At 39.5% G+C, this 72,089-nt stretch overlaps 3 protein-coding genes across 3 annotated transcripts; 1 reads left to right on the top strand and 2 right to left on the bottom strand.

Moving 5' to 3' along the window:
- The first annotated feature begins 12,074 nt into the window (after positions 1 to 12,074).
- LOC141844719 (zinc finger protein GIS3-like) lies at positions 12,075 to 12,671 on the top strand. The gene has a single exon (XM_074732713.1). It carries the CDS (start codon positions 12,075 to 12,077, stop codon positions 12,669 to 12,671), a length of 597 nt encoding a protein of 198 aa, XP_074588814.1.
- Positions 12,672 to 37,950: 25,279 nt separating this feature from the next.
- Positions 37,951 to 46,763, bottom strand: LOC141845386 (ABC transporter B family member 19-like). Its single transcript, XM_074733450.1, has 10 exons — positions 46,676 to 46,763; positions 42,547 to 43,592; positions 42,421 to 42,475; positions 42,176 to 42,351; positions 41,893 to 42,057; positions 41,495 to 41,790; positions 40,886 to 41,202; positions 40,536 to 40,759; positions 38,419 to 40,335; positions 37,951 to 38,298 (listed from the first exon to the last, which is right to left on the bottom strand). The coding sequence occupies exons 1-10, from the start codon at positions 46,761 to 46,763 to the stop codon at positions 37,951 to 37,953; spliced, it is 4,632 nt and encodes a 1,543-aa protein (XP_074589551.1).
- Positions 46,764 to 55,922: 9,159 nt separating this feature from the next.
- On the bottom strand, positions 55,923 to 56,509 carry LOC141845545 (transcription factor ILI6-like). The gene is made up of 2 exons (XM_074733604.1): positions 56,286 to 56,509; positions 55,923 to 56,196 (listed from the first exon to the last, which is right to left on the bottom strand). The coding sequence occupies exons 1-2, from the start codon at positions 56,430 to 56,432 to the stop codon at positions 56,029 to 56,031; spliced, it is 315 nt and encodes a 104-aa protein (XP_074589705.1). The 5' UTR covers positions 56,433 to 56,509; the 3' UTR covers positions 55,923 to 56,028.
- Positions 56,510 to 72,089: the final 15,580 nt, after the last annotated feature.

Genomic DNA, 72,089 nt, shown 5'->3' with positions numbered 1-72,089 from the left:
ATGGACTTTTGGACTCATTTGATTTTGAATTATATGAGGTATGCGAATCTTGTCTTCAAGGCAAGATGACAAAGACACCTTTTAGTGGACATAATGAAAGAGTTAATAATTTGTTATGACTCATATATACTGATGTTTGTGGCCCTTTTAATATAGCAGCTAGAGGAGGCTATTAGTATTTCATTACTTTTTCTGATGATGCTAGTAGATATGGTTATGTGTTTCTAATGAAACACAAGTCAGAATCCTTTGAAAAGTTTAAAGAATTTAAGAATGAAGTATAAAACCAACTTGGTAAGCATATTAAGATGCTCAATTATATTGAGGTGGTGAATACTTTAGACAAGAGTTTCATGACCATCTCGTTGAGTTTGGGATCATATTTTAACTCACTCCACATGGAACACCATAATGGAATGGTGTCTCAGAGAGGAAAAAATCATACTTTATTAGATATGGTACGATCAATGATGAGTCAGATACATCTTCCTACTTCTTTCTGGAGACATGCTCTAGAGATGACTACTTTCACACTTAATTGCATTCTGTTTAAAGTTGTCATGAAGACATCATATATGATATGGACTGGGAAGAGTCCTAAGATATCTTTTATTTGGGGTTGTGAAGCTTACGTTCGACGTCAAGTCTTAGAAAAACTATGATCCAAATTTAATAAGTGTTATTTTGTAGGATATCCCAAGAAAATGAAGGGATATTACTTTTATAATCCCACACAAGGTAAAATATTTGTTGCTAGAAATGAAGTTTTTTTAGAAAGAAAGTTTATTTCTAGAATGACTAGTGGGAGTAAAGTCAATCTTGAAGAAATATAAGATACACAAATTAGCACTTAGGACTTGATGAAAATTGAGTAGGCACCATAAAATGTTCATGCATTTGTTACACCGCAAGAAGTTGTGGAGCAACAACCTGTTTGAGTAAAACAAGCTCTACGCAGATCTAACAGGGTACATTATCAACCTAAGAAATATTATTTTTTCTTATCTGACTATGATGATATAATGCTTATTGATCTCAACCAGCCTACATCCTATCAAGAACTGTAATGAGCCTAGATTCTAAGAAATGGCTAGAGGCCATGAGGTTCAAAATGGAATCCATATATATTAACCAAGTATGGACTTTGGTTGATCCACTTGAAACTATCAAACCGATTAGGTGTAAGTGGGTCTTTAAGAGAAAGACTGACATGGATGGTCATATGCATACCTATAAAGAGCGATTGATATTTAAAGGATTCAAGCTATGATGGAACCTTTTTATAGTTGCGATGCTTAATTCTATTTGATGTTGACACACCTAAGTCTGGTCAGTTTAACCAAGAGTTAATCTAAATAGGACCTAATATTTAGATATGAGTGAAGTATAATCAGGTCAAAGTTGATCAGATGACTAGCAAGGGAAGTCCTAGTTGGAGGCTAGGCAAGAATCTTGGTCAGTGAGACTGACCAAGAAGTCTTGACAGATCTAGGGCATGCACCAGGCGGAGAGTCTAGATGGGTCAGTGAACTGGGTGTCTAGTAGGTCGATGGGTTAGTGAGGACTGGACATTGAAAGGAAAGTCCTGGGAGTCAGAGGATCGGATGATAAGTAAGAAGTCCAAGCAGGTCAAGGGTGACCGGATGTTTGGTAAGTAGAAAGTCTACCGAGTGACTAGTTCTAACTAGAGGTTAGGCAAGGATAAATCCAAGTAGGTCAAGGGTGATCGGATATTTGGCAAGAGAAAATCCTAGGAAAGTATCCCTTAGGTAAGCCTAATAGGTTGGACTTATAGGGTAAGACTTAGGTAAGTCTAGTAGGTTAGAAAAACTACAGTTAGGCTTAGGTTCCCTACTTATTTATTTGGTGTATGTTAATCTTGCATGAACCAAGAGTTGAAAGCAAGACTAAGAAAGCATGATAGAAGCAAATAGAAGCAGCCAAACTATACTCGGATTCAACTCAGGTCAAACTTGGTTGAACTAGTTTTGAGCGCTCGGATCTTATTCCAAGCTCCCTGATAGTCCAAGCGCCTTAGTCTGGTTCAGGCGCTTGGATCAGGGGTATCCCTAGGTGGCTAAATTTCCTTTTAGGCATCTCGGGCTGGTCCAGGTGCCTGGACCAAGATCAAAATTAGCTTGGATAAAGATCGACAGAGACGAATCAGATTGAATTAGTCTGGGGTGTCCAAAAAGGAATCCGGGTGTCCGAAAGAGTCTTTATAAGGCCCATATGAGCAGCATCAAAGAACAATCAACTGACAACTACTCTAGTACTCTGTGGTGCTCATAAACGTGACCGAAGCCCTACTCGTGCGACCGGGGAAGTTCCAGGCAGGGTGTGTTGTGCTTAGAACTTTCAGATCAGTTCTACTAGAGTGGTTGTGTTTATTTTATCTTATTTGTTATGCTATATTCTTTTATTATTGTACTTTGACTGTAAGATAGGTTTTCCACCTCCAGAAAGAGTTTCGGAAAGGAAATTATTAGTGGATGTGTGTCTTCCGTATATAGGTCTTGGATATACTAACCCTAGGGGATTAGGAACCAAGTAAATATGTGTGTCTTGTATTTCGTATTTTTAATTCCGCTGCCAGTTTTCTTTAATAGTAAGTTGAACGAATGAATGAGATTCACCCCTTCTCTCGAATGCAATGGTCCTACATTGTCTATGATATATGTGGGTGACTCAATCAATATTGATGAACATATATGCAGATTGATAGTTTTTTTCAAACACTAATTTTTAAAATCTATTTTAGACTATTTTATTATTTCTAACCATGAATTTTTAGGCCAAGGAAATGGGGAGGGAGCCATTATTCATGGACACTTTCAATCACATATTTCAAAAAAAATACAAGACTTGGAGCAGGAAGCGAGCTAAAGCAACTAAGGTTTGGATTAATCATGGATCTTAATTTACACATAGACTATTAATAGATATTAGTTATGTACTTGCTCTTACTTTATATTATATGTGTTTCTATTATATTTAATCAATATTATATGCACTTCTAATATATTGTTATTCTAAATTTATTTTAATTTTTATCATTACAAAATAGAAGAGATATGATGAGCTAGAGCTAGTACATAGAAGTTTGGGTGCTACTGATGAAAATGATGGATCTGAGCCATATGTTGATAATGATATGAGTATATAGCTAGAGGCAAGTGGTGAACAGAAAGGGGAAGGATATTGAGAATAAGTTCTTTAAACAGAACTTGTAGAGTTGCTGGTACATCTTCCACTCCTCCAACAGTAAGGACATAAATACATAACTTGACTGAAGAAGTTAGTCATTTGAAGAGGATAATAATGCAATGGCATTAAGAAAGGAAATGAGGCAAAGAGATCAAAAAATTAACGATTTATGTCAACAACAATACTTGATCATGCAACATCTTCAGTTAAGTTTTGCTCTAAGTTAAATTTCTCTCGATTTTGGTGATGATATTGATAATAATGATGATGATGTTGGTGGTTCTTCATGAATTTATTGTGTATGAATGTTATTTATCTTAGAATAAGTATTTTTAATATTTGTTATTTAATTAAGTTTGTGAATCCTTCATTTATATATATTTTTATTAGTACTGTTAATTTATTTCAAACATGATTGATGAGGTCAAAGAAGGTGGTGAAATTTAAAAATTCATGTCAGAAGAAGTAAACCTTTACATATTTAGTTTTGTGTTAGTTTATAAGATTTTCTTTCTTTTTTAGAATGATACTTTTTGTTTCTTTATTTTTTGATGCAGGAAAAGAAGAAGTATGCAAGGAAAAAGAAGTGTCTCTCGAGGAAGAAGAGGACGATGATCTCTTTTTGTATCTTTCCCTCATTTTGAGACTATTTGAAATGGATATTTTTATTTGGATATGATGACTTGTTGAACTTGAAGAATGTTAGATTGGAATGCGGGATATTTTTGGATATGATGATTTGAGATTATTTAAGTTGGTTTGTTTTGTATTTGTATCGTTATGTGTTGTATGAATATGATATGAAAGAATTGTGTATGTATTTAAATTGGAATTGTATCATTGAGCATTTGAGACTGTTTTGTATTTATTTTGAATATTATGTAAGTTATTATGTTGTATGTATATATCTGTTGTAATGTATGAATTGGAATGGTGTACGTTGATATAAAATAAATAGGTTTGATTGTATTATTTGTATGCACTATATAATGCAAAATTGGAGAGGATATGTGGAAAGAAGTTGGGTTTTGCAAGAAAATCACTTTTGTCCCAAAATATTGTAAATCACTATGTATCGCAAATTTACAACGAAAACAGTTTCATCGCAAATTTACGATAACTACTTTTACGTTGCCAAATAGCAACAAAATTATTTTCATAGCCAATCAATGACAAAAATGGATTTCGTTAGAGATTGGCGATGAAAAGGATTTGTTATCAATTTTTAACGATTTTAGTGATGAAAAAATTATTTGTTGCGAAATTTGTGATAAAGTTTTATTTTTTCATTACAGAACTTGACGATTATTTATTCACGATAATAATTTTTTGTCGCAAAGATCATCACAAATATTTTTACAATGAATTTATTTATAAAATTCATCCCTAAATTTATCGTGAATTTATTAGTTTTTTTTGTAGTGCTATGGTGCTGAAGTGGTTGAGCTAGAAGCGGATGCACTTCTTGGGCTTCATGTTGTGTCCTTTTAAAGGTTTGGATAGATATGATAAAACATATAAATATTTATAAGATATATATATATATATATATATATATATATAGAATTTTGCTATTATGAGCGCCGGCTTCCTACGCGCCCGTGCGCGCCAACCGCCGACCTTCACGCGCTTCCGCCGTCCGTTCATCGCCGTCCGACCACCGACGACCGTCGGACCGGACCCGTTGGAATCGCGACTCGCCGGCGCACGTTCCGGCATCGGATTCCGGCCGGATGGCCGGAATCCGACCGGAATTCCGGCCGAAACAAGGGCAACAGTGCCTGGCACCCCTGTCGGCCGGAATCCGGCCGGATTCCGGCCGAATCGGGGCCGGAGACCGGGCGCGGTCGACTCGCCCGGCGCCGGCGCGTCGACCGGGGCTGGAGTCCGGCCCCGATTTGGCCGGATTCCGGCCGAAAATTCGGCCGCCAGTGTCTGGCGGCGATTTCGGCCGGAATCCGGCCGAATTCCGGCCGAATCGGGGCCGGACTCCGGCCCCGATCGACGCGCCAGCGCCGGGCGCGTCGACCGCGGCCGGATTCCGGCCCCGATTCGGCCGGAATCTGGCTGAATTCCGGCCGAATCGGGGCCGGACTCCGACACCCGCCGGACCGCCGTCGAGTTGCGGTTCCAACGGGTCCGGTCCGGCGGCAATTGGTGGTCGGACGGCGATGAACGGGCGGCGGGAAGCGGCGAAGGTCCGAGGAGAATCACTGTTCAATCGAACGGGCTACGTTTATCGCGATCGGAAGTGGACGGCCGAGATCCAGGCGCTCACAGGCGCGCACCGAACCGGCGCTCATAATAGCAATTCTGTATATATATATATATATATATATATATATATATATATATATATATACCGCCGCCGATCTGCTCGCCCCTGCTCACCTCGCGCCGCTTGCACTGCTCGCGGACCGCCGCCGAATGGTCTGCAACAAAGGAAAGATCTGAACCTTAGATTTGTTTTTTTCTTCTTCAATTACTGACAGAAATCAAGAACACGAGAAAGAGGATTAGATTTCGAAGAGAAAAAGAGGATTAAGATGGAAAGGTGAGGCCTTTCCTCCTTTTCCTCTCTCAAAACTTCTGATCGAAGTTTCAGATCGAAACTTCATATACTTGGAAAGTTTTTTCCCTCGATTATTGACAGAAAAGGATGAGATTTCATTTCACAGAGAAGAAGAGGATTCAGATACAAAGACGACGAGGCGCTTCCTCCTCCGCTCCCAAAAGATCAAAACTTCATGTACATTTTGTAGGCTATGGTTGCTAGGGGAGACCTTGGAGCTGAACTCCCTATTGAAGAAGTTCCTCTGTTGCAGGTACTGGTTGTCCGTTAATGGCTAAAATCCATAACAAAAAATGTCCATTTGATGTTTACTTTTTATTAGTCTACAATGCTCTGCTGCATATGTTTGCACCCTCCTGTGCTTGATATGATTTGATCATGCTATTGAATGAATGAAGACAAATGTTGATCTTCTTTTTCTTTTTGAATCCAAGAGATATCCATGTGTTTGTGTTGAATTCTTATTTGTGCAGGAAGAGATTATAAGAATTTGCCGGAGCATGGGAAAGCTGTTATTGTAGCAACAAACATGCTTGAAAGCATGATTGTCCATCCAACACCAACATATGCTGAGGTCTCAGACATTGCCATTGCAGTCTGTGAGGGTTCTGATGCAATAATGCTTTCCGGAGAAACTGCTCAATGACTCCTTTTACCTTCATTGTTTGTGGAATTTGTAACCCTTTTAAGGCATGAACTAATATCAGATAATAGATGATGGTATTATAATGTAAGATAATTGATGGTGTTGAAGGTATTATGATGTAAGATAGCTCATGAAGCTTGTGATATACTTCTCTCTGTTACTTAAAGGGATCAATTTTGAACTCCCCCTGTATTTATTCCAATACTGCATGTCGCATGTTCATACTGCTTCATAAGTGTAAAACAATAGTAGTTGTATAATCAAAATGCAATTAACGTTCTGATGTTATGCTTCATATTCAAGGGAAAAATTGAACTCCATGAATCTCCTTCTGTATATGGCTCCTATAGCAGTGATTTTAATACTTCCTGCAACAATTATAATGGAGAAGAATGTGATCAACGTATCACTGGAACTTGCTAGAGAGGACACCAAGTTTATCTTATACCTCCTGTTCAACTCTTCTTTGGCATATTATGTGAACTTGACCAATTTCTTGATCACAAAATATACCAGTGCTTGACTCTCCAGGTATGTTCCATTGGTGCAATTGTTCTTAATGTCAAGTTTTAATTGAGAAAGTCAGTTAGATTGAAAAACAACTTCAAGATTCAAGGAAAAACAACTGGGAAAGCAAAGAAAGAAGTGAAAAGGAGAATAAAGAATCTTGGCAATGTGCCTTTAGATCCAACTTCCAAGTGTACATTCAGGTAATATAATAATGTTATCAATCTATTATAATAACCCAGTATTGTCAACTTCCAAGTATACATCCAGTATTTTTAGAGATACACCAGTTTAGTGTGAACAACATCATATAATATAATGATGCTCTACATGTACAAATGTCGTATTCAAAACAAAACGACTGCACATGTCAAGTATTCAGAACCTATTATAATAATGAGAGCCCTGAATTGTAAAAGTTATCTGGAAACCCTTATTCTCTAAGAATTGCCACACTATAGTACATAGATTTCACAAAAGTAAAGTTTGGAATTCTCTAAGGAAAAAATGTTGTGCTTGCGACTAGAATTCTGTGTTTCCTCATAATCACAACTTTGTAGACTATTTCTGGATCAAAGCATGAAGATTGTGCTTCCTCAAGTGGTTTTCTGGCTTCATTCTGTTCATTGTTATCTTGTAACTGAGGGTTGAGATGTGCAGCAGTGAAGCCATGGAGTTCACCTTCATTTGACACATTCTTCTACTCTTGTGAAGGCATCTCTGAACAAATCAATGGCCCAATCTTTGACATCATCCTGCAATCAAATTAGAATTGTGCGACCTTTTTAAAGATGAATTTGCAATGATATATCTGTTAAGTAAAGACAAAAAAATAGCATTCAAATTGTTCTGCTGCCACTTTGCTCGAGCAAAATGAACAGGAGTATTATATACATAACTATTCGATCTGAACTAAGAGTGAGTTTGAATTTATTAGAAAATTATCACACTGTACCGAACTGACAAGATTGGACAATTTTCAAACCGAAAGGAAAGGAAAGGAAAATGAAACATTCAAGCTTCCAAACTAAACATACACATGTACACACATATATAATGAAAGATTCATCATATTCCATTCTATACAGTTGGAGCCATCATTGCAATTGATTCAGTTCTTAAAGGTAAATGCTTACTATCCAAGTACAGTTATAAATCAGATCATGATCAAGTGCTTCTTGAATTGTCTTATGTCTTTTAATTTGTGTTACGCCCACAACTATATATTATATAAATCAAATTCTTTTTTATACATCCATAAAAAATTGAAAATACTTTTAAGCGAAGTTTTAGTGAAAATAATAGTAAAATATCTGTAGTTTATGATTTATGATAAATAATGAACCGAACAAATCGATAATAATAAGAGAACATAATCAACTAACTCAAATATATACAGCTTATATATGGTCACAAAAATCTTGTGGATGTCAAAATTGTAACCAATAATTTTGTCTAGATTGAAAACTGAAACAAACTTTTTCAGTTTGGATTGATTTAAGTAATCAGTTTTGAATTATAAATACACACCCTTATACTCTGAACTAAGGGACATGGGTAATTATTTTGGAGATAAACTGAATCAATAAACAAAGCAAACTATAGATAGAAGGTCATACCAACTTTACTGGCTCTCCTGTTCTGATGCGTGCATTTGGACGAGCAAACTTGGATTCAAACGGAGTTCTGGGTCGTACCTCCTGGATTGCATCCCACTCTTCACGAGAAAGCATTCTAAATTTTCCTTGTTCAGGAGGTGCATTTTTCATTTTACGCTCCAATCTTTCTTGAGAGGTGGCATCATGCTCCTGCAGTGATTATACATATTATTAACTACAAATATCTTACTAATAAATGAAAGAACAATTAACAGACAACAACAATTAGTAAATCATAATTCTAAAAAAGCAACATACTTGGCTAGGAAATGCTAGAAACCTTGGCAAATGTAGATTCGATTCCTTTATGGCCCCGAATACAACTGAAATAATGGTTTCTAAAAGACACTGTAAAAAGCACAATAGCTCAACTAAAAATTAGACTATCTTGCCAAACCCTTAAGTTCCACATCTCCTCTATCACACGATTCATGATAATCCAATTGGATGGGGAAGATAATAGTGTATGATTCGTCTCTCTTCGATCTCGATCACACGGCCCCATCCTTAAAAATCTCGTCTTTGAATCTGAATCCTCTTCCTCCTGTTCTTGTTTTCTCTCAATGATCGAAGAGAAAAATCTCGTCTTTGATCTTTTGGGAGTGGAGGAGGAAGCGCCTCGTCGTCTTTGTATCTGAATCCTCTTCTTCTCTGTGAAATGAAATCTCATCCTTTTTCTGTCAAATCGAGGGAAAATCTTTCCAAGTATATGAAGTTTCGATCTGAAACTTCGATCAGAAGTTTTGAGAGAGGAAAAGGAGGAAAGGCCTCACCTTTCCATCTTAATCCTCTTTTTCTCTTCGAAATCTGATCCTCTTTATCGTGTTCTCGAGGCGAGCAGGGGCAAGCAGATCGGTGGCGGTCCGCGAGCAGTGCAAGCGGGCGCGAGGGGATAAGAGAGCAGGGCGACCAGATCGGCGGCGGTGCAAAGGGGATCGCGGGCGGCGAAGGGAGAAGAGGGGAGGGGAGAATCGCGGGTTAGGGTTTGGAGGAAGAGGTCGCTAGCCGTGGAGGAGGAGGATTCGAGCGAGGGGAGGAATGGCGAGCCGTGGAGGGCGGCGGCCAGGGATCGCGGGCGGTGGCGAGAGGAGAAGAGAGCAGGGTCGCGAGGAAGGAATCGCGGCGGGTTAGGGCTTGGAGGAAAGAATCGGGTTTGGAGGAAGAAGCGCGGAGACGACGAGGTTCTTTTCTTTCCACGCGAGCGCGGTCGGTCCCAGCCACGTGGAGGCCACGTCGATGTCGCCTACGGGACGCCCAGCAACCGACGCCCAGCAGAACAGAACTGTATATATATATATATATATATATATATATATATATATATATATATATATATATATATATATATATATATATATATATTCACTCTTAAGATGAAGATTGTAATTAAGGTTATAATGGAAGCCAAATTATTTAAGAATAATGTCCTAGCTATGAGTTAGGAGAAACATAATATTTTTGGACAGCCTTGTCCACAAAGTTTTTCAAGAAAAAAAAAAGTAGAAAACAAAAACTTAAGACACAAAAATTGGTGGAGACAACAAAAAAGAATAAACAAAATAAAATAAAAACTTGTAAGCTTCTTTAATTAAGTTATCGATGAATACAATCCAAGGCATGGAAAAAAAAACTTTAGAGAACCCTTGTGGATGAATTTATAAATGATATAAAAGGTTACTGTGCTAAGACTAGGAGAATCTCATAATAGCAGTAACATGACTGATTTCATTCCAAACAGATCACCTCAACCACCTTATATACAAAGAACAAGGACAAAGCAAAATCCATGGATAGGGGTCACTAAGATTAAATTAAATTGCCACCAACTCACTACAAATTAACTAACACTTAGCCCAGGATCATTAGACTGACTACATTCTCACTAGCTGTGAATATATTATGATCATCTTCAAGATTTCAAGGAAAATAATTAAAATACAAGTTCTTATATTTTCCCCTAAAGAAAAAAAAACTTTTTGAATGAGGCTTGCACACTGGTGATATGTGTACATTAGGTGTAAATTTAGTATTCTGAAGGCACAAGTATCAGATTGCATATGGTGGATCAAAGAGTGAAAGAGCTAATCATATTGTTCATCATAGGGGAAGGGGTAAAGCTGTTGCTATCTAGTTTAGCTAGATAATTAATCCCTTAAAACATATGTAATTGGGCCCATTGAGTTATTAAGGTGGCAGTCTCAGTTCTAGCTTAGCATTGATAGTCTTTTAAGAGATGCATCTACAACAGAGAATCTTTCATTTGTTATCAGTGGTCGACAGCTATCCTATTCACAATAATTCTCCTAATTATAAACTACTTTGCAGCTGCCGGTGGTGAGGTTTACAACTTGAATCTCATTGCATAAACCTAAAAAATAAAATAGTAGAAAACATATCAATACCCAATTACGGTTGGATGCAGAAAAAACAAACTAGAAAAAATTTAAAGCATGTGCAATGGAATTTCTTGCTCAGCTGTCACTCCTGAGAGGAACTACAATGTTTGTTTTAAATCCTTTTGATCTTCTTCTAAGTCAGATTACAAGTAATTAATCAAACTGATCCCATGGACAGAGGAATTTAACAGTCCCCTTTCTGGCAACAAAAGACGAAAGTGATGTAAATATACTGGGCAGGTGCATTGTGCTTGCCATCTGCTCAACGTTGGTCTCTCACATGAACAGGCAACAAATAACACTACCAAAATGCCAACCACATGCCGAAACCCAACATGGGGCCTGGCTTGCAATTCATGTTGCACACCCAAAGTTTCATTGCCTGATGCCTGTACTCCCAGTTACCTAAGAATGTCTCACTGCCCTAAAATATAAGGGCACCGATTACGCCCCCCACATGGTGACACCACACTTGTAACTGATACAGAGTGACGCCCACTCACTCACATATTAATGAGTCACTGTGACTTATAGCAGACACAAAATTTTAAATTTGTGTCATCCAGCTCTCTGCGGCAAATCTGGTCATTATATATATATATATATATATATATATATATATACTGTAGAGGCGTAGGGGCCGGACCGGGGTAGCAGCCTGCATAGAAGAAGAAGAATAAGAGGTGGTCCTTTGAAACGAGGGCCAAGACAAGCGCAATCTAAGGTCGTCCTGTTGGGTCCTCTGCTGCCTACATCATGCAGTCACCCATTCCCCTCTCTTGGGATGGCTGCAACTACAATTCTTTATTCCACTGATTTGTATTCAGTCCCCTCCTTTAAAATGTTTCATTGCAATGATAATAGTACAGGGCCTATATAGAGAGTATGGAGGCCAATATAATAAGACCTTTTCTTCGACCTTGTTGTATAATTTAGTCACCCTACCTTGGAACGATCCTATATGTGGATATATAGAGACCCAACTGAAGCCCACAGTTCATCCATCAACGCAATCTCTTCCTTCCTCTTCCTCTTCGTTCTGCTTCTACTTATCTCTTTCTACTAATTGCTGAGATAACAAAGAGATCATGCCGAAGCTGTTCGGATTTGATGTCGTATCCAAGGAGGAAGAGGCCGGGCCGGGCTCCGACTCCTCGTCGTCGACGACGACGGAGGCCCCCGGCGGCGAGGGGAGGAAGTACGAGTGCCAGTACTGCTGCCGGGAGTTCGCCAACTCGCAGGCGCTGGGCGGCCACCAGAACGCGCACAAGAAGGAGCGACAGAAGCAGAAGCGCGCCGCCCAGATGCAGCACTACCACCACCTCCACGGCGGCGGCACCCTCTTCCCCCGAAACCCCATCGTGTCGGCCTTCACGCCGCCGCCACACCTCTTCCCTGAGTGCCCGCCAGCCGCTCCCGGCCCTACATCGGGTTGGGTCTACTTCTACCCTGACGCGTTAACGGCGCCGGCGCCACCCTTCAACGGTTGCGTGTTTCCCTCGTCCACCGCCTCTGCCCGGTTCCCGGCGGTTACGCCCACATACAACTATCCCACCGGCGCCAGCTACGGCCACGGCGAGACCTCCTTCGAAAGGTTCACCATTTCCGGCCAGAGCAAGACTGCGAGAGCGGAGGAGGCGTTAGAGTTGGATCTCCAACTCAGCCTGGCTTCCTCCGGGTTCTGACTCGCCGTGTGCCGTCTGCCTCTGCTAAATCTGTTTTTTTTTTTTAAATGATAACGATGAACGCGCCGCGCAAGATCAGCGACGGTCATGGCGCTAGTAGCCCATGTAAATTTCTTAATTTTCACCTTTTAGTTCTAATCTTTTTGCATCTAATTCCTGTTTGTGATCAGCCCACGGCGATGACACTTCGATTTCGCCAAGAAAGCAGTGTGGAGGATTGTATTCAATAATTAAACAAAACACATACACGAAACTCTGATCGTAAATCAAGAAGGAATATGTAAAAGTTATGGTGCAACACGTGGATGCCACAGTGTTTGTTGCTACGTTTCGGAAGCTGGTTGGCCACCGTTTAATTTCTCCGGTGTTTGATGCGGAAACACTGATCTAAACTCCCATGAACATCCCGGCAACTCGCAGTGCATGAAGAGTGATTGGTTGATACGACGGCAGTCACCCAGCAAATCCATATAAAAATAGAAGCAGCAAGTACGTACAGGAGGGTAGCTTTAACTTTTATCTGTAACAGAGAAATATGTAAATAAAAACTCCATGTCTTAAACTAATCCTTGGCCGTATAATCTTCAGCACGATGAGTTAGTCAACAAGTGAATTGCAGACCGGCGATGCATAGATCCTTTTAAGATCCGCATCGAATATAAGTTTACGTTTATGATATCCACCATCGCTAACTCTCCCTCAGTCCACAGCTTGATCAGAATATATAGCAACACATCTAAATCTTACATTCTTAAGAGTAATTCGCATCAAGGCTTTTGTTTTTATCTTAAAAAAAGTATACTACATCATTCTTAAGATAAATTGAAAAACTAATTGGTTAAGATAAGAAGGATATTGCTCGATTTCATCAAAATTCGAACCCTTGAATCCTAAACCCTAAAATCAAGATTTTTGTTTTCAATTCTGCACCTTGCTTAGAGGATTATAAATGGATCCAAAAAATCAAAAAGGCGTTTTTATTATTGTCAAAAAGATTATGCTATCAAAAATGACATTTTTCCCTAAATATCTTTTTCAGGTTGGTCCAATAGTTATAACCTGACCCAACCAATCGATACATTGACCATAATTTGTTACAAAATGCAAATCTAATCAAGCACGGAAGAAAAAAAAAAAGTTGCCCATCAACTTGATCAACTGACCAAAACCGTTTGCGCATCCAAATAGTTGTGAGAATCCATGTATATGTAATTAGAATTTTTTTTTGCTAGACAGTTTGACGTGTGAAATTTGTAAGTGCACGACTATGATCAAGTAATAAATTATTAGACTGTAAATCAAAGCTAGCCAGAATCATGAAGTAGATTATCTAAATCAATCGAGATTGAGAAAATCTAATGAGAAAGAAAATGAATTAAGAAAATTAGAAGAGTTCGTGGGAAAGCCAATTTGAGAAAGTAATTCTAGGATTTTGATTTAGCCACGATGATCATTGACACATTAAAAGTTATTCACTATTGTACCTCTGTGTTTAGTAATAATGAAGATGGTCTATCTTGAGGTACCAAATATAAGCTTTTGGAACTATACTAGTGTGCCTACCCAAATGCGGCACCTACTTTTAAAGTAACCTTGACTTCTTTCTGACGGAAGCTCCTATCATGATGCCCTACGACCCTCTAAGAGTTATTCCTTCTTTTGTGATATTGAATTGGGGTAAACTTGTTAAGCTCTATAATAGTTAATGGTACCCTCATGAAATTTTAAACTACTTTCGTGAACAACCCATCAAGTCTCGAACTTTAGGGGTCAGAGAATTGAATTCATCTTTCGATCCTTCCCCTTCCCCGTATCTCATGAGATATGAAAACACATGCTAGTATCGTAGTCATATATGCATACTAAAGTCGAATCATAAACCAATACATTATTGGTGCAAGGAGTATTAGTCTATCCCTAAAGTTTCGATGTTTGATAATACACCTAGGTCTAGTGCGTTTGACTAAGGGTTGATTTAAACAGGACCTAATATTTAGATATAATGAAGTCTAGTCAGGTCAGTTTGACCAAAAGACTAGTAAAAAGTCCTAGTCAAGTTAACCGGGCAAAGAGAAGTCCTAATTGGAGGCTAGGCAGAAGAAGTCTTAGTTAGAGGTTAGGTAGAGGAAATCCTAGTTGGAGGTTGGGCAAGAAAGACTTGGTGAGTGAAGCTGGGCAGGAAGTCCTGGTAAGTGAAGTTGGGCAAGAAAATCCTAACTGGAGGTTAGGCAAAGGAAAGTCCAAACAGGTCAAGGGGTGATCGGATGTTTGACAGGTGGGAAGTCTACCAATGGCAGTGACTAGTCCTAACTAGAAGTTAGGCACGGGTAAGTCTAGTAGGTTAGACCTATAGGGTAAGGCTTAGGTAAGCTTAGTAGGTCAGACAAACTACAGGTAAGGCTTAGGTTGCTTGCGTGTTTGTATGCAAGAACTAAGAGTTGGAAGAAGATTGAAGAAGCATAAGAGAAGCAAGCAAAAGCAGCCAAATTAAGCTCGGGATCTCAAGTCAAACTTGAGTTGACTAGATTTGGGTGTTCGGGTATTACTCCAAGCACCCAAATGGTCCAAGTGCTCAGAGTAAGAAGAATCGGCCTAATAGACCGACGAAATTAGATCAGGATAAGATCGGTTCGGGGAGCCTAGAAAGGGATCTGGGCATCTAGAAGCTTCTATATAAGGAGCCTCAATGTGTCACACCAAGACAATGTTGGGTTGCAAGGGTGCAAACATAGTCCCACATCTAAAGTACATGGAAAAGATCATAGGGTTAAAAGAATGAAAAGTATCTCCATTGGTATGAGGCCTTTTGGGGAAAGCCCAAGAACAAAGTCATGAGGGCTTAGGCCCAAAGTGAACAATATCATACCATTGTGGAGATATTTTGATTCCATCGATTTTAACAAGTGGTATCAGAGCGAGACCGCTCTTCACCGGACTAACCGCCGGATGAGCCATGATTCAGATCTAACCATGTGGTTTGAACCTTAAACAAAGGAAGTGGGTGCTCCCGTGTATGAATTAAGAGGACCAGACACCAGGTGAGAAGTCCTAGTAAGTCGGGTGGACCGATGGGCAAAAAGTCCTAGTTGCGACTAGGTGGGAAGTCCTAGTAGGTCGGGTGGACTGAGGGGCAAAAAGTCCTAACTGCGGCTAGGTGGGAAGTCCTATTAGGTCGGGTGGACCGAGGGGTAAAAAGTCCTGGTGGGTCGAGGATTCAGACATCAAAATGACGTTGGGGGGGGGGCTTGTGGTCCTTTGTTTGAGGGGGGATTGTTGGGTTGCAAGGGTGCAAACATAGTCCCACATCTAAAGTACATGGAAAAGATCATGGGGTTAAAAGAATGAAAAGTATCTCCATTGGTATGAGGCCTTTTGGGGAGAGTCCAAGAACAAAGTCATGAGGACTTAGGCCCAAAGTGGACAATATCATACCATTGTGGAGATATTTGGATTCCATCGATTTTAACAGACAACTCTTCTACTCCAAATTCTTCCTCCCATAGTGCTGTTGAACTCGAACGGAGCTAAGCTTATGCGATCGAAGAAGCTCCAAGAAAGGTGTGCGGTGCTTAGGACTTCCAGATCAACTACACTGATTTTTCTTTTAAGTCTAATTACTATTTGTATTTAATTTTATATTATTTGATTGGACTGTAAAATGAGTTTTTTTGCTTTTAGAAAAGTTCTGAAAAGAAGACCATTAGTGGACGGACACCTTCCCATGCATAGGCCTTAGACGTACTAATCTTGGGAAGTTAAGAACCAATTAAAAATCTGCATATCCCTGTCTTGTGTTAGTAAGAAAGAACGAACGAACGACAATCGTGCTATTCATCCCTTTCTAGTGCGCGCAACGATCCTACATACATCATGTGATAAAAGAGATAAATAAATATAAAACAAGTGTCAATAATTCATCAAGCTACTCCTTTATTCTAGAATCAAAAGAACTACTCCATGGAGATGGAGTTACAACACAAAGACATGCAAGAAGATATTCTACAACTTAAATCAAAAAGAAAAGAGAGAGAAAACTTAGTCATCGTGTGCATCGGTGTCTTTGGAAAAACTCTAAACTTTAGGGAAGAAGGAATCTTGACGACTCATTGGAAATAGCTCTCTCCCAGAGTCCCTTCATGGGGAAAACCCTATCCCTTAAACAAGAGCCCTTGGAGGGCCTTTTAAAACCTCCAAACGGTCAAAATCTATTATGGCCTTCCAAAAATATCAGGGTGCCACCACCATGCGGTGGCCATGGAAAGCATGGGCTAACTGTGTTAGAAAGCATGGTCTAGCCATATCGATTGCTTGTCTGCAATGGGTGTCGGACACGACCATGCTAGAAAGAACAATCAGACCATGTCCGACGTTGGAATTTTCAAGCATGCAATAGCAAAGAACAAGATAGTGCCCCTGGCACGACCAACTCGAGGAGGGTGCTAGAAGTCCCATTTGCTGCTCTGTTTCATACCTAACTCATCATATGATACACAGTTATGTCAGGGGACAGCCAAACCGTGCACAATGCTAGAAATACACATTCCAAGGCTTCTTAACCTCTATTTTCTCTCTGAATTCACATCTTATCAATAGAAACATACAAAGAGTATATCTCCGAACTACAACGATGAAATCAATGCAAAAGAGGTGAAAATATACATGATATAATGATATAATATGAATACAAAATAATACCAAAACTAGGTATAAAACACACATATCAATAACCATGAAAATTGTTATTTTTATAGGTCATTATCTTCAAATGCTTCTTTCATTGACAATATTAATACACTACTGGCTCAAGTTAGGTTGCATTAAAATTTTAAATTAGCTTAAAACATACACAAATATTATATATGAATTTGTCAAACTATCACACTAATATTAGGTTGTTTCCTAGAAAGAATCCGTTATAGCGTCTGACTACAAAATCTGAATAAGAACTATTACATCTCTATGAGAATTTTGGTGTAACATTAAATATGCAATATTTTTCACACTTAGATTAGATAATGATACAAATAAGGAAATAAATAATATAGAAAAGAAAATACTTTTTTTAATAAATTAAAAATAAATTTTAGATTTGTGCATCCATGATAAATGAAAAAATATTCAAGATTGACAGAATTATAGATTTAGTGTTCATCATATGGTAATTAATATTTTCTATTTTATTAATAAATAGGGAATAATTTTAATCTCTATTATGAGTATCATATTTATTTTATTCTCTATTATTTATTTTCATATTTATTATCAAGCCAAGTCTATAAAAAGGGTCTCGTAGAGCCCTATATTTTAAGCATCATAGAATTCAAAAAAAAAAAAATCAATTTAACTTCTCTATGTGAGAATTATTCCCCAATGAGAAGTTATTTTCTTCTTCGCTTCATTAACTTCGTTCCAAGTTATGTTCCTAGGTGGTTTGGCCATTCAATTTTGTTGTTATGTTTATTATATTTTTTAGATTTTCTAACTATTTTGTATGAATCACTAGGTTAATCTTTGTTACCATATGTTTCCGAAACATTAGATTTTTCTGTCTATTTTGTGTAAATCAACATGTTAATCTTCAACTATGCAGTATAAAAGTTATTTATCTATGATTATGTTTGCATGCATGTATCCTTAGATGGATTTTATGTGTAGTTAGTGATAAAAATATTTATTATGCTTCTGTTGTTAAATTTGAGATGTGTCCTAAGGCAATCACCTTACAGTTATACTATTTATTGGATAAATAATAATTCACTATTTGAGTGTACATTCCAAATGTGTTTAATTGGATCTTAAACTCAAATACTGAATGCTTGCAATACGATTCATAGCATGAGAGAATCTGTGATTAGATCACAACTAGTGAGCATCTCTACATGTATAATTATGAATATATTGAAAATATCCCTAGTCGAGGAATTGAAGAGCACTTACATCATTGATTCTGTTGAGACTAGTATGTTTAAACTCCTTGGTTAGCCAAGCAGCTGATCTCACTGCTGGAGCAATTAGATGTTGAGAGTTAAACGTGGATGTTGGTTAAAGGTAACCAGTTCATTGGAGTGACCAGCCTTGAGACTTCATATGATTCTATACATATGTCAATGAAAATCTCAGTGCAGTTTAAGTGCGAGTTTCCTTTGACTTGCAGTATTCAAGTCACCTTGGTCATGGAGGCTTATACTTTAACATCTTAAGTAAACATCTTTGAGGAGGTGTGGACTTGAGATGATTGTGTATAAGTCTAAGTGCTCAAAGGTGTTTGAATAGCCCACAAAGGATTCACCGCTCCTTAAAAAAGGAGACGTATACCCTGTGGTCGCTTGTCAGGATTGTTACTAAAAGTCTTTGGCCAAAATATTACATTGTCAAGACTACGGTACTCTTGGATACATATACAAGTAACTTGAATCCACAGGATAAGAAAACAGCTTGGGCTAGGTGTGACGTAGTCAACCTAGTGGGGACTAACACACATAGACTATATCCTGAACCAAATGAGTATAAGATGGTAAAAGGAACGAGACAATTTAATTGGTGCTGCTGAAGGGTTTAGAAATATTCTGGAATCAATCGTTGATTTTTCGATCAATTGAGAATCATGATATACTACTAGGTGTCACTCATAATCGTTCCATAATTAATGGTTAATTACGGATGACCAATATAGTCGGAAACCTATTAGGTCACACGCACTACAAGTTCTCCGAAGGACTTAAAACGAATTTGAAAATTGGATTCTCAAAATGAGAGAAATAAAGTCTGGTTAGACTAGACAAAGGACAAAATGATGGAATTCATGTTATGAAGATGAAATAAATAAAACTGATTTTTTTAAAATAAGAGGTCATTTGGTTATTGAACCAAATGATTCAATTTTGAACCAAATTGAATCAATTTAGTTTGGTTAATGAGGGAAGAGATTTTGGCAGAACGGATGTAATGAGAAGCTTTGTCTTATGAAGACGAATTGAACAAACCTACTTTAGGTCAAATCGGAGATCGTTTGGTTATTGAACCAAGCGAACCAAAATAAATCTGGTTTGCTACAGTACCGGTTCAACTGAACCCGGTTCAGCCCGGTTTAAGTTTTTCAGTTTTGGTTTTTTCTTTTTTTTTAGTTTTCGGCTGTTGAAAAACAAAAGAAAACCCCTAAACCTAATCGCGAAAAGGGAGTTATGTAGCTCCTCAATAAAATAGGGAATCGCGGGGCAGTACTGTTTATCATCTTCCCAACTCTCGCGAGCCCTGCTGCACCCTCTGGCCGACCGCGAGCCCGCCGTGCCTCACCACGCCCTTCGACCGACAGCCAACCCGACCGCCTCCTCCCTTCTTCCTTGTGACGTCCATCAGAGAAAGAAGGACCCTAAACCGCTGCGCTGCCTGTGGTTTTCCTCGTCCGCGCATGGGTCACCGACTGCGAGGAGGAGAAGATCGAGCACAACAAGTCCAGCACTGCCGCATCCTTCCGTGCGCTAGTCGATTAGCGATTCTGGAGGAGGAGACGGGAGCCGACCGCCAGAGGAGAGGGAGCCGAACCTGAGCGCCACCTTCTCTGCTCTATTCTACCAAGCCAACTCTGTCCACCGGAGAAGAAGAGATCTTCCTAGGCCGTTGTTCTTCTCCCTTTTCAACAGATCGATTTTGTTCTGTTTCTCCCAAATAGAGTGATTCCGATACGGCTTTCCTTACCAATCCCCGACCGACATTGGATGTCGGCTTCTCCCGTGCACGGCCAAGCCGAGAGCCTGAATCATCGTTGGAGGTTTATGAAACAATCGAATATTGCTATCCATGAACAAGAGATGTTATTAGTGGTGGATCTTGCTGTTGATCACATTCACCGATCACCGGAGTACTCGTTGCTGCTAGAAACAATATCCAATCACTAGATAAGGCATCTCACTAGTTGCTTGTGGTTGGTTGTTCGGTTGAATCTCGGAGTTTGACAATGGAAGCTTGTGAAGTTTTTAAAAATTATTCCATCGTGATCGGAAAGGGTTTCCGATCTTTTATCTTGACCACCGAAAACTATATTAGGAATATGATTCTCAGTGATAGTGAGAAAGCTCTGGAACGATCGCGACAAACATTGTTGCATGATTTTCGAAATCAGGTTTTCTCTCGAATCAATCGTTATCAATCATCGGCTAGTACCGAGGATGATGACGCGACTTATGGCTTCCGAAGCCATTCAGACGAGATCTTGACGTGGATCACCAGTAGAGGCGGGACTTCGACAAGGACCGCTCGATTGATGTCAACTTCACTCAACGTCATCAATGAGGTACATTTTGAATAATTTATTATTCTGTAAAAATTTTAATTTTCTGTCATGATTTATACGTTGTTATTTCCTATTTATGCATGCGTGTGTGATGATAATTAACTTTAATTATTTATTTATTTTCATTGCGCATGTTTGTGAAACATGTAAATACGCACATGTTGCATCGGGACGATTGAAACCATCTGTTGCATGTTTAGTGAAACATAAAATTTTAAAACTTACGCTAACTCGGTTATTTACTGAAACCCAACAAGGTCGATTTGGATCCATCACACCACACGATCTTTCCACTATGAAACTTCTCCATTTCAAAGAGCACTTTGAACCCCGATCGATCTATTCCTTGTACAAGATTGGTAGTGAAGTTTAGGGATCAGTCTATTGGAGTTCTGATCATGTTTCCAATCTGATTTGACCATGAGTCAAGTCAAGTTCACCTTAAACTTGGTTTGGTTGTGTTTAGTTTGCTTATATCTGCTTCCTTAGTCTTGCTTCTAGCTCCAAGTTCTTACAAGATAAGCATACACATACAAATAAATAACCTAGCCTAATCGTGTAACCTAGCCTAATCCTGTAAGTCTACCTAGCCTACTAGGCTTACCTAAGGCCGCGCCTCCGGGACTTCATCATTTGCCAAGTCTTCCAACCTGGACTTTTCTGTGAACCACACACGTTAGATCACCAATATTGCCTAACTTAAACTGATTCAGTCAAACATCAAAATTCACTTGGGGTAACCATCTGTTGCATGGTAAAATTTTAACTTACGCATACTGAAACCCAACAATCGATTTGGAATCGAACTCGAACCAGATCAGCCGAACCCCGATCGATCTATCAATTCTTGATCAGTCTACTGATCATGTTTAGATCTGATTTGACCTGAGTCAAGTCAAGTTCACCTTAAACTTGGTTTGGTTGTGTTTAGTTTACTTATATATGCTTCCTTAGTCTTGCTTCTAGTTCCAAGTTCTTGCAAGATAAGCATACACATACAAATTAACCTAGCCTAATCGTGTAACCTAGCCTAATCCTGTAAGTCTACCTAGCCTACTAGGCTTACCTAAGCCTTATTTTGTAGGTTTGACCAACTAAGTTTACCTCTTGCTTGGAGTCCTTGCAACCCAATAATCCTCCCCCTCAAACAAAGGACCACTGGAAGCTCCCCTGCCATTTCTCATGGTCCGGCTGCCATTTCTCATGGTCCGGCTGCCATGTCCTCATGATCCGGCTGCCATGTCCCTCATGGTCCGGCTGCCATGTTCCTCATGGTCCGGCTGCCATGTCCCTCATGGTCCGAGCCTCCCCTTACTTCCTTTGTTTTTTCCCGAGGGTTCCCACATGGTTAGATCTAGATCATGGCTCTTCCGGCGGTTAGTCCGGTGAAGAGCGACCTCGCTCTGATACCACTTGTTGGGCCCAAAAGGATGTCCGTATGTCCACAATAACATGATATTGTCCACTTTGGGCCTAAGCCCTCATGGTTTTGTTCTTGGGCTCTCCCCAAAAGGCCTCATTCCAATGGAGATACTTTTAATCCTTTTAAACCCATGAACTTTCCCATGTGTTTTAGATGTGGGACTATGTTTGTACCCTTGCAACCCAACATGGAGTTCCTCTAAGACTTTCACCACCTAGGGTTTACTCCCCTAGGATCACAAATCAAACCCTGTAAGTCTACCTAACCTACTAAGTTTGTCTCATCACCTAAGGTCACCCCTTAGAATTTTTCTTTTGCCAAGCCTTCGATCACCTTGACCCACTTGGACTTGCCATTGCTAGGCATCTAGTCACCTTGACCTTCTTGGACTTACTAATCATTTGGTAGATTACTCACGCTTGTGTAATCTCCAATTATGACTTTCCCTTGCCTAACCTTTAGTTACGACTTTCCATTACTAGTCATCTAGTTAACCTTTGACTTGACTATACTTCTCTTTGCTAGTCATTTAGTCAATCTTGTGTTAGTGTTAACCCTAGAGACGATTATGAGATGATTGACAAGAAAATTTTTGTATTATATTTTATTAATAAAAGGCAAAGTTTATAGTTATTATATTTACTTCAAATCGGTGCCAGATGAATAAATATAATAATATCATAGGGTAGTAGATTCTAATCTACAGTGTATCATGATTGAATTGATAGTGGGACATTGTAAACATATATATAGAACACTGCTATTAACTATTTCTAGTCAAGCATTAATATACAAAGATAATATTAATGCATTGAGACTAGCATATAGGTCAACTAATGATTTAATCTCATAAGTCATAGATATAAGATATCAAGTTGACACATGGGTATATATTAGCGAATATGTACTAAATTGACTCATAATGAGAATGTTTCATAGATCATTATATGAGTGTTATAAGCATTCTCATAGTGACTATTAGTATAAATAATCCTTAAACCTGAAGTCACTACGGTTTCCTATATAAGGAGTGATATACTTTAGTATCGATAGACGTCACCTATAAAAAGGTGGACTATAAAGTCGATCATTAGGTATACAATAAATTATACGAAGGAATGTGAGTAATGTAGATGAGATCTATCTCTTCCATATGACGGAAGTGATATCTGTGGGCCTCTTGATTAAGTAGGACTACTAAAATGCATGATCATACTCAAATAAGTCAATATGAGATATTGAGCTAATTTGATTAAGTGAGTCTATTTAGAAATTAAGAAACACAAATATTGATAAGGGGATGACACGGTTTATGTCTCATGAATCAATCTAGATATTGAGGATAGAAAGACCAAGTTATACAAGATAATAGACATAGAAAGATTAGGTCGGATCTCGACATTCTCATCACTTGGGTAGCAATGATGCATTGCTAGATGTCATTCATGGCTTATATATCTAAAATGTTATTTTAGATACATTGCCAATGTTATGAGAACCTATTGGGTCACACACAAAGAAGATGTTGATTTGGTAATTGGTATATTTTAGTTTGACTAAAATATGATGGACTGTAAGATTATAAGGTTAAGTCTAATTGGAGTTAGACTCATTGAGTTAAACTTAAAGGAATCCAACTATTAGATTATTGGATTGAGTCTAATCCGAATTAGACTCACTGGAATCAACTCAACCACTGAAGAGGATTAATGTCCATTAATAGAGATTAATGGAGTATTAATGAAAAGGAGAGCAAAAGGTAAAATTTTTTTGTATTCATTGGTATGCATTGGATGACCATTTGTATTCATTGTTGGGATTGGCCCGGTGTGTTGCGTGTGTTTACACGTTTTTGCAAACGTGCACAATGGAAGAAAAATAATAATTAAACCTAATTATTACAATACTGAATAATAAATATTCTACGTGTACTTGGCGTATGACGCTCAGTGAGAATGACATCAATCGAGCGGCTCTATCGAAGCTCCACCTCTACTAGTGATCCATGCCAAGCTCTCGTCTGGGCCGCTTCTTAAGTTACGAGTCGTATCACCGTCTTCGGTACTAGCCGACGATTAGCAACAGTCGATACGAGAGAAAAACTCTAATAACCAAAACACGCAATAATATTTGTCACGATAGATTTTCAGGACTTTCTAACTATCATCGACAATTAATTCCAGGTGTAATCTTTAGTAGTCAACCATTGACCACCAAAATAGGACAAGCGGTCGAAACCTTTACGATGAAGATGAAATAATTTTTGGGACCACATGCTTCCGACAACTAGTCCAACACTCTGATAGCTTCTCAAGCTGTCGATCATGCACAACCAATCATCGATGATCGACAGCAAGCTTCGACGCCGACAACTCTCGATAGCAAACAACAACCTCTGATGTCTTCACAAGTCTCCGTCAGCAAATCTATCGGCGTCCAACACCGACCAATGCTTTGGAAGGTTACAGTTTCAATCGGTTGGGATTTTCTGTTCAGGAGAAACAGAAGGAAGTCAGTCGAGAAGGGAAGAAGAACGGCGGCGATAGTCGACCGGGAAGAGCCATGCGGTGCTCTCATTTTCACTGATCGACCATGCAAAATTATGATTGGGAGGGTTGAGCAGCGCTCGACTACCCTTGCTCTTTTGACCGACGAGACACCTTCATAGAGAAGAAGAAGGCAATCGGTCGGCTCTCACGAGATCAGCTGCAGAATCGCGATTGGGAAATCGGTTGCCCTTGTTCTGCCAACCAGCAACACACATTCATAGAAAAAGACACCGATCAACCGGCACTCAGATTTTCTCCTCTCCTCCAGCGTCATGCATGATTGGGAGAAGAAAACAGGGAAGGTGGCGCTCAAGATTGGCTCCTTCTCCTTCGGCGGATGACGCTTGCGTTTTGGCTCAATCTCCTCTTCTCCCACGCAGTCGAGCAAAGGTGATGCTAGGGTTTGGCTCCTTCTCGGTCGACACCACGATTAGGAAGGAAGAAGTCGCGCTCAACTAGGGTTTCGTCCTCTCCTACTCTCCTCCACGGTCGATAAAGGCTTAAATTGCATTCTTCACAATTTTACCGCTTGAGGAAGGTGGAGACTCCGCCACCGGCAAACACGGGGTTCACGAGAATCCTTCTCACGCGACCATACGACGGTCGAGTGGAGAGAAAATTTAGAGAAGAAAAATAAACCAAATCGGACCAGGTTTAGGGTTTACTACAGCGAACCGGGTTTAATTGGTTCAAAACTAAATCGCTTAATTTAATAACCAAACGACCTCCAATTTGACCTAAATCAGTTTTGTTCATTTTATTTTCACAAGATGAAACCCCTCATCTCTTCTATTTTTCTAAAATATCTTCCATCATGAACCAAACCAAGTTGGTTTATTTTATCTTTGTAAGACGAAGTCTATTATTTTACTTTTGTTCGGTCCAACCAGACTTTATTTCTCTCGATCTGAGAATCTAATTCTCAAACTTATTTTAAGTCCTTCAGAGAACTTAGTGTGTGTGACCCAATAGGTTTTCGATTATGTTGGTCATCTGTAATTAACTATTAATTGTGGAACGATTATGAGTAGCATCTAGTAGTACATCATGATCCCCAATTGACTGAAAAATCAACGATTGATTTCAAAACTATTTCTAAACCTTTCAGCAGCTACAATAAAACATGTTTCATTCATTTCTCCATCTTATACCCGCTTAGTTCAGGACATGATTTATATATGTTAGTCCCAACTAGGCTGACTACGTCACACCTAACCCAAGCTTACTTTCTTGTCCTGTGGATTCAAGTTACTTATACATGTGTGCAAGAGTGTCATACTCTTGACATGTGATACTTTGGCCAAAGACTTTCAGTAACAATCCTAACAAGCAGCCGTAGGGTATACATCTCTTTTTACAAAGAGCGATGAATCCTCTGTGGGCTTTTCAAATGCCTTCGGACACTTTAACTTATACCCAATCATCCTGATCCACATCTCCTTGGAGATGTTTGCTTAAGATATCAAAGTATAAGCCTTCACGATCAAGGTGACTTAAATACCGTAAGTCAAAGGAAACTCGCAATTAAGCTGCACTGAGATCTTCATTGACATATGTATAGAACTATATGAAGTCTCATGGTAGGTCACTCTAATGAACTAGTTACCTTTAACTAGCATCCACTTTTATCTCTCAACATCCAATGTCTACAGCCATTGTGAACAGTTGCTTGGTAAACCAAGAAATTTAAAACGTGTTAGTCTCAACAGAATCGATGATGTCTATGCTTATCAATTACTCGACTAGGGATAATTTCAATATAATCATAATTGCACATGTAGAGATGCTCACTAGTTGTGATCCAATCACAAATTCTCTCATGTTATGAATCGTATTGCGTACATTCAGTAAATGAGTTTAAGATCCAATTAAACACATAGAGAATGTATACTCAAATAGTGAATTGATATTTATCCAATAAATAGTGTAACCATAAGGCGATTGCCTTAGGATATCCCTTAAATCTAACAGTGGTCACGACCACGACGACCTTCCATTGCCTCTGATATCAAATGGCGCCAGACAGAATAATGTTTATTCTGGAGATAGAAAATTAGAGTAGAATTGTAGAGAAAATAAGTACAAAAAATTAAAAAATAATAAACAAAAGTCATCGCGTCACTATCTCTATGATTTTTTCCAAAAAAATTTATTCAATAATTAAAAGTCCCAAAAAATAACTAAATAGATATTTAAATAGACCCAAAATAAAGCCCTAACTTGTAAATGATAAAAATACCCTTAAACCCTAAAAATTAAAAATTACCAAAAATACTAAAAAATATTTCTATTTTCAGTGCATGTTTCCTTTGCTATTATTATTGATTAGTCTATTGATCACATTCCTATTCCTGTCTATGGACTAGACACTTATGTTACTTATGTTTATACCATGCTTACCCTTAATTCTTTTGATCTTGGATTATCAATTCTACTGTATGAATCCTTTGATCTATGGGATTATTGTTCCTATCTTTGCTTATGTTATTTGTGGTTATTATCTTTGCTATGATACCTGTGATCATTAGGACTTATTACCTACGCATGTTGATTAGCATGGTAGATGTTGATTACTATGGTTTGATTATCACATCATAATGCATGATGACGATTGAAAATCACAATGTTGTGGGACCATCGTTATAGATAGTTGGCCTGTAGTGGCATACTTATGTAGGTGGTTATGATTCCCCTATTTTCCATCATGGTGATGGTGGTTGTATGACTTGTATGCATTCAGTCGATGTGCTGACCTTGACACCGGAGAGGGGTGGTACTCGGAGAGTATGAGAGTGATACTCAGGGACGAATATTAGAGGACAGACATTGACCATAGGATGTACGTATCTATAGATGGCTACCTACTGTTGGGTCACTAGGCTACTTTATTGTGTTGTTGCAATCATGCCCATAGGTTATATTTTGATGTTTGACACCAATAAACCTTAGAGCACAAGATGAGATATCTAACCTGAGTGTTAAGTGTGCGGGAAAGTCCAAGATGGAATCTTGGCATGAGAAAGTCCAAGAGGGAGTCTTGGCATGAGGAAGCCCTTGCGGGTGAGAAGACTGAAGGCAAGGCAAAAGAAAAGTCCAAAAGGGTCGGGGAGCGAGCTCTTGGCGCGGGAAAGCCCTTGCGGGTGAGAAGACCGGAGGCAAGGCAAAAGGAAAAGTCCAAGAGGGAGTCTTGGCATGAGGAAGTCCTTGCGGGTGAGAAGACCAGAGGCAAGGCAAAAGGAAAGTCCAAGAGGGAGTCTTGGTGTGGAAAGTCCAAGAGGGAGTCTTGGCATGGAAAGTCCTTGTGGGTAAAAATACCGGAGGCAAGGTAAAAGAAAAGTCCAAGAGGGTCGGGGAGCGAGCTCTTGGCACGGGAAAGTCCTTACGAGGTAAGGCAAATGAAGATCAAGAAGGTCGACGACCAGAGTCTTGATCAAGCGAGGAAAGAACTCGGTAAGATTTCATTTCAGCCATTTTTCACTTATGTCAGTCGACTGAAGGGTAAATTCAGTCGACTGGCACCAAGTTATTACGCCTGATATGCCTTTGTAGTCAATTGAATTATTGGCCAGTCGAGTCATTTTTTATCTCAATCGACTGAATTTTAAGGCCAGTCGACTGAGGCAACTCAGAAGCGAACAGAAGCCAGAATGACTCGACTGGTAATCCACACCAGTCGACTGAGGTCAAAATCAGTCGATTGAGGGGAAAATTCAATCGACTGGATTTTGAATTCTGATAAAAATCAGGCGTGATATCAGCAGTTCAGTAGCCGTTTTCGATGTTTGACCATATCAGTCGACTGGAGTGGTAAATCGACTAGTGACTTAAAAATTAAACTAGTATAAGAGGTGAGTGCACTTCGTGGAAGACTCACACACAACCCTTGAAGCTCCAAGCTCCTGTGCTCTAGTGATCAAGAAGTGATTTGGTGATCAACCCTAAAAGCTTGGAGCAATCTTGTGAAGAAGAAGAAACCTTCTATTGTGTAAACATCTTTTTCTTCTTCTTCATTCTTGTGTTTGATTTGTGTAAACTTATTATAACTTGTTGTAAGAAGGTTTCTCCGCCTTCGGTGTTTGTCCGAGAAGGAGAGGTATAGTGGAAGAGTGGCTGAGTGAAGATCCTTGGATTAGTCACCTCAAGGAGGCGGATACCAAGTAAAATAACCTTGTTAGTATTGTAGAGTTGTGAGGAAGTGTAGAGTGTCTTTCCTTCATCGACGAAAGTTCGAAGAGAAGCTAGTCAACCCCCCTTCTAGCTTCACAAGGTCCTTACATATTGTAGGGCTGGATGTATGACCATTTGGATGTCGGACACTCTCAGTCTCATATATACACATGAGTACTGGAGCGAGTGTAGGCAGCTGCATCATGCATATGTTTGCATTATATTGCGTGCTTGATATTATGTATCGGACTGTGCATATATATATTGCATTGGAATATGGATGTATACATGATTGTTTATTGATTGATACATCGGTATGACATAATCATTCATATGGATTAGATGCATTTTATGAGATCCATTTTGGTATATATAGTACTTGTAGATTATTATTGATCACATATTAATTTCTGTTATTGTTATATACCTGTGCTCTTGATTATTTACTTTGATCATGCACTGTCTTTTCCTATTATCCACTGAGTATCTTGTACTCACCCTTTAGACCCTGAGATTTTTTTATCTTCCCAGATATCAGGCAGGAGATTACAGTTGATGCCGATGAGATCCTGTCAGTCATGCCATCTCACAGCAGAGGATATTTCTTATGTCTTTGTGTGTGAATGTACTAGTATAGAGTTGTGGCACTTTCTGTTCTATCTTCTTTACTTTCGGATTTATGATTCGTATCGGTGTTTTGAGACTCTAGTATATTTCTTATCCGTGATTTTATAGTTGTATCCATTTATGTTTTCCATATGCGTAATTTCTGATTTAGTGGACTATTCGAGTTTATTCGTTGTTGGTTGTGTAAATTTATATTTATTTTATTATGCATACATTAGGATGTGTGAGTGGCCGGGTTGGTCACATTTCTATTATTTTATTGTACATAAATCCATATTATGTAGTATGGATAGGTCGTGTGGGCCTTTATGTATACATGTATTCAGGGAATTGTCATGGTTACTGGGGAGATGCTGTCGAAATTTTTCGGACGGTCGTCTCTCGGGACGTGACACGATTTCTCTGGGCAAAATCATGATTTTCCTTTTCTCGATCGTGCAACGCCGTCTCCCTCCATCCCCGAGTGCCAACCTTCCTCTCTCGAGTGTGGTGATCATTCTTGAGTGCTTCCTTTATTTTTCCCTTACGCGTGAAGGAAGATTTCGATCGGCATCTCTTCGGTGAAGACAAATTGAGTGCTGCCTCTTTTTCTTCTCCTTGGGTAGACCCGTAGCTTGATTACCGGTAGTTTGGTGCCGTCTATGCCACAGATCATAACCACTGTTGAAAGGTTCATCGGGCTGCCACTGGCCACCAGAGTGTCTTCAATGGTCAAAAATCATTTCCAGCCATTTGAACTCACTGGCGAAGCACCTGGTTGCTGTTGGAGTGTCGGAGCTACTACCGGAAGTCAGGGGTCTGCCGCTAGCATTTTGTTGTCGGGATTTGCAATTGCTAGAAGCTTGTAAAGCTTCCAAAGATCATTCCATCAACGTCGAAAAGGTTCCAGCCATTTGCCCCAAACTGTCGGTCAAAGGTTAACTGCCAAAAATTACACTAGGAATACGATTGCCGATGATAATTAGAAATCCCCAAAAATCTATCACGATAAATGTTGTTGCATGTTTTGATTATTAGGATTTTCTCTCTCGTATCAACCATTATCAATCATCGGCTAGAACCGAACATGGTGATGTGACTCATGATTTAGGAAGTCGTCCAGAGGAGAGCTCGGCATGGCTCACCGGTAGAGGCGGAGCTTTAATAGAGCTACTCGATTGATACCAATTCCATTCCACGATAACAGCCAAGTATGCTTAGAATAAATTATTATTCTATAAAAATTTTAAATTCTAGTTATGTTATGTATCTATTGTATCCTGCATGCGTGTATTGCAAGTGTTGTAATAATTATGTTTAATTATTGTATTTTGTTCCGCTACGTACGTTTGTGAAACATGGTGCAACGCACTCTGTAACGCCCGCCCTTCTGGCTCTCTAAGAGCGGGGTTACTTACTTACTTTACTTACTTTGTTACTTGCAATGCTACTCTAATTTAACCATAATTTAAAATTTCTCTAACTTGTGCGGAAACTTTTCTAGCATGCTCATTTATTACTTGTATTAAACATGGTGGCTTTTCTTTCTTCCAGACTTTTCTTTTAACTCCTTTCTTTCCTTTTTATACTTCACCAGTCGACTGTCCATATCCCCAGTCGACTGGGCATCAGTCGACTACCCATAGCCTCAGTCGACTGCTCAGTCGACTGGCCTATAGTTTTCACTCGACTAATTTTTCTGTGAAGTTCGAAATCAAGCATCAGTCGACTGATATCTGCACCAGTCGACTGGTCTCAGGATTTCAGAACTTCTACAACTTCATACATGAATCTAAACCCCATTTAAACACCTAACTATTAGTTCTAAAATAACCTAAAGCATTTCTATCTATAATGGCATGCATAGGATTATAAATGAACTTCTTAAACTCTTTAAAACTAATCTAAACACAAAGTATCAAATCCTATGTTTCATGTGCCAAGAATATTAAAAAGTAGCAATATCAAAAACAGATCATGCATTGGTTCATGTCATTGCTTTGTAATTACATGAATATTTATTGAAAAGACATGGAATCACAATATGTTACTAATACTAACCAGAACTAATCTTATTGATTATTAGCAATGGAAATACCAAATAGAAATCTAACGACTGAAAACTAACAATTCACAAGATTTTCTTAACAATGCATAACAGTAAAATCTCTAAGTTCTCTTAGTAATTTAATATCTTAATTTGCTCTTAGCAAATTCCCAAGGCTTTCCATAGTCCAGGCACCACACACACCACCACGCATCCCCTTGTCGTCTTCCTTCACATTTGCTTTCCTTTTCCTTTGTCTGCAGTAAGAGGAAATGCAACTATAAGCGGATAGCTTAGTAAGTACTATCTAGCTCACAAAAACTGAGATGTGCATATGTATACGGAAAGTATGAAAACTACATGCTCATGATAAGAAACTTTTCCATGCTTTGAAACTCTTAAAACATAAAACATGTGATCTTTCATGCTCAAGCTACAATATCATGCAATTACTAAAGATTCTCATTACATAACAGGAAATTGCAAATGATACTCTTTCTTAACTAAACTTGCTGAAACTTGAAACTTTTATAAAAACTTATTACAAAACTTGCTTTACTTGTCTTGAATACTTAAAACTTATACTTCAAAATAATAATCAACTTTCTCTTGGGGCCCAGGCGTAGTACCAAAGCGCGCTCCCTAATAGAGATTGGGGTAGCGAGCCACCAATCCTAAGAGGGTAAGGACCTCGGTCCTACCAGGGCCAAGACCTCGGAATTGGTCACCTGGATTTGTTTTACGACAACCTCGGAAGTCGGGTACTAGCCTTTTCAAAGTAAAATACTTAATATCTTTTTCTTTTCTACAATACTTGGCATTTCTTCAAACACTTGGTATGCCTAAACCTCTAAATCCTCGGATTAGAGATTCTTGGAAGGCCTCGGCCTTGTAACTTTCTTATAATATGATCATATAACGATAAAAATATGCTTTTGATCATATAACAAAACTTCTATGCTTAAAAAAAAATTGAGATTTCATGCTTAACTTGAAATAGAGATTTCTACTAAATCTTAACACAAGAAATATGCCAAATAAATTCTAAAAGCATGAAAACGACTTCGAAACTACTCTTACTGCAGGTGAGCAGTACTTACATCGATTCTTGCACTTACTACGTGTAGATCACGGGATTTTTAGGGAAAACCTACGATCTTTGGAGCGTTGTAAGCCTTTCCTCCGCGTGGTTGTGCGTGATTTCTCGTGGAAACTCCTTAGGAATCTCCTCTTGGACCACCTTAGGCGTTAGATGTGACCTAGGAGCCTTTGGGAACGCAAGAAAGGGGAGGGGAAGCAATGACGGCGAAAATACCTAGGGTTCCCGTCCACCCTCGCGCGACTAATATTTATAAAAATCGCGCATCAGTCGACTGATCTTAGCTCCAGTCGACTGATCTCAGTCGACTGATCCATGCTTGTCACTCGACTGATTTTTCTGTTCGTTCGGGATTATAACACCAGTCGACTGCTATAATACCAGTCGACTGATGTAGCTTATAACTAAGTTATCTTAGCCCACTTGGTAGTGCACAGTTTGGTTGTTGTGCAGGGTCATAGGTTTGATTCCCAGCTACTCCTTTTTTCTTATTTCTTTTGGAAAATTACTAAAACACTCTTAAAAATTCTAGAAAAATTCTATAAAATTCATAAAATTATTCTAAGCATTTATAAATATTTAAAACCTATTTTTAAATGTTTATAAATCCTAGAGGTGAATTTACGAGGCGTTACAATTTCTTTTGTGGTTATTATACTTACTTGTATTGGTGTCAAATAACTAAGTATAATAATGTCCTTGAGTAGTAGGTTCATATCTATATCAATCGATTGGTTGAATCGATAGTGAGATGATATAGAGAACACTACTCTAAAGCATTCCTAGTCAAGTATTAACATTCAAGGACAATGTTAATACGTTGAGACTAGCATGTAGGTCAACATGATGACTTGATCTCACAAGTCATGGATATGAGATATCAAGTTGACACATGGGTATGCATTGGAGAATGTATACTGAATGACCCGCCATGAGAAAGTATCATGGATCGTTATATGAGTGTCATATACTTTCTCATGTGGCTATTAGTATGACTATTAGTCCTTAGACCTGAAGTCACCATGGTTCCCAACATAAGGAGTTACATACTTTGGCTTCGTCAAACGTCACCCGTAACTGGGTGGACTATAAAGGCGATTACTGGGTATGTAACAAATTATGTAGTGGGATGTGAGTGATGTAGATGGGATCTATCCCTCCTATATGACGGGAGTGATATCTTAGTTCTTGATAGAGTGAGACCACTAAAGTGCATGACCATGCCCAAATGAGTCAACATGAGATGTTGAGCTCGTTTGATTGAGTGAGTCTACTTGGAGTTCAAGACATAGATTGATTAGAGGATGACACGGTCTATGCCTCGGTTTAATCAATCTTGATATCAAGGATAGAGGGACATGGTCACATATTGTGAGAGTCACAATTAGTAGTCACAAGGTGATGTTGGATCTCAACATTCTTGTAGCTTGGGTAGTAGTGATGTGTTGCTAGATACCGCTCACTACTTATGCACCTAAATGAGTTTAGGGCATTGCCAACGTTACAAGAACCTATAGGGTCACACTCAAAGGGCAATTAGGTGGAAATTAGGTTCATGTGATGAACCAAGAGGATTAGATTCATGTGATGAATCAAGGTGGGTTAGGTGTAATCCAAACTAGACTAGTGGAGTTGATTTGATCAACTTTGGGAGATTAGAAGTCAAGTTTGACTTGACTTGAGAAGGAGAAATTTTGGGAGTCAAGTTTGACTTGACTTTGTGTCATGTCATCATAAATGTTGACTTGACTTTTTGCCATGTCATCATTTATGTTGACTTGACTCATGCCAACTCATGGTCAATTATTGACTTGACCATTTGACCTTTAGGTGAGGTGGCATGAGTGATGGCCAATGGTGAGCCTCCACATCATCATGCCACCTCATGGGAGGTTACAAGAGGATTTTGTAACTCATGTGTGTTAATGCTTTTTAATAGTGATTAATTAGCATGAATGCATGGTGGTGGCCGGCCACTTAAAGGTGAGAAAAAACCTTGTTTTCTCTCCTTACACGTTGAGGTTTTTTCTTGCTTATCTCTTCTTGTTTTTCCTTCTCCTCTCCCTCTCAACTTGCTGTTGAAAGCTCTAAGGGTGCTAGCACACTCTAAGCTTTCGATTCCACATATTTGTCCGAGTGGATACCATAGAGGAGACTACACGAGTAGCTCTCGAGATCCGACTCCACCGTGGACGAGCGGGATACGCGAAGGGCACGCATCGAGGGTAACGATCTCTTCTCGTAGATCTAGTGTAGATATAGGTTTTAAACATGTGCATGAACGTATTTTATGTTTTATCTTAGCACGGATCCAATGGCAAGGGTGTTCCGAGGTTTCCGCAACGCAAAAAGCAGTTTTTGCGGCTCAAAAAATCCAACAGCTACCTCATTAGGGTTTGTGCAGCACTTGTCAAGAATTATCAGAGATTAAGATTAGAGAGAGTCAGCTTAACTAGGAGTTTTTTACCTGAAGGGGCTCCTATATGCAAGCGTCAGCTAGGCGGGTCCTAAAGGATATCTGGACTGCACGAGGGGGAAGAGGAGAGGGACACCAGAACAAGTTAACTTTGGATACATCAAGTACCATTAGAAATTAAAATTTTCAAGCTTCAATATGGGGCTCTCTAGATAATTTACTTCTACCTAAATACATCTATATTAAAATGCATTATGCCCAAATTATATATCTTGAGTATTATTCCAACAATGTGGTATGATCATTTTTTGAGATCATATATTAAAGGGAGTTTCATGCACTTGACTATTCATTCATCATGATTATATTAGCCTACACAATCAATTTTGTCAAATAAAACTTAAACATATTCATTAGCCATCAAAATCATGAAAAGAGCAACACTTCATCTTAAAATTATTCATCTATTATTTAACGTCTAGCGAACCAACACCTTCATTTTTTATCAAGAGCTAGTCAACTAAATTGATTAGATCTACAGTATCAAAATAGATCTACTCAAGCTAGCTTCCTCTGTTTTACTCATTACATAGATGGGCTGAGCACTAGCACACGAGTGAAGAAGCAAGATGGACTACTAAATGCCCCCCTATAGCATGGTCAGAGGTATATCGACCTAAAGTCGAACGTGGTTTTGGATTGAGGAACTTAAAAGCATGGAACCTTGCATTACTGGCCAAGGTACTATGGCGTATATAGGACAAGAAAGATACTTTATGGATTTGGTGGGTACATCATGCATACTTACAGAAGGATGGGATATGATAGTGGCGAGTTAAACACACGGACTCACCACTCATAAAAGAGCTGCTACATATCATAGATCGTATTTTGGCATGGGGTAGGCCTTGACCACATGGTTCAATCAACAAAAGGGGGTCTAGCGGGCTTACAATAATTTCAAAGATGTAAGGCCCCAAAAGGCATGGGCGAGGACAGTTTGGTAGGGTTACCTTCAGCACAACCATACTTTCACACTATGGCTACTAACGCATAGGAGGCTACCTACACATGATAGAAAGGACTATTTGGATGAAAGAAGATGCGCTTTCTGCCGTCAAGAGGAGGAGACATTAGATCACATTGTTTTTCGATGTGGGTAGACTAGTCAAATATGGGGGAGAGTCAGGTTGTGGCTACAAATGAGTCCATAGATGGCCACTTACTGACGTATGCTCCAAATTTACAGACATCAATATCGGGGGACTTCCATCCTGACCAGGGCACGTCATCTTTCAATGTCAGCTCTTGTGTATTATATTTGGAGGGCAAGGAACCGCAACATGTTTGACAACATATGACTTGATGTTGAATTGACATTCAAGAAGGCATAGATATATATCTACCGGGCGCTTGATGTATACTCAGATCTACCACTCCGTCAGGGCTAGTATTGCTTCAGCATGGATGAAGTTTCTCAGGATTTTCTTTAGGCATGGATTGAACCTTTGTTGGAGTGTCGTGGTGGCTATAGATAGAGATTCACTAGCATTGAGTGGTGGTTTCGCTCGAAGATGAGAGAGGAGAGAATGTATCTTGAGCAGGTGAGGGATGATTTCATACCTATTGATTGGGAGATTTCATTTGTGTTTTGTGAGGAGCAAGAATGAGTCAATGTAGAAGTGGATGTGTGGTCAACAAAGAATGACTAGATCCATCATAAAGATCTATTTAGCCCATAGTGAATGGCTCGTGGTAAAGATATGTCAAATTCGTTGATGGTTGAGACTTTGCCAAAAAACCTAAAGAAGGTGAATAAACTCGCCAAGAAAGATTTATCTAGTCTGTAACAAACGGCTCGCAGTAAATGCACTTCAAATCCGTTAATGACTAAGGCTTTATCAAAAAACCTAATAAAGATGAATAGATTCATCAAGAAAGATCTATTTAGTCTGCAACAAACAACTCGTGGTAAAGATATTTCAAATCAATTGATAGTTGATCACTTGTTAAAAGTGAACATAGGGATGCAAGACTCAAGATGGATGTATGGGGGATCATATATGTATGGCTCAATCAGGGAGGCACACGAGCAGCCGTATACTGATGGAGGCTGCTGCAGCCAAGAGTGCTCAGACACTTTTGCTTGGCATGTGTGTTGGAGTTGGAGGCATTGAGGCCCTAGAGGACGGATGGAGGATTGTCAGAGGAGGCTGTTGGGATGCATATGATACAGGAGTACCTACAGAGGTAATTGTTTGACATTGAAAATAAAAGCTAATCTATCTGAACTTTCATGTGTTGCTATGGAAGACGAGCAATAGACTGTTGATTGCTTTGCAGTAAATGTATTGATACTCATATGAGCATTTATATGTTATGCCTCGAATACTTGTTCGACACTTCGGCACACATATCATGAATAGAAAATCTGAGTCAATGTTATAATTGTGCTTTGTTTTGATATATATATATAGAGAGAGAGGACATGGAAAAGCAGTCATTTATCAATGATGAAATAAGTCGATCACTGTGGAAAAATAACAGTACTGTTTGTAACACCTCCATCGTATCTATTCGATCTGCATAACAAATTAAATTATTTGAAGTAGCGAGGAGAAAAAACACTGGCTCGCCCATATTCACTTTCACCGGACCACATTAAGCAACATCATGGTTGAGTTAAGCGAGTGCTTGGGCCTCAATCTCGCGCCGGACCATAGTGGCATAGACCCCGCCAGGGTGGTTCTCAGCCAACTCCTCGTGGCTCCCCAACTCCACCACTTTGCCTTCCTGCACGACGGCGATTCGGTCAGCATGACGGACGGCGGCGAGCCTGTGCGCGACCACGATGGTGGTGGCGTGGACGGAGGCCATTCGTAGCGCCTCTTGCACGTGCTTCTCTGACTCCGCGTCCAGCGCACTGGTAGCTTCGTCCAGCAGCAGGATCCTCGATCTCTTGAGCACGGCGCGGGCGATCGCTATCCGCTGCTTTTGCCCGCCAGACAGCTGCAGCCCGCTCTCCCCTACCTACAGAGGAGGAAGTTGAATCGGCGATCACCCAATTAAGATTAGTTATTATTTACGATTGTGATACGATTAAAAGTGAACCAGAGATCGGATCGGATATATATGAACGTAATTGCTTGCCTGGGATTCGTAGCCCTGAGGGAGACCGGATATGAACTTGTGGATGTTGGCCTCCTGCGCTGCCTCTTCGATTTCCGCCCAGGAAGCGTTGGGGTTCCCGAACCCAATGTTCTCCCTGATGGAGCCGCCGAACAAGCAGGGCTCTTGCCCCACCAGAGCGCACTCCCTCCGCAGCCACTTCAAGTCCGCCTCCCTCACGTCTATCCCCCCAACACTCACCCTCCCAGCCGACGGATCGTAGAGCCTCTGCACCAACCAAATCACCGTCGACTTCCCGCTTCCGCTTCCCCCGACCACTGCCACCGTGCTCCCCGCCTTCACCCGCAGAGACAAACCCTGCAGCACCGCCACCCCCGGCCTCGACGGGTACGCGAACGTCACCTTCCGCAGCTCGACCTCCAGCCCCCTCCCCAATTCCACCCTCCGCCCTCGCCCGATCGTCTTCACCGCTGGCCGCCGCTTCATGATGCTGAGGACGCGGTCGACGGCCGCAGGGGCGCCCGCCGTGTTGGGCGCCAGGCCCGCCAGCTGGCCCACCGAAAAGGAGCTCAGCACCAGGATGAGGAACACCTTGCACACGTCCCCGAAGCTGGAGCGATGCGTTTCCATCAGGCGCGCGCCGGCCCATAGCGTCAGGGTGTACGCGGCGTACATCGAACCTTGTGACAGTCCGAGTGCAATGCCCACCAGGTGGGATTTGCTCGTTGACTTTCTCATGGGCTCCGACAGGGCCCGGTCGAAGGAGGAAACGATTTGTTGTTGAGCGGAGAAAGCTGCGACGGCCCGAACGTTGCCAACGGCGCCGGCGGCCACGCTGCTTGCGGCCGCGTAGGCGGCGTTCTCCACCTTTGGGCCCAGGTTGATGAGTAAACTGAAGTAACTAGCTCCGAGGGTGAAGGGCGCCATGGCTGCGGCTACCAGTGTCAGCCTCCAGTCGAGCGTGAACGAAGCGCCCAGCCCGGCGGCGGCCGAGCCCAAGGCCATCAACAGGACCGACACGCGGTCTCCGAGCATAGAGCGGAAGGCGATGCAATCCATGGAGAGTCTGGAGATCAGCGCGCCTGTGGAGTTGTCGTCGAGGTCGAACCACCCAGGCTCCTGCCGGAGGATTGCCCGGAACAGGAAATCCCGGACGCGGACGGTTAGTCTAGCGCCGGCCCAACCACAGAAGCCCTGTTGGCCTGTCATGGTAACAATGCAGCCCAATCCCAGGCCCACTATCACAATGGCAAGGCGCGCGATATCCCGCTTCATCTTTTTGGCATCGGAATGAAAGTAGATTTGAAGTGCTTCCCCGAGGAGCAAAGGGAAGATGGAGAAGATAGCACCCGCAACAATACCCATGAGGAAGCCAACCAGCAGAGCCGGAGCCTCCGGCCTCTGAAGATTCCATATCTCGGAGGTCTTAATCTTGGTAGCTCTTTGCGCGTGCATTTGTTTCTGTTCTTCCACCGATTGCAGTTGCAGGGGCTTAGCGTAGCTCTGCATCATGTGAGAGGCGGAAACCTCACCGAAGCTTTTGAACTGGACCTCATTGCGCGGGTCCGATGCCATCGACCGAATAAGATCGTTACTGTTCTTGACGTTGGTGTTGTCGTTCGCGAGCTTTACTAAAGCAGCATAAGGCCCAGCCCGGCTCATGAGATCCTGATGGCGTCCGGACTCGACAACGGCGCCGGAGTCGACGACCACAATGATGTCGGCTGACCGAACGGTGGCGAGGCGGTGGGCGATCACGACGGTGGTCCGGCCGGTGGGGAGTCGATCGATTGCCCGTTGAACGGCAGCCTCGGATTCGGGGTCTAGAGCACTTGTGGGCTCGTCGAGGAGGAGGATTTTAGGATTCCTTATTATTGTCCGTGCCAACGCAATCCTCTGCTTCTGGCCCCCTGACAGCTGCGTTCCACGTTCACCTACCTGCCATTTGCACAACACTAACGACAATAAGAAGAGAAAGGATACAATGTTCATGTGTAAAAAACTTGGAACCTAATCTTCATATAAATTCCTCCTCTTACAGAACATGTGGATATATAGTTAATAATCTTCTACCTTGCATGTAAGTGGTGGAACTACACATTCAATTCAATGCTAAAGTTTCAGACAGCGAGCATCACCTGTGTGTCGTATCCCTCAGGGAGCCCGGATATGAAGGTATCAGCATTTACAGCAGCACAGGCGGCCATAGCTTCCTTCCTGCTACAATTCTCTTTGCCCAGCATCACGTTCTCAATTATGGAAGTGGAGAAGAGGATAGGCTCCTGCCCCAGCAGCCCCATTTGCTCTCTCAGCCATTTGATATTTAGAGTCCTTATATCCTTACCGTCTAAGCATATTGATCCTGGCAGCCAAACAGAAACAAAAATCAACTAACGTGTCATGCCAATCCTCCAATCTTGAGTCTGCATTGACAGCGGATGCACAGACTAACTTTATGGCGTTTTAACAAATTCAATCCATCCATTACCTCGCAATGGATCATAGAACCTCTCTATGAGTGCAAAGATGGTGGATTTGCCACCTCCACTGGCACCCACAAGCGCTGAAGTCTTCAATGCTGGGATTGAGAGATTGAGGTCTCTGAGTACGATGCTCCCTGGGCGCGAAGGATACGCAAAATCAACACCCCTAAAGTCCACTTGACCTTTTACCGATGAGAGCACTAGCCCTTCTGTGCTGTATGGATCGATCTCTGGTGTTCTATCAACGATTTCAAACACCCGGCCAGCTGCCACCGTACCTTGAGCAAACTGGGCGTAGTACGACAATGACAAAGCTAACCCCCTGCAGCCCCACATGCGAAGAGGATTTTAATTTTTCAAGTTTCAATAAATAGGTCATATCCCAAGTAATACGTTACAGTATGAAATAGCTACTACTAGCTACGGTTTCTTTAGAGAATTACGTACGTGAAGAAGCTATTGAAACTCTCTCTCTACGGCGTTTAAACAAAGACCTTTTTAACTCTGAAGAACTGATTCTGTTCAAATCACTATTACCACTCTAATCTATCTGTGATTGCACTAGCTCTAGTTATAAGAAGCGAACGAATGTGAAGGAGAGGTAGAACTAGTACCTTCCGCCTACATTAACAGCAAAGAAGCAAGCAATGGCAGCTCCTCCTGTTATCTCTCCTTTGGCCACCAGCAAGGACCCATACCAGAAGGCCAGAGCCCATTGTGAATAGGTCACGAGATAGATCACACCCATGCCAGCACCCTTCGCAAACCCTGTCTTCACTCCGATGGGTGCAGACTTATCGAGCCACTCCTTATACTTTGTTGCCATTCGGTCCTCCATCACCAATGATATAACGGTCTTGATCGAGCTAATTGCTTGTTGAGCTACATTGCCAGCTTTTCTGTAAGAGGCCTGTTACAAATAATTTCAAACACGAACACAACGCAGTCAACATGATGTCGTAGTTAATAGGATCCATCGATCAGTGATTATATATTATATATCGTCTCTAACCTCTTCCTCTGCTGTGAGACCGACATAAATCGCCTTGTAAGCAATGCCACAGATCATCATCACTGGAGTAACAGAGAAAACCACCAGGGCTACCTTCCATGCCTTGAGGAAGCCCACCATGTAGCCGCAGACGAATGTAAAAATGTGTTGAACAAAATGCGCCATCTCCATCACATTCAGATCAATAAGATAAACAACAGACCACCATAATGATAAAATAAGTTTTTTTCTTTTTGATCTTCTAAATGATAGTGGAGTAAAATGATGGAAGCCGTCAACATACCTTTTCCCCTATTACTTCCTGGATCTGTGCGACATCGCTGGATATGCCGTGCATCACATCTCCCGTGCTCATCTCCATGTCGAAGAAGCCAATTTCTTGCCTCAACACAGCTCGAAGGTATTCTCGTCGAATCCTCTGCGCCGACCTTTCCCCAACCAATCTCCAGCAAGTAATCTCTGCGACCAAACATATACAAGGTAAGTATCTCAAACAACTAATTAATTACTACTCCATCTCTCGCTCACCCATATAAGATCCGACGACAACCACTGCCGCAAGTGCAATCATGTAAAGAGATATCTGCAAACGCAAAGATCCAACATGTAAGAAAAGGAGCATTACGTATTTGAGCATCAGTGCAACTTAATTACCCTTTCGACCTCCTTAACCATGTGGCTTCCGGAGTCCGTGGCCAACTTGTCGACGACATTCCCAAACAAGTAGGAGTACCAAGGAAGCGATCCGCCATTGATCAAGGACCCGATGCAGCCAAAGAAAACCAGAACCAAGTCCAACGCAGTCGAATACTTGAACAAACCAAAGAGACCCACCGTCCGGCTCACCGGCACATCTTCCTCATCGCTGTCGCTATCGTAATCACTCTCACTTTCATCGCCTCCGTCAGGTGTTTCATCATATGTTCGGTGCGCATCCCCTGGTTTACAAATCAAACTCGCACTGCTATCCCGCCACCTACTCGGCGTCGCACAGGTTTCGTAGCCCTGGGAGAATGATGCGTCATGTGAAACAACATCTAGGGGGTTGCCATAGCTCCTCGGAGGAATTGCTTTCGCTTCGCTGTAATCGAACACGCTGTCGAAGGAGCTGTCGATGACAGAGTTCTTAGGCCGGTCGCGTCGGCGTTTGGCAACCAGCGCGGATGAGTAGTCGGAGCGGCTGAGCTCGATGCTCCGGAGTGGAAGCCTTCTCGATCGTTCACCTTGCGGATTGGCGTTACCAGATACGTAGAAATCTCGGGCCGTCCGGTGGAGGAAGACGGCTGAGCTGTGGTCACTACGGGGGGTGTCGTAGCCAGGCGGCGTCCACGGGGATACGGCGGCTCCGAAACCAGTCAGCTCTCCCCATCGGGTAGGCTCGACCTGCCACGAGACGGAGGTCTGCCACGAGGTGTCGTCGTCGAAGTCGCGGATGGGCCGGCTGGATCTCCTGCGAGGCGCGGGGCTACGTGAGGCGATGGGGGTGGTGTGGTGGCCACGGATGGCGGAGCGGCCGCGGGAGGTGGTACGGCGGTCGACGTCGAAGGAGAAATCGGCCATGGAAGAGGAGAGAGGAGAGCGGAGGCTCGAGGCGCGAAGGGATCGATGTGATGGAGGAAAGAACAAGAAAAGATTTATATCGCGGAAGAAATGATATTGGTGGGTGAGATTAACAAAGGGTACTATGGAATTGAAAGCTTCTGTTAAAATGATTATTTTAATTTAATACCATGGCTGTTGATATTGCTACTCTTATTTTCTTTCGTGAAAAATTATGGAAATTGTTAAATTATTTAAAATTGTAAAATAGCAAAAGAAGTATCATTGTAGATCAAATGAGTCAAAAAAAATATAGAAAATATCAGAAATAACAAAAAATAGTAAAGGAAATATTATTACCATTTTGGATAATTTGTCAAGAATTTTTTTAAAAAAAAATTTAACATCACTCTTACGCACTATTAACTTAAATTTATCATACAAGACTTTTGTGAAGTTGGTAAAATACCATGTACCTATCACATAATTTTTAAAATGGCAAATGAATAGAATTTTAATATTTTTAATAAATATTTAATGAAAAAAATTAAACTATCATACATTTGTGAAAATATTAAAAAGTTATTTTAGATTTATGTATAAATTGGGTAAATAACAGAAGAGTGTTTTTTTTAATTTATCATCAAAGCTCATCTTATCCATCCATAATTTTCTTTCAAATTTGCTCCTTAATCCCTGCTCAAATAAATTTGGCCAACCCAAGCCTCTTCTGGTCTAACATATTGTTTGAATTAATTTATAGATTGTTGGGATCTCTTATACGAAAACTAATAATATACGTAGCAAAAATAGGATCCCATTCAATGATTCATATGAAAAAATCGTACAAAATTCTAATTAAGAGTTATACAGTTATTGTGTGCCCTTAGCGTATTCCGCTAGTCCTTAGTTCGTCGGATCTCTACACGATCAAAATGGTCATGCCTCTAGTAGTGTTCACACGAACACAATCGCAATCTCAAAGATGTACCTTAGTTGTGCTAGCAACTAGGAATGGTTCACAAAACAAGAGGATCTTGTGTGTTTCGGCCAAGAAGAAGGAGAGGAAGAAGAAGAGGGATGATGAGCACTCTTTCTCTTTTAAAATTACAAGAAGCATTTTTGTATTCATCCAATGAATAAAAAGAGTCTTTGCCCCTTGAGCTTCCCCTCCTCTTAATGCCCATAAATCATAATGAATACCAAAAACTCTTGGTATTCTTTTTAGCTCTTCATTTTTTATTCATCCAATGAATAGAATGTCCCTTAGCATTCCTCTTTCATAATATTTCATTAAACCATTTAATGAACATTATCCATTATTAAATGGTTGAGTCTAATATAAATGATTCTAACTCGGATTAGACTCAATCCCATAATCCAATTGGATTCATTTGAGTTTAACTCAATTAATCCAATTTCGGATCACATTTTAGTTAAACTAAAATTAACTTATCTCTGAAATATCATATTCTTTGTGTGTGCCCCAATAAGTTCTCATAACATTGGCAATGCATCTAAATCACTTTAGACATATAAATAACGAGCGTCATTTAACAATACATCATTACTACCCAAGTGACGAGAAAGTTGATATCTGACCTAACCTTTCCATGTTTATTATAATATATAACTTTGTCCTTCTATCCTCAATATCGAGATTGATCAATGAGGCATAGACCATATCATTCTCTTATCAATCTTTATGTTTCTTGCTCTCCGAGTAGACTCACTCAAGCAAATGAGCTCAATATCTTATATTGACTTATTTGAGCATGACCATGCGTTCTAGTAGTCTTTACTCGATCAAGGGACCCACAGATATCACTTATATCATATGGGAGGGATAGATATCATCCACATTACTCACATCCCTCAAAATTTATTGTATACTCAGTGATCGACTTTATAGTCCACTTTGTTACAGGTGACATTTGACGATATCAAAGTATACAACTCCTTATGTAGGCAACTATAATAACTTCAGGTCTAAGGACTATTCATACTAATAGTCACTATGAAAAAGTTAATGACACTCATATAACGATTCATGAAACTTTCTCATAGTGGATCAATTCAGTATATTCTACTACAAAAATATAGATTATTAGTAATGAATCTTAGCAACAAAATATTTTCGTCGTAACTTGGCGACGAAATCTTATTTCATCGCCAATTTGCTATGAATTTGGTGATGAAACTAATTTAGTTGCGAAAGTAGCGATGTAATACTTTTCATCACGGAAATCATCGCTAAATTAATGTTTATCACAAAAATCATCGCAATTTGATGATGAATCATGAATTCGTCACCAATTTACGGCAAATGACGAATTCGTCGCCAACTTTGGCGATAAATGATGTATTCATCGCCAACGTTTGTGATGATTCATGAATTCATCGCCAAAGACACTTTATGTGGTTTAGTAATCCTACGATCTGTTGGTGGATCACTTCTAAAAAGACACTATATTTCTCCTTCTTGAAACTCATTCAATGGTGGAGAAACCTCTTACAAGCAAAAGAGAGTACAAGGATTACAAAGAAAGCTTGAGTACAAGGGAGAAGCTCTCATAAGATTTAACTAATCTTATTTTCACCAGTTTTCAAGACTCAAATGATCTTTCATTTTATAGGATTTAATCCTCCAATATTTCTTATTGTTTATTGTCTATCAATCAATTGGATTGCACCATCATTCAAATGATCCTTCATGATCAGACTGCTTATTGTGCAGAATGTCTCTTGATTGCTTTAAAAATCAACAATTAGTCAACTAGTAACTCACTATCAGTCGATTGCTTATTATCAATTAATTGCCTAATTGACTCAGCTACGAATAAAACTATTCTATTCATTGGCTCTTTAGACCTAGCCAACTTTTTCATCAATATATTGACTAGATTCCGCATTAATCGAGTGTTCCAAATCATAAAATCTAGCTAATCACAATTTTAGAGTTTTAGTTGATCAATTGACTGTCTATTTTATTAATCATCTCTACCACCAGTTGTCTAAACTCCACATCAATTGATTGGTGAAGGTTCAAACCCTAAATCACTTTGTGGTATTGGGTTTTCCAACCACTAGTCGATTAAACTTCAAAAGCAGTAACAACTATGACCACCTCTAAAGTTGAGTTAGCCGATATTGAGTTCTACCTTCATTTCTATGGATAATGATTACTCAACATTTATAGCTCAATAAAGTTTTACCATCCCAACTTAACTTCACCCTTAGTCACCTCTTGCTAAATTACTCAATCCTTTAGATGCATAGAGCCCTTGGCTCCTCCATATGTCATCCTTCATTCCTTTGCCTATGTAGTCCATCTCCTTTGACTATCATCCTATCTCGATGCTTCTCATCTTATGTTCCTTCTGTTTACCTCATGTAACCGTCTCCGATCACTTATGGACCTCAAGTCATCAAGTTGTCAACCTGCCCGCATTAGTTCATTACTCCAAAGCAACTCCAGCACTACCTCATTGTTGATCATCTTGTAGTTCCTTGAAAATCCTACACTATCTTTCCCTGATCTTTTCGAACCTAGAAATCATTGAGCATACCACTTTGTCCACACCAAGACAACATCCGTACACTTCAACCTTGTCGAGAGACTCTAACCTACATGTGTGTTCCTTCAAGTCTTTACGTACTCAAACACATATATGAAATAATGCTTTACTTAAAGATCAAAATCTAAAATTACACGGGACCACTTAAGGCACAATTGAAACCAACAAGAGTGAAGTGGATTTTAATAACAAATAATAATAACGAGGTTTGGGTTATGGATTTTTTAAGAGTTGTTGGTTGAGTTTTTTTAGCTAATGGATGAGGTGGGTTTAGTGCTTTGAGCGGGTTTAAAGGACAAATTTGAAGACAAGAACGGTGATATATATTTCTTTTATGATAAATCCAAAGGTACATCCCTTATGATTAAAAAAACATCCTTTTGATTTTATCTAATTCTTGTTAAAAAAATAAATATTTTAACAAGCTTTGACAAAAATATAACAAACATTTTCTTCACTATCAGCCTGCAAATTTTTTTAAGAGAGATTCTTCAACTCTTTTTAGCCACTTCAAATTATAACTGTTTTCGATTTTAGAGAAGATCAAGTCAACGAGTGACTTTAATCAGTCTAATATGTACTAAAACTAATCTGAATTTACAAAGAGGAATTGACAACAGCATATATTATATTTGGGTGGGCATTCGTTCTGCTCTGAGAAAGAAACGTTGTCTTACATGTTGGTTTATGGTTCACTTATTTTACGTCAGCTACGTGTAGTAGTTTATTCATCAAGTCAATGTCTCTCAAGCTGGACTTGACCCACAAAAATTTGTAATTAATAAGAAAAACTTGTTAATTTTCTGTGCTTAGATTCTGACAATTAATGGTTAGCCGGCAGATATAATCTATGCTATTTGTTCTCATCTTCTAGCTCACTTGGCAATTTTGAATAGGACTCCACCAGTTGGCAAACGTAACAAAAGTATCTAGAAATCTGAGAACAAATCAGGCTATGAAATGATATCAACTTTGAGATAAAAAATTGACCCAAACTGAAGACAAGCACTAGAACCATTGAACTATTTATGTTTGCTTCGTTATCAGTTCAGAGAATATAAACTCGAAACAAATGTCGACTGGAGAAATGTTTATGTCCTCTACACTCGTTGATTGCCAACTAGGACTTATTCAAAAACCTGATGAACTCGAAATACTTGGTCTTAGGAAAATGCAAGTTTAACCAACTCTCCATCTCAGGATGAGTCAGATATGAGTTTTTTTCTTTCGTTTTTATTTTCTAATCAAGACTCCAAATATATCATTTATGTAGTTCCAAAATTAGTAGCATCATCTTATATTGCAAGGACTGCCTTATAGCATTCAGGACTGCGAACAGGGTTTCTTATCATTGCAACATGCTTCTATGAACCATATAAGTCTTTTGTATTTGTGGTTGTCTAATCTTGGGTTATTTTCTCTCTACTTGCACAAAGTTTTGGTTAGAAAGGCTCTATTAGTATTTTCTCAAGAATTGGTACCACAGCATAGGGCATCAAAACGCTTGTAAGTTTAATATGAAGAAGTTTGAAGACAAATCGATTTCGAGTTGGAGAAGATTATTGTCAAAGATTTATTGATTCATATATGATTATCACAAAGTGTTATAATCACAAGTGATTTTGATACCATTGAAAGGGATTATAGATAGTTTAACACAAGTTGCTAGATTCTACAAGCTCAAACTACACACTTGTAGACTCAAAATTAGTACCACTAGAATGCAGAATAAAGTTATTCATGTGTGTTGCAATCTTCATCTCCCTTTGTAGAACAACACAATCATATAAATGATACGAACAATGTAGTGTGGTTTGACATAAACTTGCATTTATATAAGCCTATATATAATATGAGAGTAAAAATATAATGAAAATTGAACATATCAATGTTCACACATCTTTATATTAAAGATCTCTCAATTCTTTAACTTCTCCCTCAGTACCAATGGAAAAAGTAGAAAACCTCAGGTTAGTGCTCCAAGAACACCAAAAAATAAAACACTATTCGAGAAGATAACCTCTTCTCTACAAACCTCTTGGTCTTTGATAGCTTCTAAATGTATCCCAAGATGCCTAGTAAGCTCTAGAATACTTCACCAGTAAGAAATTATGTCCTAGTTTCCATCATGTAAAACCACTAAAAAAGGATTTATTTTGTACTTGGTCAATAGTTGGACCTTTTGAGCTCAATGTGTAGTGAAATCTAATATTCTCTACCTTGGCAATATATTACTCCATTGTTCCATTTGAAACTCCAAGGTGATAGTCTAAAATGGTCATGTTCCTCTTAGCCTACTCCACTATTGCACTCAAAGTCATCTCATTTGCATTCTTGACTTCACCTCATTCAAGCCCATTTGCTGTTGAGTCGACCAATTATACTCTTAGCTAGAGAGGAAGATCCCATGCACGATCCCTCCACTTGCAAATAATTGACAAATTTGCTCCTTTCTCATTTGTTATCTTGATATACATATGCCACTTGAGTGCTCTACATATGCTAACCATCTAATGTATTCCAAGGATATCTCTAGATGATACAAGTCTTTTGCAATGTATCTATTAAATGAATCTACCTACCATATCTCACCTTTAAAATTTCATAAATTTCCTTCTATTGGTATCTTTCTATTTAATTGACTTTAGTGCAATAAAACTCCTCCTCATCTTTGGGATAACGGTACTTGGCCCAAGATATGTTCGTAGTCTTCCAAGTAAACTTAATTAAGTATAACAATGTCTATTCTTTTTCTTTGAGAATTAAGATCAACACAAATATCCTTAGCTTCAATAATCTGCGTACTATCTTGAGTCTCTACTTTTTTTTTCTACAAAGTTGTATTTTCCTTAAGTTTTTTTAAGTTCGTCGGAATTATTTTGAAAATTATTAAGTATTTTTAAAACATTTGGAAAATATGTTTCAAAAGATATCTCCTTCAAATTGAGTTGTAAATTTTTCAATGAACTTCTTTATTGATGTGATTGCTTATATTTAATTCTTTTGGGTAATTATTGGTATCAGAAAATTATTATTTTTTACTTTGCTACGTTGTTAAAAGTATTTAGAAAAGCTTTCAAGTACCTTTGAAAAATTTTGAAATCTCAAAACTTATTTTGAAATTTATCTTTGAAAATAGTCTTATTAGAATTTTGAAAACTATTTTTAGAAATATCTTTGAAATGGATAAAATATTTGGCAAATGATTAGAAAATTTATAGCTCTCCCGCTGTCACCGGGCACTCCAACAATATTACTAGTGTCTTACCCTCTATCACCGAGTACCCAATTAAATACCTCTCCCTAGCAATCAATAACCATTAGCTATCTCTTATAAAGATTCATTGTAGCCTAAGAATCCCCTCGGAAAGTTCGGTTAAAGGTTCACCTTGTGTCATAAGGCACTCCGATCATACGATCCTAAGTTTTCCTTAAACCACAACTCACCCTCATCCTTATAAATTCATACAAATTCACAAACATATCATCAAACAAGCACAAGGCACAAATCCATAAAGTAAATGTATAAACATATCATAGAATATGGTAAACACAAATCCATAGTTACAATCATCCACAATATATCTCGATTCCTCCTACATCCTAGAATCTAAGGTTCTACTTCATGATGGGGGGGGTTACAACACGAAGAAGATTGAAAGAAATATATTTTAGATCCTAAATCTGAGATAGAAAAAGGAAATAAAACTTATCGATGATTGTGGTTTTCTTTGTCTTGCAATCTCGTCATCGACGGTGGATGGATGTGGTGGAGTAGTCCCGAACGGATGGATAGATCATTGATTCTTGCTCCAGATGGTGGCTACGGTGGCTCTTAATCACCTCCAAGGACTTCCCCTCTTATTAGGGCAATTAATTAGGGTATTTATATGTCCTTGTTGTCAGCCCTATGCCACACGGCTATGCCTCTTGGCATGGCCCAGGAGACACGCCTCTACTTCCTCGTTACACGGTCGTGCCTATCAGGCATGGCCAAGGGCAGCTGCTCCTCGGGAAACCAAGCATGGCCATGCCTGTGAGGCACAGCCAAGAGTAAATGTTCTTCGGGAAAATAGGCACGGTCGTGCCTTATAAGCACGACCTTGCCCTGACTCTTCTCTGAAAATGAGGCACGGCTGTGCCTGATAGGCACGACCTGAAGCTGACTTTGAATGAAATCTGAGGCATGACCCGAAGCTTGGACGGCTCTGGTAGGGGGCACGATCGTGCCTATGAGGCACGATCCTCAGCAGCAGGAGTTCTGGTTGAAGCATGACCGTGCCTTATAAGCATGACCCCTCAGGATGATGAGACACGATTGTGCCTTGGAGGCACGGTCCTGTCTTACCTTGACATCGTTGAATTCTCCGTTTCACCTTCTTTTGCTCCATTTCCATCCTGCAAAAGCATAAACACAAGAGCAAACTTTCAAACTAGGAAATGGAGAAAATACGCCTAATACGTAGATAAAGGATGCGATAAACTTTGGATAATGACATGAAATACAGAAAGATGTGCAAGAAGCACTAGATCTTTCCTAAGGTTTCGATGTTTGACAATACATCTAGGTTTGGTCAGTTTGACCAAGGGTTGACCCAAACAGGATCTGATATTTGGATGTGTAGAAGTGAGTGAAGTTTAGTCAGATGACTAGCAAGAAGTCCTAGTCGGTTAGACTAGGCAGTGGAAGTCCTGATCTAGATGATCGGGCAAGGGAAGTCCTGGTGAGTGAAGCTAGGCAAGGGAAAGTCCTAGTTGTAGGCTAAGCAAAGGGAAAGTCCTGATTTGGAGGATCAAGCGGAAATCTTGACAGAGTCGAAGTACCAAGTGAAGTCTGGGCTGGTCCAGAGGACCGAGCCGCAGCAAGAAGTTTGGGCTAGTCAGGAGGACTGAGTCGCAGCAGAAGTCTGGGCTAATCTGGAGGATCGAGTCGCAGCAGAAGTCTGGGTTGGTCAGGTGGACCGAACCGCAGCACAAATCCTGGGGGGCTAAGGACAGAGCCGAGCAAAAGTCCAACAAGTCAGAAGGACTTAGCTGGCAAAGGTAAATTCTCCAGAGTGGAGTGGATAAGGACGCATTCCCACAGTAGAACAGTAGGCGTCAAACTAACCTAGGATTTCGCTAGAAATATGAAGTTAGACCCACAAAATAAGGGTAGGATGTATTGCTTTGTTTGCATGCTTATGTTGCAGGAATCTTGATGCAAGGGCAACACATGTGGAGTCTGACTTCAATGGGTCATAACTTTTGACTCGAGACTCAACGAGGCACGGTCATATGCATTTCAAAGCCCTTTTAGAGCTCTACAAAAATGGTCTTTGGAGTCAACTCAACTGTAGCTTGGGTCAACTCGAGTGGTTGGAGTCGACTCAACTATTCATCCGAGTCGACTCAGGCAGTGGATAACGAGCAGAATGAAGATTTATCTGCCACGTCAGTTGGAGTCGACTCAGATAAGTTTGGAGTCGACTCAGGTGCAGTATAAAAGGAGGTGAACGTGCAGAAACAAGGAGATTCAAGCCAAAAACTTCTCTCCTCATCTAGTAGTGCCGTTGAACGCGACCGAGACCAAACACTTGCAACCAGAGAAGTTCCAGGAGGAGTGCGCGACGCTTAGGACTTCCGGATCGGCTCTACATAAGTGTTTGTTTTTATTATTATTGTCTTACTTCCTTTCTATTATTTGTATTGCTTACACGGACTGTAAGACAGATTTCTCCGCCTCCGAACAACATTCGGAAAGGAGACCACTAGTCGACGGGCACATCTCGTACATAGGCCTTGGATGTACTAACCCTGGGGGGTTAAGAACCAAGTAAATCCGCGAGTCCCCTGTGTTTTGTTTACTAATTTCACTGCAAGTGCTTTGATAGAAAACAAACGAACGAAAAGTGAAAATGCGCTATTCACCCCCTCTAGCGCATTCTAACGATCCTGGTATCAGAGCCGATGCGCTCTTGATTGGATTAACCGCCAAGGGAGCAAGATGGCAAAGATGGAGGGGGAGAAAGGTAACAATTTAAAAGTTTATTTTAAATTCCATATTATTTGTTTTAAATGCAGGGAGAGAGGGCACTACAAAAATAAGTGTCCTACTCGTAAGATTCGGACGACACCACTGGCAGCAAAGGAGCAACCGATGCCAGGAGCCCGGGGGAACAAGGATTACATCCAATGCTTCAAGTGCCAGAAACGAGGATATTACAAGAATCGGTGCCCGGAGAGGAAGATGGTGAAAAAACTGATATGTTTTAATAATTACGAAAATACACCTAGATTGCATGCGCATGCTAGTTTTTCTTTTTCTACAAATTTATAATTGGTTATTAGGTGGAACCTGTAATAGCCTAGTCTTGGGCCCAAAAATATTTTTTAAAGCCTTTTCAGAGGATCTGAGATTTTATCTTTTTGTTAAAGTTATTTTCATCTTTTACATCTCAAGATTTTGGATTTATTTAAATAATTATTTAGTTAATGTTAGGAATTAATTTTTATTTTGAATCAATTTATTTCAAATAATCCTAAAGATAACATTTCTACGTTTGAAAATTTCTTATTTCTTCTCTAAAATCTATCTATGAAAATGAACTTCTAGAATAATCTTTATTCTATCTAGCATGACACTTCTTTGCCAAGTTTTTACGATATACCTAAGTAAAATAACTACCCTTACCCAAAATATAAGTCACTCTCTCACTTCTCACTTGCTAAAATATTACTTTCTGAACTTCTTCCATGCTATGTACCGATCATTTTTTTACCTACCGAGACTTTATCATTTATCAACTATTCTATCCACTTTGGCCTACTAGAATTTTATTTATCAAGTATCTAGTCTACCTTATCTATCAGGATTTTATCATTTATTAGGTATCGAGTCAATCTTGACATACCACGACTGCATTTGTCAATTCCTATTAATCTTCCAACTTCGCTAGCACTTGCAAGACTTCCTTTTGCCAAATGTTCGATTGACATTAACCCACTTAAAATATTGTCAACGCTTCTTGGACTTTCCCATTGCACTTGCAATGTTTTATTAAGAAACTTTCACTTGCATACTTGATATACAATATGAATATAATAATTCTAAAACAGACTTTAAGCCTTTACAAAACCACATCAAAACAATATTGTCAAGCTCGACCATTTGGTGTCTCTTCCTTGAGATATTTCAGTCCATCTCGGCCTTAAGGTGGTAGTCCAATAGATTGTGCATATAATTATATCTACTACTTCTTTAATTAACTACAATTAATTAGACTAAGTAATATTAAAATATATATTTATAACCATTCAAAATTTTAAATATACATTCTCCCTAACTTTTTTCCCCTTTCAAAATATATTCAATCTATTTGAAATTTTGATCATCGAAGCTATGAATTAATATAGTGACTGTGTAGTTAACAAAATAATTTTCTTAAGGGATATCTCTAATTAACTAGTCTTATATATGCATGCATATATTGTTCAGTTACAAATTTTGACTTATTTAAAGATTATTATACTGTAGATTTAATAATATTTTCTTTGTGATCAATATGTGGTCAACATATCGACATGCATACATAGGCTCCTATGGATATTCGATGATGTCTATATATACTACTATGTATATGTCTATATCATATAATCTCAGCGAAATTGAGGCAATGTCCTCTTTCGTCATGGCCAATAGCAGTTTCTCGATTTATCTCCTCACAGATAATCGTAAGGTCGGTCGACCATATGAGACTGCTGAGGTAGCGAATTATGCTTTTTTACTGAAGAATAGTAGTTTTAATTCAAAATCTGAATTGACTCTCAGTGGTTTGGATATTGTAAAATTGATATCATCTATATAAAAAAAATATATATTTATTCTCTTAGTGTAATGGTATTACAAAATTTAACCATCCCCTGATATATATATATATAGCCACATTTATTTGGTGTATTTGGATTAGGATGTCATGTTGTCAACTTTTTCTAGCCATCGACAGCCTCCTATATATCGTTTTCCCTATCTCTCTCCGACATTGTTATCTTCCTACCCGAAGCTCAAGCTCAAATTATATATAGGTTATCCCTCCTATTTAGGTATTTTCTATGTATAATTTATATTTGATATGCTCAGTGCAATAATATGAAATTTTAACCACAATAAATATCAGACAATTATCAGTACTAAAGTATTTTTTGTCGATGTGCTTTTAATAATGATTATATTCATACTAAAAAAATTATTACTAATATCATACTTATTAACAGATTAATTAACATGATCAATAATAATTTTGTCAAAAGCTTTAGGCGGACGAAATAAAGTGACAAATTGTTCTCACCAAAACTTTTGTTCATGAGAATACAATAATAAAAATAATTTCAATTGTGTTATTTAAATAAACATATTAAAATATTTTAGAATTTTTATAATTAAATTATTACTTATATATATTAGTATATTAGAAAAAGATGTATATATATATTTCAGATTTATCCCATAATTAAATTAGAAGAAAAGATCATCTATTTTAATAATTAATGAGTTCTAATTTAGTAAAAAAAATTATATATGATCTAAGTACACGCATGATCTAAATTAAATTATATATGTCTATTTTTTATATATAATGAAAGCTTTATAGAGCTGCCTTTCTGCCGTGCACTGTATCGAAACACATGCCATCGCAAAAGTGGCGGCCGTTAATGATCTCTTACACGGAAGTCTGCGCGTCAAGGCTGGACGAGATGATGATGTGGCGGGGTTTCCACCGGAGACAACGTCAACTGAAAACGTGACAAGAGCTAGAAACGAACGAGGACTGCTATGCACCACTACTACTCCAAGATCAATCCAAAACCTATCTGACAAAGAAGCTAGAGGTAGCCAAGTAGGAGAGCGATGGAAGATAGAAAATTATTGCGCTGTCTTGGTACATCAAAGTCACTGTCATGCATAACTAGGTATTCTGGAACTACTCTCCATCGAATTCCATTAATCTCCTACATTGGTTCTCCACATCGACTAACATTCTCAATCGCCATGGAACAAGCTCCTAATGATTTCAGCTTGAGCAGCAGCCTCGGCACCGGTGCCACCGGGCAGCAACTCGGAGAGCCTTTCGCTCAAGTCGTCCACCTCGCGGTTCAGGCTTCTGATGTACCTGCAAGTCTCCTCCAGGACGTTGGTGGCCGACACATGCTGCAGTAGTATAGTATTGCGAATTCTTTGTTTATTAATATATCGTTAATGAGAATATCTATGTATATACATAAATCCTAATTAATTACTCTGCGGGAATGGGAGTGATGATCAGCGGCAGCGATGGGGAGAAGTTGCTGCAGCTTGGACGCCAGGCGATTCAGCAGGATCTGTTCTTCGTCATTTGTCCTGGTGGATGAGTTCGACTGATGTGACCGAGACCTCCTGCTCGCCATCGATCAGATTCCACAAGGAGCAATTTGAGAATGCGGTATGTGTACAGATGCAGTATATAGGAAATGGGGAAGAGGAATGAAGGCTGGCTAATTGGTGAAGGAGAGAACAAAATGGGCGACTTGCTTCCATTTAAATAGCAGTGATGCAATTGGTTAGAGAGAGAGAGAGAGAGAGAGAGAGAGAGAGAGAGGAGAGAGAGGGAATCACATCCAGGGATACGCCATGTTGCCACGATACGTATCTTTTTTCTCATGTGCAGTTTAACTAGTTAATTAACATAGCCAAATTGAAGTGTAACTGAGCATGTGACATTAAATATTCGATGTCAGTATTATATTAAAAGTTTGAGATAAGGCAGTTGTATTGGGAGAAGCCGATGGGTGGTGAGAGATAACAAGGGAACGAGCAGGGCCGTTTGACAAACGACATTTAACTGATAGTTTGTCGGATCAGCATGCCTCCCCTGATTGCTGCATGTGGCATGTGCCATTTATTAACGAGCGGGTGGTGTAGTAGCCATGAGTCTGTCTCATAGCTATGCGCCGCATGGCTACTTAATTGAATGGTAAAACTTTAGTTTAAAAGTTAGTACGTAGCAGTGAAATGCCAGTAAAAGATTGAGGCTATTGATCGAATTGAACAGTATAATGATCAAGAATTGAGCTTGTCACGCGTAATGTGATTAATTAGGGATGCTATCTTTCTGACTAGGGAAAGCATTAAGGTTAATTGTTGCATAAGAGTACCTTCTGCTGTAGTCTGTATTGCAACGAGATAGGTCATCGTAGAATCTTTAAGCATTTGCAAACATAGTTGTGATGGTTTGTTCACGTGTTGCGAGCATTTTACCAGCTGCTTCACTTTTACGATGAAAACTCAACCATCAAAGTTTTTGTAGCTCCAATCCATGCTATTTTAGCTTAAAATTTTATTGTGGTTGTCCACCTCATTTGAAATTTCAATTTGACACCTTGCTTCTCAGTTTGCTGGCATCGCTTCCTTTTGACTTTACTGATTAGCACCACAAATCTCCAACATCCATTAATTTTAATGTCTTTTATCTTAATTACCTTTCACCTCTTTAACTTATCAAGATCACCTTACCCCTGTTCTTCCTTTCCTACTCTTTCAACCAACCTACTATCGTAATTGTCATTCTAGCAACCAACCCACAATTGTAACTGCGCATTCTATATGTTGTCATCACTCATCTTTAAGTCGCTCTTTTAATTTTGTTAAAGATTGATTTTTTTTTTTTGTGAAATTTGTACGTGCAACTTGTAATATACACATTTTCTGCCTTTATGCTTTTGAAATCTGTTGACGTTTTGAATGTTGAGGTGAACGGGAGGGATGAGAACCGTCCTATACATAATGTTTCTACCTTGAAGTGCCTCAAGATGAATTATCGGACAGTTGACTTCTAGGTTGATAGAGTCGCTCAAAACTCACGTGTAGATGAGCCAACTGAAGGTCTTGTAGAGCTTTCAAGAGAAGAACGAGAGTTAGAATGAGGGCCAGAGGTGCCCTAGCTCAGTCACTTCAACATTCAAGTCAATCCGCTGGTCGAAAATGAGGAAGAAGAACGAGAGAGAGAAGCAAATGTAGAAAATGGGTGTCTATGTGTATGCGTATCTAAGCCCGCGAAAGCGGATTCCTTTTATATAGGTCACATCATCCATGCCTAGTATAGTAGGAGATCATGTTGTATTAATAATGCGTTAGGTTACTTGCTGTTCTGCATACTATACCATCCCACATATTATTCTAGTTCACGTGTCATTTAGGTGGCTGTCAGACGAGTTGAGTAAGAGGCATCGTGTTGATTGAATAGAGCAACTTGGGCAAGAGTATTAACTCAGCAAAGCTGAGTCGATTGGAGAATCGGCCTTCGTCAAGAAGACCGTGGAGTAAGTCAGTCTTAGAGTTGGTCAGGCATAGAGTCAGTCAGTGCGTGGAGTCAATCGGTCTTAGAATTGGTCGGGCATGGAGTCAATCGGGCGTGGAGTCAGTCGGTCGGGCATTGAGTCAATTGGGCATGGAGTTAGTTGATCTTAGAGTCGGTCGGGCATGGAGTCAATCGGGCGTGGAGTCAGTTGGTCTTAGAGTCAGTTAGACGTGGAGTCAGTCGGGCATGGAGTTAGTCGGGCAATCGCACCCACTTCTTCCGTCCGACGTGTTGTTTCTATCTAGATTAGACCTTGACTTTCTTGACCGGGGTAGATTGACCCATAACACAAGTCTCCTCTATAAGTCTAGTCGAAAGAGACGCGAGTCAGATTGACTAGACTAGTCCCATGACACAACCTCATGTCAAGAGAGTCACACAACGAATCAGCAAATCAAGCCTCATTGGGGGTCACATCCTATTAAATGCACTCTTGAGAAAGGCGACGTGCACTTTCTCCATGCATGTCATTCCTGAGACACATTAATGGTGACAGTGTATCCGGGGTGAGGTGTCCGATGCGATGAAAGAATCATCATGATTGCCCAGATTTTGTGGGGAATTGAGCACGATCAATGACCCAGAGCGCATCCCACCTTTTCACCTTACTGATCGGACGGTTCGGTTGGGCAACGCCTGTGTATATTAGGTTTGAGGGGGCAAATGCATGGTGCCTCCATTGCTTTCATTGTCTTCTTCCCCTTTGTCTTCCTTTCTGTCTCGTCCTTAGCGTCTCTAGCGACTTGTCCACATAGCGTCTTTGTCCCCGCCAACTTGTAAGTCCTTCCGTTCTTCCTCCTCCTCCCTTTTTAAGCCTTAGATATGGACTCTAAAGGATCAACCAACCCTTGGTATGTGTCGACTAGGTCCACCGTCACCTGTAAGGTTAGGAGCAAGATTAGGAGTTTGTTCGGCGTGCCTGGAGACCTTAGGATCCAAGTACCCGGATCCTAACCAGCGACCTCACGCACCACCCCTCGCTTCACCACCTTCTTTTACGGCCAGCTAGCCAACAACCTTCACTTTCCCATTCCCAAATTCTTCCAAGACATAGCCACCTACTTCCACCTCCCCCTCCAACAGTTAGCGCCCAACTCCTTCCGCCTACTATACAGTGTAGCTATAGTCTTTCGAGCCTACTAGATTCCCTTGTGCCCTGTCATCTTCCATTACTTCTTCTACCCGAAGAGGATGGAATAGGGCATCTTCTACTTCACGGCAAGGTCAGGTTGTTATTTCCTAGACAAGTACCCAACCTCCTATAAGGGCTGGAAGTCTAGGTTTTTTTTTTGTGAAGTCCTCGACCCTTTTAACTTTTCCGACTAAGTGACAACCCGAACTACCGGCTCCCCCACCCTTAGGTTCATATAGGAAGGAGTCAGTTTATCTAGACGTAGTGGAGTTGTTAACAGATCTGCACTTCGACATCAACAAACTGGTGGGCGAGGAGGGTTTGCTCTACCGAGGGCACTTGAGTCAAATCGATGTCGACTTGCCTCAACCACTTGGTAAGTTATTTTCCTTAACATTTGTTTGTGATTATTAACTAAGTTTTGGTTCTCTAGTGTAGCGGACATACTAATGGGTGCCTCAGGAAGGCGCTGGAATTCCGTCCTGTTCAATTTCTCCCAGACAAAAAAAAATTTTACAAGGACAGAACCTTTCCAAGCAACCCACATGTTCGATCAGACATGTGCTTGATCGATCAAGCAAGTTCTTGACCAATCGAAGCACACCTTGATCGAAGCATAAGATCGCTGGCCTCTTGTGTTGGTATTCAGGATCCATACAAAGAAATAAACTACGCAGCGGAATATTAAACTAGTTGTACCTTTCTTTTGAGATTGTATGGATGATGGTTTGTACCCGAAGACCTCTTGATCTTCTGTTGTATTCCTCTCCTCTTCTTGGACGTCGTGTGGGCGACGATCTACCAAGAGAATAACCACCCACCTTGCTTTTTCTTTCTTCCAAACCGATGGCCACAAGGGAAGGGAGAACCTATGGTTGAGGCACCACCTTCTCCTCTTCTTCTCTTCTTCTCTTCTCTCTTCCTTTCCTCTCCAAGCCGCCACCTTCCTCTCCTCTCTTCTCTTCTTCTTTGGGCGCCGGCCCTAGGGAGAACAAGGAGGAATCAAGGAGGGCGCCGGCCCTAAGCAAGGAGAAAGAGGAGGAGCCTCAAGGGGCGCCGGCCCTAGCAAGGAGAAGAAAGAAACTAATAAGGGGCGCCGACCCTAGGAGGAAGAAGGAGATAAGGGGATAGGGGCGCCGACCCTAGCAAGAGAAGAACCAAAGAGGAATTATTGTGTTTTGGCGCCCCTCTCCTCCTCCTTTTATAGCCTTGCCGCCTTAGGAAGTTTAGGAAAAAAATAACAGAATTAATAGAATTTTATTGGATAACAAAATTAACATAATTTTGTTGGATCTGTTGGATAACAAAATTAACAGAATTTTATTGGATAACAAAATTAACATAATTCTGTTGGGTGGATACGAGATTTTATACGAGGCTAGAGGCTACAACAGGGACCTAGAGGAGGAATTGGTTTAGGCCTCCTGATGGGCTTGGGCTTCCTGTGTTCGGCCCGAACACCCAACTCAAGTCCATCAATAATAACTCATACCACTAAAGGGTTATTATTGAACTACCGCACCAATCCCATATTACAATATGGGCTCCTTCTTATTATGAGTGCATTAATCTCCCTGTGTTTAAGATATCGTATGTCCGTTAATTAAATGAGTTACTGACAACTCAATTAATTAACTTCTAATTCCAAGAGTAGTACCACTCAACTTTATTATCATGCCGGACTAAGTCCACCTGCAGGGTTTACATGATAATCCTTATGAGCTCCTCAAGGGGACATCATCAGCCTAAATAATTAGGACACAGATTCCTTCTATAATCAACAACACACCATATAAATAGCATTATCTCCCAACTCATCGGGCCTATTGATTTAACGAATAAATCTCACCCTTTGATAAGTTAAAGAAATAAATACTAAGTATATGTGCTTGTTATTATATAGGGATTAAGAGAACGCACATCCATAATAACAGAGGTCTTGTTCTTTTATATAGTCAGTATAAATCGAACAACCTCAAACGGTCCTGCTCAATACACACAAAGTGTACTAGTGTAATTTTATAGTCAAGATAAACTAATACCAATTACACTACAACCATTCCAATGGTTTGTCCCAATCCATCTTGGTTGTGAGCTACTATTTATAATTTATAAGGAACTGATAACATGATCTTCTGTGTGGCACCACACACCATGTTATCTACAATATAAATTAAGTGGACAACTGCATTAACATATATAAAGAATATAAAATGCAAACATTTGACCAAAGTGATTCTCATTTCAAAATAGATGTTCATACAAAAAAAAGCTAGGCTTATAGTATACATCCCAACAATCTCCCACTTATACTAAAAGACTATGCTGCCATAAATGCTGCCATACATCTGATTCTCATCCCCTCAACATGCCTATCAAAAGCTCTCGCCGGAAGGGCCTTAGTGAAAGGATCTGCCAGGTTATCTGCTGATGTAATCTTGGCGACAACAACTTCTCCTCGTTTTACGATGTCTCGTATCAGGTGGTACTTGCGCTCGATGTGTTTACTTGCCTTATGGGCTCGTGGTTCCTTCGAGTTTGCTACTGCACCACTGTTATCACAATAAATTGTGATAGCTTTGGGCAAACCAGGAATCACCTCTAAGTCCATCAAGAAGTTTCTGAGCCATACAGCTTCTTTAGCTGCCTCAGAGGCTGCTACATACTCAGCTTCCATGGTAGAGTCCGAAACGCATTTCTGCTTAACACTCCTCCATGTTATGGCTCCACCTCCCAAAGTAAACACATACCCCGAGGTAGATTTACTGCTATCCCTATCTGATTGGAAATCAGAATCTGTGTAACCCACAGGAAGCAAATGATCTGCTTGGTAAACCAGCATATAATCTCTAGTCCTTCTCAGGTACTTTAATATATGCTTTACCGCAGTCCAATGTCCCTGTCCTGGGTTACTTTGATATCTGCTAACCATGCCCACGGTAAAATAGATATCCGGTCTCGTACATAGCATTGCATACATTAGGCTTCCTACAGCCGAAGCATAAGGAACTGCCTTCATTTCCTCTATCTCCTTTGACGTCTTAGGACACATCTCTTTAGATAAAGGTACTCCATGCCGAAAAGGTAGAAAACCTTTCTTGGAGTTTTGCATGCTAAAACGAGCTAGGATAGTATCAATGTATGAAGCTTGGGATAAGCACAACATCCTTTTCTTGCGATCCCTTATTACTTTGATCCCAAGAATATGTGCACATTCTCCCAAGTCCTTCATATCAAACTGCTTGGACAACCATACCCTTACGTCTGACAACACTTTGACATTGTTGCCAATGAGCAAAATGTCATCTACGTATAGTACAAGAAATACCACCACATTTCTGTCACTTTTCTTGTATACACAAGACTCATCCGGACATTGAATAAATCCATAAGACTGGATTACTTCATCAAACCGGATGTTCCAAGATCTCGAAGCTTGTTTCAGTCCATAAATGGACCGATTGAGCTTACATACAAGATGCTCTTTGCCCTTTGCAATGAATCCCTCTGGTTGCTTCATATAGATGTTTTCTTCAAGACTTCCGTTAAGGAAAGCTGTCTTGACATCCATTTGCCAAACCTCATAATCCATATGAGCAGCAATAGATAAAAGAATCCGGATAGACTTAAGCATGACTACCGGTGAAAAGGTTTCCTCATAATCGATTCCTTCTTTCTGAGTATACCCCTTCGCAACAAGCCTTGCTTTAAAGGTTTCCACCTTCCCGTCTATTCCTCTTTTCCTTTTGTAGACCCATTTACATCCAATGGCTTTTACACCATTTGGTGGTTCTACAAGCTCCCAGACTTGATTAGAATCCATAGATTCTATTTCAGAGTTCATTGCACTTTGCCAAGATGCTGCATCTTTATCTTGGAGTGCTTCATCATATGTCCAGGGATCAGCTTCATGTTCACCAGGGATCAAGTCCGAAGACTCTCCCAAAAATATGAATCTATCAGGTTGTCTAACAACCCTCCCACTACGACGAGGCACTACCTGTAATTGTGCATCATTTGTGACACGTGATGCAGTTACTTGTGGTATCGTATCTTGTACCGTTGGTACTAAAGTAGAAGTGTCCCCTCTTATTTCCTCTAGAACAATCTTACTCATGGGCTTGTGGTTCATTACATAGTCCTCTTCTAAAAATCGGGCATTGGTGCTAACAATGACCTTCTGATCTTTAGGACTATAAAACAAACCACCCTTCGTTCCTCTAGGATAACCCACAAACAAGCGAACTTCCGTACGTGGTTCCAACTTATCAGCGTCTCCCTTCAGCACATGTGCTGGACTACCCCAAATCTGAATGTGTTTCAAACTAGGCTTACGCCCAGTCCACAATTCTGTGGGAGTAGAAGGTACTGACTTAGAAGGTACCAAGTTTAGAATGTACGCCGCCGTTTCCAGAGCATATCCCCAAAATGAATTTGGTAATTCTGAATAACTCATCATCGATCTAACCATTTCCATAAGAGTCCTATTCCTTCGTTCCGCCACACCATTCTGTTGGGGTGTACCAGGTGCAGACAATTGGGATTGAATCCCAGCCTCTGATAAGTAACTCCTAAACTCTCCTAAGAGGTACTCTCCACCACGATCAGATCGTAGTGTCTTGATACTTTTACCATGATGTTTCTCCACATCAGCCTTGTATTCTTTGAACTTATCAAAGCACTCAGACTTGCGGCGCATCAAGTAAATGTATCCATATCTCGAATAGTCATCTATAAAAGAGATAAAATATTCGAAACCACCTCTTGCCTGGATAGTCATAGGTCCACACAAATCAGAATGAACCAATTCCAACACTTCTTTGGCTCTATACCCCTTTGCCTTAAAAGGCCTCTTGGTCATTTTTCCTTCCAAGCAAGACTCGCAGGTTGAAAAATTTTCCACCACCAGTGAACCCAAAGGTCCATCGGCTATTAACCTTTGAATTCTACTCAAGTTAATATGACCTAACCTTAGATGCCAAAGATATGTTTGGTTCATTTTCGAAGGTTCTTTTCTCTTATTAGAATTAGAAGATGTGTTATTAATTTCCATTTGTTGCATCGTGGGAGTTATTGGATTAAGAGTATATAAATTGCCAACCAACGTACCAGAACAGATATTAACCCTATTTTTCTTGACAACAACTTTGTCATCAAAAGAAACAGAATATCCATCCATAAATAATTTAGAAACTGAAATTAAATTCTTTCTAAAACATGGTACGTAAAGACAATCCCTCAAAATCAAAGTTTTATTCCTCTCAAAAGATAAATAAACATCTCCCACTGCAATAGCCGCCACTTTCGTAGCATTGCCCATGTAGACGGTAATCTCCCCTTCATGTAGTCGTCGGGTTTCCTAGAACCCCTGCAACGAATTGCAGACATGATCAGTGGCTCCCGTATCTACACACCAGGTACCGGTAGATAACACCACTAAACATGTTTCAACAACTAATGAATAAGATATACCTTTATTGTTCTCTTTTCTACGAGGACAGTCTACCTTCCAATGTCCAGACTGCTTTCTCATGGCCTCCTGCCTGGCAGCCCGATTCTGGTGTCCGAAGAGTTCTTTGAGATTGAGCATCATGTCATAGGCAGTAGGCATGGCCTGATGCTGATGTTGCAGCACATTTGACATAGAAGCCAAAATGTAACACCGCGCCATCTCATCTGCCTTAACCCATTTCCTATGTCTCTCTATCTCCTCTTCACTAGAATCCTTATCAGGCACGCTAGGACAGACCTCAAAAAGTACAAACTTGTACTCTTCAGCAGTTAAGACAATGTCCAAGTTCCGTTTCCAATCAATATAATTTGGACCAGTAAGTTTGTTTTCTTTTAGAATAACAGCAAGTGGATTGAAAGCCATAATGAAATCCTGAGAATCACAAAATTAACATATTTGGTCAAAACTTTAGAATTTAAAATAATATTGATTCCTCAAACAATATAATTTAAATTCACCAACACCTCAAACACCGTGAATTTCGTATGCCACGATAGTGTGGACGTATACTAATTCAAACATTTGTAAGAGGAGGTTTTACCCATTAATTTTATTATCTTGTCAACCTAACTTTATGACAAATAAAATTAATAGTTGGTTTATCTTTGGCCACACAAATAATAGCAGTGACTCCGATGGGGAGGATACTATTAAATGCGTCTAAGTGTATACCATTACTTGATACTAAGTCCATTATTTAGGATTGTGCCCCTTCAGATGGAGAAGATCACACATACCTAAATAATTTCCTATAATCATCCATAAAGGAAGTTTGATCTAGTGATCCGCAAACAAACTCATCCGATATGGAGGAAGGCACTTAAAGCCAACGCGCAAGTTTGAATGCATCACTTACAAACCAGTAATGGAGACCATGAGATTTATTTAAATAATCCCTCTCCCACTTAGTTATTTAATATGAGAAATTTTAACATGCATTACACATAATAGCATATAAAATAGCATAAAGGCAATAAATATGAAAAATAAAATTTTTAACTATTATGGCCTCATCAAATATCCGTCGTTCTTCAATATGTCGCCAATGGATCATGTAGTCGCGTCTATCTTGCTTCCTTCTCAACCGCGCCTCCGGTCATCAAAATAGCACCACGCATAGCAAGGATACAAGCCGCAACAATAAAAAAATAATTTACATCCATCGATCCTATACTCCACGAAGGAGTTTACATGTAATCTAGATCAAATAGTAAATTAAAATAATTATTACAACCATGCACAACACAAAATAACCTTGACATGCCTGAGGGTTCTAATCATACATAACACACATTAGGCCATAATAGTTGGAACTAGGAATCCTGCAACCACAGAGTTAATCTTTTGCACATCCTACTATTATCCAGCCTAAATTTATATATGAAAAGTGCATAAATTTAACTGAAATCAATCACACAGAGCCAGAACCTATGCTCTGATACCACTTGAAGGCATTGGAATTTCGTCCTGTTCAATTTCTCCCAAACAAAAATTGTACAAAGACAGAACCTTTCCAAGCAACCCACATGTTCGATCAGACATGTGCTTGATCGATCAAGCAAGTTCTTGACCAATCGAAGCACACCTTGATCGAAGCATAAGATCGCTGGCCTCTTGTGTTGGTATTCAGGATCCATACAAAGGGATACAAAGGAATAACTACGCAGCGGAATATTAAATATATCATACCTTTCCTTGAGATTGTATGGATGATTGTTTGTACCCGAAAACCTCTTGATCTTCTGTTATATTCCTCTCCTCTTCTTGGACATCGTGTGGGCAACGATCTACCAAGAGAATAACCACCCACCTTGCTTTCCTTTCTTCCAAACCGATGGCCACAAGGGAAGGGAGAACCTATGGTTGAGGCACCACCTCCTCCTCTTCCTCTCTTCTTCTCTTCCTCTCTTCCTCTCTTCCTTTCCTCTCCAAGCCGCCACCTTCCTCTCCTCTTCTTCCTTCTTTGGGCGGCCGCCCTAGGGAGAACAAAAGAGGGCGCCGGCCCTAGAATTAATAGAAATTCTGTTGGGTGGATACAAGGCTTTATCTAGAGGCAAGCTGATCACTTAATGTTGAAGGTACGTGACAACCCTAAATTTGATATGTCACGATTAGGGTTGCAAATTGATTTTAAATTATAGAAACCCCACAATGAATACAATTAAGTGAAGTATAGGGGCCTCAAGTCATATTTTTTTGAGAAGTAGTAGAAAACTGTTTAAATCAAGCTCGCATGTCGTTCTTTTTGAGTTTTTCAAATGTAAATGGGTGATTTGATGTTTTCAAATGAAATATAAATGTAAATGCAATGATTTAATAAAATGTGATTGAAATCAAGTTACCTCCTAGTCTAGAAATGAAAATTCAAATCTATTACTGGTTGAAACCCAAATGCACAAATAAAAAAAACCTATCAGAACCCCTAAATGCTTAAATCAGTAACCTAAACCTAAATGCAAACTAAATGAGTTTCAGTGCAATGGATGCAAGCAAGGAAATAAACCAAATGAAATACATTGAAGCTAGATAGCTAAATCCTAAAATGCATCCAATCATCCAAGATGAGGTAAACTTAACCTGATAAATCAATTTTCAGCTTGGCACGGAACAGTGATTTTAAATTCAAGAAAGTGTGTGCCAAAACTCAAGCAACTCTAAAACAATTAGCTAATCGAATTCAATTAACCAACATTAACACCAATGCTTAAGCTATAAAACCCTAACTAACTTATACTGTACAGTATCAGATGATACTGCACAGTGTGCCAAATGCAGTTTCAGGAGGTTTTAAATCAAGGCTTACAAAACATCTAAACGAATCCATCAACAACAACAGCTAAAGGATTAACCAAATAATAGGAATTCAAGCATTGTATATAGGAATTGGACCAAAATAAACTTCAGAATTGAATTTACAGTAATTGTAAACAGAAATCAGAAATCAAAAATAGAAACTCATCCAACCCTTTCCTTTTCCTTGAATTCGTCTCAACTTGGTGTCAATACAATGTGGTTTTAATAATCCTTTGGAAGCTTCAACTAGGTCGTCGTGTGATTTGCTCGCTGCTAGCACCCCGAAATGCCGAAGAAACCCTCTCCGAAACAAGAACAGAATGCTTGCAGACGAGTTTCAACTAGTGTGCTCCGATCGATTTGCTGATGATATAGAAGTCCTCCACGATCCTCAAGGAACCCCTCAAAGGATTGTGGCTTCGGATTGAGCTGAAGATGGTCGGAACATGCGAGAATAAAGCTTGAAGCCACCGGAGAAACCCTCGCTGTCGCGCCTCATCCAGCTGTCGAATTTCACCCAATCGACCGACTTTAGACTCCTCGGGGATAAGCAATGCAATGGAATTGTTTTGGGTTGAAGGGGCGCGCTGTACAACCACTGTTCATCGCATTTCTGAATTCCTTTTATCCCAGCCGCTAATCTTGAATCACAGCCATCCATTTTTTATCTAGTGGAGGAGCTTGATTTGGGATTTTAGGGAAGCCTAGGGTTTGTAAAAATTGATGGATCTTGATCGGGCTTGAGTTAGGTCATGTCCTAAATGTGGCATGATCAATTTGGGACAAATTTGGCTCAATTCGATCGCGATTGAACTCGATCTTGGTCCAACTTGAGCCCTACAATCAATTAAACTCAATTAATGCAAAATTTGCTAATAAAATCATGGAAATTATAATCAAACCTCAAATTATGTGATATAGCACAAATATAATCGAATTGATTCATTGTGCAATTTATTTTCATGCAAAAATCCAAAAATGAATCGATTAAAATGCATAAACCCTAACTCATCAAATTCCCCTACACTTACCCGTGTGCGTCTCGCTCAAGTCAACAAAATAAACTAAGATTGTACCCCCTAGATCATTCTCAATCATGATTAGAAATAATTAAAAGAGAATTATCTAAAGTTGTAGAGTCTCAAAAGCTTAAACCCATGGACTAGATTTTTGTACTTGGTTAACCACATAGCAAGTTTCATCCTTCATGATTAATTGAGATAAATGTATCATACTAAATCTCATGAGATTATTTTTAGTAAATAAATTCAGTGGCTCTCATCCTAAATTCTAATTCATGATCAAAGGGAAGTGGAGCTCACTCAAGCAACTCAAGTTCATGCACTACCATAAGCTTGCTTGTTATATACTCTCCACCATCATTCTTGATTTGGAATCCACATCTATTAGGATTATTAAAGACATAGAGAAGTCATGAACTGAGACAATTGAAATAAGAATTTAGAAATGAAAATTCAAGAGAAAAGAAATTCAAATAAGAAAGTGAATGAAAGTGGTAGACATGGGTACAAATAAATGTTATCAATAATCCTTCCTAATTTATTTCTCTTGCATTCCATTTGTTTTAGTGTGATTTTCATATCCATGAATCAAAGATGAGTTAAACTCATGAGGTTCCTTTCCTTGATATATTCCCTTCACTTCTTTTTCTTTTCTTCTCTTCATCACCATAAATTTGTCATTTTGTGTTTTCCCTTCGAATCAAGCCCAATTCTTTCACATCTAGATTTTACAAGAGCTAACAAATAGTAACCAATTATCAAAAACCAAAATTCACTTCACACGACTCTGAAATTTCAATGTATCATTGGCACATTCAATTCTAGAAATTATTCAAATTTAATATGAAACTTTGCTTGTTCTCTCTTGTTTCTTGTTGTTTTTCCTCCATTCTTTTTCCATCTTGAAGCTTGATTACTAATACTAATAACCATGCAATTTTCTGTGCAATTCAAATTCGGATCAATCCCTCAAAAATGGCAAGAATCGACTGAAAAATAAAACTGTAATTTCTGGTTTTTCTGATTTTTTTCTATTTTGTTTTTGATTTTTTTTTGATCCACCATCGACACTTTGGAAAACTTGACATCTAAATTTTTTGTTTAGAAAGTAGCTGAAATGAAGTAGGTTCTACTGTGGTTCATCAACTGATCGGATTCTTGAAACTCTGCTTGACACATTCCACACCATTCTTCTTATTTCTTTTCATTCTTTTTTTTTCTCTAAATTTTTTTTTGATTTGCTAATCTGATCTGATTTGTATCCATAGTCTTTTATCATCCAATCCTACTTCTTCAATTAATTTGCAACCAAATTATTAAAAACAATCCAAACCATCTTATGAAGATCACACATTTTTTCTTTTTTTTTGTTTTATTTTTTTTGATTTTTTCTGAGTTCTCTGATTTCCAGCCAACTTCGGTGATTCCAACTCCACTTAGCTGCTATTCTTTTGCTTTCTCAACTCATTGCATTTCTACAAATTTAGCTCAATCAATTCCCCTTGAAATCGATCCATAAGAAGCTTCAAAAATCAAAATTGGCATATTATTCCTTTGTTTTGGCACACTATGGTATACTTGATTTTCAAGTAGTTCATGAGCTCCATTCTTCCACTTTTGAATCCACCATTTTCTCTATTAATTCTAAAACATTTGTGGCTTCTTTTTGTGCCAATTCCGGCCATTAAATTACTTCACCCATTTTACTTCATCCAATTGCACAAGACACCATCTTCTTGCAAGTAAAAGCATTCAATATAACACTTCAACTCCACTAATTTATAAAACATACTCATTTCATTCTGATATCGTATCATTCCATCTCAATTCAGAGTTTCAAGACAAAGAAAGCAATGAGAAGTAAAAACAACTCATTTTCACATCTTGCTTGGAACACTTTGGGCATTGTCAACCTCCTTCTTTTTGGAAAATTCACATCTTCATGTATCCTCATAAAAACCATCGTAGCATCACATAATAATGAAGATCTGAATTGCTTGAAGTAAAACTCTCATTGGCACATTGCTACAACCTAAAATTGGCACAAACAATCCAAAATTGGCATAAACATTTCAAATTTGGCACACTTCTCATTCTTTTCTCAAATTTTTTTTTTTCAAAATTTTACACCTCCTCCCCCACACTTAATTCTTTGACTGTCTTAGGCAAAGGCACATTATAACACTCAAAAATACCCATGTCCAAGAGAAAATAAAAATTGAACTGAAAATGGGGATGAAAAATGTTAAAGAAAAATGGTTAAACATGGATGAAGCATGAAGTTGTATGGTTTATGGGAAAAAATTTTAAACCTATATAAATATGGACCCATCATAGAAAATGTAGCCTTGAAAGAATACAAGCAAGTTCTAGAGTGACAATCACCTAAATGCATCACACAAAATGGTTAACCTCACTAGGTAGAAAAAATCACATTATCTCAATTTCATCATTCTAGGTTCCATCACTAAGGGTAATCCAAGTGTTCAAAAATATTCATCCATGGACTTAAATTCCTAAAATAATCAATCAAATTTAACTCACTTTCAAGTGCTTCCAACATGATGTAAAGAAGTCCTAGGGGGGTACACTTATTCCTTACCCTAAACTATGCATGCAATGGTAATCACAATGACTTATCTAACCACAAATGCTCATGAAAATGACTTTTTATTACTGATTTAAACTAAAAATGAAAAATAAAAACTAAACACGGTATTAACAATGAAAAAAAGTGTAAAGTTGCAAAAACTCCCCTTTAAGTTGGGTAAATAGCATCCATGACATCCACACCATCCACCTCTAGCTTCTTTAGTTCTTCAAAGTATTTCTTGAGCCGGTGGCCATTGACTTTCCATGAGGTGTCCGTAGCTTCATCCCTAATCTCAATTGCACCATAGGGAAAAACGTTAGTAACAAAAAATGGGCCCTCCCATCTTAACCTCAACTTACCTTTAATTAATTTGAGCCTTGATTTGTACAAAAGAACTTTGTCACCCACTTAAAATTCTTTGTCTCTAATGTTCTTATCATGAAAGTTCTTAGTCTTTTCCTTGTAAATCCTTGAGTTTTCATATGCTTCCAAACGAATTTCCTCAAGCTCTTGAAGTTGCAATTTTCTTTCTTCCCCCACTTTAGTCGCATCAAAATTGCAAGTCTTCACCGCCCAATATGCTTTATGTTCAATTTCCACTAGTAAATGGCATGACTTCCCATAAACAAGACGATACGGTGACATTCCAATCAGGG

The sequence above is a fragment of the Curcuma longa genome, chromosome 14, assembly GCF_044706935.1.
Source record: "Curcuma longa cultivar G26 ecotype Majalengka, Jawa Barat chromosome 14, ITB_CL_G26_1.1, whole genome shotgun sequence".
Classification (NCBI taxonomy): Eukaryota; Viridiplantae; Streptophyta; class Magnoliopsida; order Zingiberales; family Zingiberaceae; genus Curcuma; species Curcuma longa.
Note: the sequence above shows the minus strand (reverse complement) of the source record. Positions and strands in the feature narration are given on the sequence as shown.

Bases quoted from the DNA above. Each gene is read 5' to 3' on its own strand.
- LOC141844719 (XM_074732713.1), top strand. From the start codon at position 12,075: ATGCCGAAGCTGTTCGGATTTGATGTCGTATCCAAGGAGGAAGAGGCC.
- LOC141845386 (XM_074733450.1), bottom strand. From the start codon at position 46,763: ATGGACTACATAGGCAAAGGAATGAAGGATGACATATGGAGGAGCCAA. The intron at 41,791-41,892 runs GTTAGAGACGAT...TATTTGTAACAG, and splicing joins GTCTCACAGCAGAGGAAGAG to GCCTCTTACAGAAAAGCTGG. The intron at 41,203-41,494 runs GTACTAGTTCTA...GTGGGGCTGCAG, and splicing joins GCTGTTAATGTAGGCGGAAG to GGGGTTAGCTTTGTCATTGT.
- LOC141845545 (XM_074733604.1), bottom strand. From the start codon at position 56,432: ATGGCGAGCAGGAGGTCTCGGTCACATCAGTCGAACTCATCCACCAGG. The intron at 56,197-56,285 runs GTAATTAATTAG...ATACTACTGCAG, and splicing joins ATCACTCCCATTCCCGCAGA to CATGTGTCGGCCACCAACGT.